General features: G+C 48.2%; 4 protein-coding genes and 1 pseudogene across 4 annotated transcripts; 3 read left to right on the forward strand and 2 right to left on the reverse strand.

Moving 5' to 3' along the window:
* The first annotated feature begins 7,798 nt into the window (after window positions 1–7,798).
* On the forward strand, window positions 7,799–9,663 carry LOC124696534 (annotated as a pseudogene).
* Window positions 9,664–15,896: 6,233 nt separating this feature from the next.
* LOC124701730 (pentatricopeptide repeat-containing protein At1g74750-like) lies at window positions 15,897–21,196 on the reverse strand. Its single transcript, XM_047233822.1, has 3 exons — window positions 20,951–21,196; window positions 19,500–19,595; window positions 15,897–18,717 (listed from the first exon to the last, which is right to left on the reverse strand). Exon 3 carries the CDS (start codon window positions 18,712–18,714, stop codon window positions 16,132–16,134), a length of 2,583 nt encoding a protein of 860 aa, XP_047089778.1. The 5' UTR covers window positions 18,715–18,717; window positions 19,500–19,595; window positions 20,951–21,196; the 3' UTR covers window positions 15,897–16,131.
* Window positions 21,197–37,864: 16,668 nt separating this feature from the next.
* Window positions 37,865–41,789, forward strand: LOC124696536 (F-box/FBD/LRR-repeat protein At4g26340-like). The gene is made up of 5 exons (XM_047229251.1): window positions 37,865–38,007; window positions 38,109–38,200; window positions 39,725–40,642; window positions 40,798–40,947; window positions 41,104–41,789. Exons 1-5 carry the CDS (start codon window positions 37,989–37,991, stop codon window positions 41,365–41,367), a joined length of 1,443 nt encoding a protein of 480 aa, XP_047085207.1. The 5' UTR covers window positions 37,865–37,988; the 3' UTR covers window positions 41,368–41,789.
* Window positions 41,790–42,556: 767 nt separating this feature from the next.
* On the forward strand, window positions 42,557–45,213 carry LOC124698472. The gene is made up of 5 exons (XM_047230956.1): window positions 42,557–42,649; window positions 42,749–42,890; window positions 43,433–44,077; window positions 44,181–44,364; window positions 45,168–45,213. The coding sequence occupies exons 1-5, from the start codon at window positions 42,573–42,575 to the stop codon at window positions 45,194–45,196; spliced, it is 1,077 nt and encodes a 358-aa protein (XP_047086912.1). The 5' UTR covers window positions 42,557–42,572; the 3' UTR covers window positions 45,197–45,213.
* Window positions 45,214–65,493: 20,280 nt separating this feature from the next.
* On the reverse strand, window positions 65,494–68,117 carry LOC124701731 (probable E3 ubiquitin-protein ligase RHY1A). The gene is made up of 2 exons (XM_047233823.1): window positions 67,778–68,117; window positions 65,494–66,266 (listed from the first exon to the last, which is right to left on the reverse strand). Exons 1-2 carry the CDS (start codon window positions 68,006–68,008, stop codon window positions 65,682–65,684), a joined length of 816 nt encoding a protein of 271 aa, XP_047089779.1. The 5' UTR covers window positions 68,009–68,117; the 3' UTR covers window positions 65,494–65,681.
* Window positions 68,118–70,850: the final 2,733 nt, after the last annotated feature.

Here is a 70,850-nt window from a genome sequence, read left to right on the forward strand (position 1 = left end):
AAAATAAATTCTCTTGCGGCCATTCTGTCGAACACCTTGTGTGCATAAATCAGAGAAGTGCAAACACTCTAAAATCCAGTGGGTTTTAACCTAAACCCTAGCTCCATTTGTCACCCTCAGTACCCCCTTGAACCCTTTGAACAATGCCAAGCCTCTGCATCAATTATCACTGATGATCATCACCATGGCATGGTCATGCCGTGACCTCATGCCACCCACCATGCCACTCATCACACCTGCCCTCTCCTCTCACTCTCACCATGTCCTGGAGGTACCCTTCACTCCCCTGACCCTGCTGGTACAAGCCACTGGCCAAGGAGAGACCTGCTCGGCCCAGGCAAGGACGTGCCCGCATCACCCAGGCATGTCATGACCGGCATGGTCACGACGCCAGAGCGCGCACGGGCGCCACGGTGCCCAGTCGCCTTCGTCATCGCCTTGCCATCAGTGCCCGCCCTGAGCATCACGACAACACCAGGAACCTGCCAGACAACGTCACCAGCTCCCCCGTGCCTTGTCGCCGTCGCGATCGTCGACGACATCCGCCACAGTACCGCCGGACACGATGATCTCACCATCGAGTTTGACCACTATTCTCTACGCCACGAGCACCGTGACGATCTCCATGACACCGTGAACAGCACCACCTCACCATCCACCACCGTGACCTCCCGCAGCTGCTCCACGAGCCTATAAAACGAGACCTCCCCGGCCTCCATTCTTCACACCATTCCACTCCCCACTCCTCCCTGAGCACCCTCGACCCCTCACCCTTCCACATTACCCTCTCCCTCGCCGGAATTTGGCCGGAGCTTGCCGCGGCAGTAGCCAGAAGGAGGCGACGCTTCCGTGTTCCTCAGCCTCTCCCCCGACCCTCGTTCAGCTCGCCTGCGTCATGCCATTCATTTGCCCGCCTCGCCGAGCCTCGCCGGAGCCCCAAGTACCCCCTAGTAACCCTCCTCGCCGCCGGTAGGGTTAGAGCTCGTCGTCATCCTGTCGTGGATGGAGACGAGCCTCGGCCGTCGATCTCCCATCTAATCCAACGGCCCCTGGTTCGTGTACCGTTTCGGGTTTTAAGACCCAATGACGGGTGTGACCCGCTGTCAGGCCGCTCGCGTGTGCGAGAAGCACCACTGGGCCTGCCCTTTTTCTTTTTCTCCTGACCCGTTTAATTTTCCCGCCTAAGCCCACGAATTCAAATTCGTTTTATTTCTTTTTAGCCTAGATATAATATTGCTGCCCTATTCAAAATTAAATAGAAAAATATCTACTGATCCAAAATTTATGAAATAAATATTTCTGGAAAGCTTATGAAATTATCTAGACAAATAAATTGGTTTTAACATCAGAAGAATTGTAGAACACTTGCAGTAAAAATAACAAAACAGTACCTTTTCAAATTTCAAACATTTATTAGAAATCAAACCATAAATTATTTTGAGTTGATTCCACCTCTCAAAATTCACATTTCAAACACTCTATCTGAATATGTAAAAATATGACAACATTGTTTACCATGATCATGGGCTAGAGTTAAATAATGAGTATGTAGTCATATCTAGCCCATTTAAATTACTTAAAAATAGGAGTTAAATATTATGAGATGTAGCCTCTCATTTAAATCACTATCCCAAGTAATTTAATGTGAGGTAATGACCTTAGTCTACAGAACCTCATATTTTATTACTTGATAATATTAAATCTTTTCCAAAGTAGTGTTTAAATTGTATGAGATGTAGTATCTCATTTAAATCATTTTCCCAAATGGATAAATATGAAGTGGTGACTTTGGTCAGCATGATCTCATACTTTATTATTTGAGGATATTAAATCTTAGTAATGTTCAATGAGAGGAGATTACTTTTCAAAGGAAATAAATGGAAACCCTAGTAGATATTAAATCTTAGCATTTGTTTTTCAATGAGAGGTAATTATTTTTCCAACAAGAAAACAAAACCAATCACAATATTAACAATGGTGTTGATGCTAGATCATCTTGTGTGAGCCATTTGAGTGTTAAGTCTAGTACTTAAGTTTTGTTTGTTGATTGTATACCTCGTATCCGTTTATAGACGCTAGTACCGAAGGCTACGAGGAGGAGGAGGAGGTCTTTTACGAAGAAGAGGAGGAACACTTTGATCATTGTACCAACCAAGGCAAGCTCTACTAATGCAAGCTCTACTAATGCAAGCTATGCTAGTGCAAGATACCATTGCAATATTATTGTAAGTTTAAGGATTTTCATTTCCAAAACCCAAGTTTTTATCTTGCAATCTTTTACTTTGATTATCAAGGCTTATTTTTATAGTTAAATTTGAAATAGGGAGTACTACAAGAGCATCAAACTTAGCCTAGATAGCTAAAATTTAGTTAGCACCCCTCATGACTAGTTGCTAGTGCTAAAATTAAAACTAACCACTCTAGATGGGAACTTGTGAATCAAATGAATTTGAAAACCTTAGAATGATGAGTCATTCTACTGAAAGTTTTGAAGGTGAATATGACCTTTGAATAACAAGGTGAATTTGACAAAAACTGATGGTTGGGTTCGGATGCGATACCATTCCAATTTTAGAGTACCCCCACAATACCTGATAATGGGTAGGGCTTAACTGGAAATTTATGCACTTTAGTATGGGTTCCCTCTGAACAAGCGTCATAGGGGTTATGCCGAGGCTGCCTCCGTGAAAAGTGAAATGATGTGAAAAAAGATGAATGTCCTACCCCAGCCCTGTGCAGTTCCCAGGATGGCAGATTGCCATCACTGGGAGGCCAAGCTCATAGGGGAGGTGCCTATACTAGGTATGTAAGTGAAAGGTTAATGGTTGATGATCCGCATACTGAGTATGATTATTCAGGGCTGTCCCTGACGGATGAAATCAAAAGTTGTGGCACAAGTGTACAACCTCTGCAGAGTGTTAAACTATTCGAATAGCCGCGTCCGCGGTCATGGACGGTTGGATGGCCATACTGTTTCCGTTGTCAGATGTTTTCAAAATGACTTGTGACTTGAAGAGTGAACTTGACTTGACTACCACCAAGTAGTAGGAATGACACTAATGTTCCCACCTGAGTTTGGTTAGGCAAATAAAGAGTCTTTTACTACTAAGTGCTTATGAAATAAAAATGGCTTTATACAAATAAAACTAGAGCTTAGAACCCCTACTATAGCTGATAGTGCTGACCTTAGTATTAGTTTGCGAGTACTTTATAAAGTACTCATGGCTTTGTCCCTGGCTATTCAAACGGCCAGACTATGAAGATGAGCACCAGTACCAGGAAGATGGACATCAGGATATCTATGATAACTAGGATCACCTTCCAACGTCAAGCGTTGCCTGTGAAACAGATGGACCGCTACTACGTTTCTTCCGCTATGTGTTTTGCATGTTGATTTGTAGATCAACTGTTGTTTTAATATTGGATCATGAGATCCCTTGTCGTAAGACGATTATGGTTTATAATGAATAATATTAAGTGATATCGACTGTTATGTCTCGCAAAAACAATCTTCCTGGGATTACGATGTACGGTATAATAGGCATCTGAAATTAAAAATCTGGGTGTTGACACAATTCTGATCGTAAAAAAAGTTGGTAAGGCCCATTAAAAAGAGTGCCACACAAAAGCACCTCATGTGTCACTCAATCCAAACCCGACACAGACAGCATGGTACCATTTTCAAATAAAATTTGTGGGCGCTCATAAGCTGTGTCATAACCAAATTCGAAATACACACTTTTTTCCTCCATGTGCATTTCAAATTTGTTCTGCAAATTTTATGGATTCTAAACACAAACATCTACAAATTTACCTTGGAAACTATCTTGCAAGGTATCATGGTATCAGGTGTGGACAGAAGAAAAGCCAAAACGGAGACCACTAAAATTCGAAAACTAAAAAATAAAATCTCGGTGGACCCAAAAGAAAAAGGAACGGGAATATAAAAAAATAGAGCCACAAAAAGAGAGGAAATCGTTGCCCATGGTTCTCGTCTCCTTATGCATCTCCAGCGGGCCGACGCATTTTCGACGCCCAAAATATCCGGGCTCGCGTCCGTTTGCGTTGGCACGCAGACGCGAAAATATTCATACGTCCGTTTGCATCGGGGGTGGCTCCAGCGGCCGACGCATTTCGGACGCGGGCTATTTTTCTTTGAGAAATTTCTGAAAACAGCTCAAACAATCAAATTGCACGAAATTATAGCTATCATATTTGCTCAAATTGAGATCTCAAATAAGTTCATCACATTTTGCACGTGGTACGACACAAAATAGAGTCCAAAAGGGACACAACATGACCAGAACAACAAACATAGTCCAAAAAGAAGGCCATGGTGCTTGACAATGGCGCAGATCAGGCATCTCGCGCGTGGATTTCAACGCACTTTTTCATGAACTAGGTCCTGGTGTCGTCGTCTATATTACTCAAGTCGGCCAGCATGATCTTTGTATCCTCTACACGGGTCTTGGCCTCGGCGTCCATCCTTCTGGCCTCAGTGTCACGCAATTTGGTCTCGGCGTCTTCCATTTTAGCCACGATGTTCATCCTTTGGACCTCAACGATCTCTTTGGTGAGGTTGAGATAGATGGCAGCTGCAGACTTTTTTTCAGACGCTTTTTCTCGTCTCTTTTATCCATGGTAGCTTGATTGGCTACGGCAACGAGGACGTCCATCGCTATGGCCTGAACTGCTGGCGCTAGTCTACTTAAATTTTTTCCTCTAACTGATAAACCGGGTCCCATGTAAGTTTCGGCGGTCACTCGGTAGATCATGCAGCGTTCACCAAGAGGCAAACCTGGGGGCAGCTCCCGCGCGGACCCAAATGGTTGCTCCGTTGCCCCGTTGGTGATGCCCTCACGCGTCGCCACCGCCGACAGCCACCACCAAATTTCGCCGCCCTCCCCGTCGGATTACCGGATCTGGCAGACGCGTCGGCGGAGACCGAGGCGAGCCCAGGCAACGCGGGATCGCCTCCAGCGCCACACTCCGTTCACATGGAAAACCAGGTTCTTCTCGAAATCCCCTCATGCCTGTTGTTGGAAGTCTCTTTTTTTAATGGCAAATAAGGTTGTTCGCGAATCGCATCATCCTAACTCTATTAGGTGACCGCACGATGACACGAGTTACAATCGTTCTAGATAGATTAAGAGAAGATAACCGTGGCCTGTTTTAGGGCACTGACAAAAGAGATGGAGTGTTGGGAGCTCAAATCGTCAATCTGGATCCACCATCTTCCAGATAGTCACTTGGGCACATTAGCGATGCCAAGGAACTGCGCTGATTCAAGCCCCTCCATATGTGCAAAAGCTTCTTGATGCAATTAAGCCCCCTCGGTGCTCGGTGGTGCACAAAACTTGCATACGGTTGGCAATCAACTATTTTCGAATTCTAAGTTTGTAAGGGGGACTTGTAAAAAAAAAGGGTTAGAAATGATGAGTTGGGAACATATATTTTGCAAAGGGTTGGTCGATTTTAAAAACTAGTATAAACTGTTTCATGACTACTTGCAAAGTTTTTATTTCAAGAAATACAAGAACTAAGGGTGCTTTCTCGTATAACATGTGGTTACTTTATCGCTTCAGTCCTGCATTTGCTGTTGAGCATTAATGTTTATATTTCCTGAACGGTACATGGATATCATATTTAAACTAAATAAAAAAGTATGTTTGTTTACATTGATTTATTAAAAGTTAGGGCCCCAATTTTCATTTCGCACCGGGGCCCTATTTTTCTGGAGACAGCCCTGCTGGCAAGCAACAGCCATCATGCTCTGGTAGCTCTCATGCCGCCGCCTCATGTTTTCATACTAGAAACATTTCACAGTTTGCTAGCTCCATAGAAGATAGAGTCCTCACTAGAATGCACGTTGATGAGAGCTAGTCGTAGGTATGTGCTCCACTCGAGTACCCAGGAGAATGCAATGAAACTTCAGGTTGGCTAGGGTTTGGTCGAGGTGCACTTGCACATTATGAGGTCCTTGTCTATAATCACAGGTATATAGTAGTCCTGCATATCCCAAGTCCATGAACCCACAAAATTAACTGCTTCCCTGAAGCCTGCCACCTTCCACTCTTCTTGTTCGCTCATGCTAGTGACTGTTTTTTTTTAAATAACCCACACACAGCAATGGTTCTGTGTGCTCTTACTTAAGATGGAACATACCATTCCCGTTAAGCTCCATTTTAGGATTGCCATAAAACGGTCAGTCATGTTCTTTGTTTCCTTCCAGACTAGTAGGAAATATGACATCATTGTGGACATAGTTAGAGATTACAGCCATACAGTGACATCCTCCTCCAAAAGAGAGACAAGCATCCACTAAATCCCTTACATTGGACATTCAGTCCATGTCGGAAACCAACTCTCCACCGAAAGATGTTTACCTGGGTTTTATTCATCCTTGTTTCAGAGGCCCCGGGCTTCTATAACACAGGCAGTTCATACTTAGCAGATTCATTTTGGGTCTTTGACCCAAGACGATAATGCATTTTAGGATGAGAACTCCATTTCTGCTTCTTAACTTCCATCTCCGATCCTGCCACTGCATATCGGGATCAGCAGAATTGTCAGTGGACATATACACTGTCCACTGGGCACCACTACAAGTATTAGCACAGGACCACCATTCAACTTATTTTCTCTATTGGTCTTCTTCCCCTTCCCGCCTTTGGTCTTTGTCCTTTTCATTGGTATTGTATCAATTTGAGTGTCTGGAACTGGAAATAACTCCTTTGCCCCAGGAACTATAGTGTCCGACGGCATGGTTTCATGGCTAGTTTCGGAGCAATTTAATATCCTCCTCGTGTCTTGTGCGCTCACCTCGTCTTTCTCTGTTTCCGACCATTTGTTCTTTGGAAGTGAAGATGACAACCTATGGCTCATGTTACACAAAGGGGTTGATTCCCCTCTCTTGCGGTAAACAGGAGGAGTTGATGATCATCCTTGATCTCAGCTGTATTTATCAGTTTTTCACTGATTGCTGAAGTCTTCAGCATGTCAGTATATAGATATTATGGTGTGCAGACATGGTTTGTAGCTGTATGGTGAAGCTCACGTACATTACTTGATGGTCACGTTCTATCTAGGCAGTTTAGCTATTTCACTTTCATTAGTTATGACTGCTGTTTGCTTTTTATTCGTTAGTGGCCACATTAAAATTTTACTTTCTATGTAACGAAGTCCACATAGTGACCAGCTTTGGGATTTTTAATTTCTCACACATCTCTGATTTTTTCTTTTGTACATGTGCTCGCAGTCAACTTTTGATCTCTTCCAGAGTTGTGATGTGTTTCAGAAACGTGGCCACAGTTTTGCTGAGGAGGGCACATGCAAAAAGAAGTTAGCTACTTCACCATCTTCATCTTTTAGGGCAGACAGACAGGTTTGTAGCTGTTTACTAGATGTTAGTGGGCTGTTTTCGGGTTCAGTTAATTTGTTTCATCCGCAATTTTATTGTTTTATAGTTCTTATTTAGTTCTCAGCTGAAGTTTTTTGTTGTTGTCATATTAGTGCATACATCAAATTAATACCTTCTGTGTTTCGATTTCCGTAAAATTATTAGTTATAAGATTTTTCACATGTCACATGTCCCTGATTTATGATGTTGTAGGCTTCCTTGTTGACTTCTGATCTCATGCCAAGTTGTGAAGGATTTCAGAAGCATGGTTATAAGTTCCCAACAACACATATCAGCCCTCGGTTGCTTTACACCGCTGTTGCTGAAAGTTGCCCCGGTGATGATGGCAGTGTCACTGCTAAGGACAGCAACAGCCACAACCTCAACAGCGAGAGCAATCTTGAAAACATGCTCGGTTGCAATGATTTTCTTCCTCTTGAGGATGATTCTGTTGATAAGCTTACACATGATGATGGTACTTCCTCTCCCTTCTTGCCAGCCTCTCTCATTTACGTGCATGCATGCTAAGATATTTTATTGGAGAACATTAGCAGAACTGGGATTCAGGGGTAACATTGTGTACTTGTCTGTATCAGGAATAGGAATTGTTGAAAGGGTTGGCCCTGTGGAATATATCAAGAGGCTACTACTAAAGAGATCTGCATTGAGCATCTCTTCTGCTGAGTTATTAGGTGTTAATACCAAATTAAGTATGCTTCCAGAGTCCTCGAGAGATTTGAGGCATACCGGGGATCTTTTTTGGCACGGGTATTATCATATGGATGATGTATCTCAAAGTAAGCTACTTTTTTTCTTACGCTTCGTTAACTCACTTCCTTTGCATGGACACATAATTATATATTATATACTAATCTGTCTTTATCTTTTCTATATTATAGCTGTTCTGCCACCAAAGCGGCTTACTCAGTGTGAACCACTGACCTCAGTGCGGTGTTTTCACAAGCCATGGGCTATGCTCCAGGTTTTTTCTATCAAGCTGAAGGCATATATCTCCAAGATATAGGCAGTTCTGTCAAGGTATATGGTTTTGTTGCAATCCGGGATGGTGAGGATTATCGCCGGAACTATCTTTTTAACCGACCCCAAGATAACCCGGTGACTATTAACACGGTAACTACTTTTCTGCCTTAAATTTGATGCTTTGGTATATATATAATCATCTTCTTTAGCGTTCAGTCAAGCTTTGTGCCTTTGTTTCTTGTCTGCAAGACTTCTGCATTTGTGGGTCACATTTTAAGATTAGCATAGCACTTAAACAATAAATATATGACATCTGGGCCTATCTGACATAGAAATTTCTATTGCATAGTTCTTTCTTTTAAAGCCCTTATATGTGAATGCACCATAGCCACATTTCCCTAGGCAAGCTGAACCAACACGACATGATAAAGTAATTTTAAAGTATGCACAGTTTTTTGTCTGAAGATCTTTCTGTTGATTTCTTATGAGAATTCCATCTCATTTTGTTGTCTCAACTAACTACGCTATATAGTTATACCTGATACGTTGCCATCAGCTCTTTTTGACATGCTAGTTCTTTTTTTTTGTTGCTAAAATCCAGACCAGGGACTACCTGCCTTTGCAAAGTCCTGTAAGAGGCATGTCCATGGCATATGAATGCTTGATTGAAGTTGATATCAGAATAAAGGGAGACAAAGAAGACGTGACCTTAGTCGACGGGTGTTCCGATCTAATCGAGGGTCGATGTATATACGACACAGAGTTAATTGGAGTGCACAATGGATGATACCAATGGTGCCGCTGTTTTCGACTTTGCCATCTTTCGTAGTGCATTCGAGGCGACTATAGAGTTGAATTTCACGGAGGTGCCTGCAGGAGGTATGCAGGTGAAGATGTGCGGATACACCGCGTTGTCGAAGAACCTCTATTGCTTCATGGGCGAGCAGTGTGACTGTGACCAGTTCGTCAAGTCTGCTGGGAAACATCCGCCATACTTTGTAGCAGCTGTGCCGTTCGAGGACACGCTGTTTCTTGACTTCATGGAGGGAAAGCTGTCTGTTCCATTCAAGGCAGCTGTTCATGGCAGCCAAGAGAAAGAATACCGGTTCCACAACGGCGCCGTGGTGTTGGTGACGGTTTCTTGGTCGATGCCATATTACTGATCACCTGACCTACACAGAAGCACGGTTTCTTGGTCGATGTCGTATTACTGATCACCTACACAGTTAACTTGTAGAGTTGGAACTATATTTATGTTGATTTGCAAGATTTGTCATGCATCATTTTGTACGAAGTTTGCTCACGAAGTGAAACTCAAGCCTTCCTATGCGCAGTAGCGAAGCATGCAAAAAATATCACGGAGTCCCTAATAGAACGATAGAATCATTCCTCTTCAAAACCCACATTGCCATGCTCCAAAATAGAACTCCTTCTCCAAGGGAATCTGGGCCTGTCATTGGGAAATTTGATTCCTGAGTGAGGACCGAGGTAGCTCCTAAACTTGGTGAAGAGCGTAGACGAACGAAATTTGTTCTCTTTGTAATCTATACCTAATAATAAAGGGAGAAGTGTTTCCCTGGATTGGTCCGTTTCGTCCTTAGTATGTGATTTCGTCCGTCCTTAATCCCTTCGATCTCAATCTCAATTGCTAAAAACGCGTTGCCTCAACTTCCAACAATCCTGTATGTTGCTCCTAGGCGTGGCCCAATTACGTCCGTGGCTCACATCGAGATAAATGTAACCGATTCCTAATCAACCCCGCAATCAGCGAGATAAAAGGGAAGCGCCATCTGCCCCGAAACGCAAGGAGTAATTCTCCGTCCTACGATCGCTCTTCCTGGTTTCCGTCGCGTATACGACGTGGTTCATGAACCGAGACGTTCTCTTTTTTAGATTTCTGTGAGTCAAATAAACGGTTCGTCCGTCGACCGCAAGATCATCGATTCGAAAAAAAAGCTCTTGATCGCGGCGACAGCGGGCCCGACTTGAGCAACCGCTGGAGCAGGTGCGTCACGGCGACCATGAGTTTCTCTGCGCCTTCTTGGGCGTCCGCGGCGCCTCACCCACGAACGCCCCGTTCTGGTCGGCGCCCGCAGCTTGAATCACCGCACAAGGAGAGGTTTCGGCGGCACTGTCCTGGTGGGTATCCAGGGAGAAAAGCACGGTGAAGGGAAGGGCGCCTCGCGGCTGCAGCAAGAACATGGATGGGCCTGCAGCAGGCCAGCTTCCTGCTGGTCGAGCCGGTGGCTGCTGGTCGAGGCCGGGAGATGAATGGTGTGGCCTCCACACCTGGTGAAGACCCCAAGAAGAGATGACCGTGGGGTTGTTGCCGTCGTTGTTCGCGGATCCGAGTTCAGCATTAGATCGAGTTTGCCAGGCGGGTGGTCTGAAGCTGCTCATGTACAGGCGTGAGAGTTCCACGGATGTAGGCATGATGCCCAAGTACTGTTGTCTCCAAACCGATCCCTGCCTAACCGTGCACAGATGAAAAAAAGAAGAAAGAGGATTGCTTATGCCGTGTAATGTAAGAGAATAAGAAGAAAAAAAAGCTCCTTTGATGATTTCAGTAGCTATCAAATACGATGGATTATTTCAGATGCTTGCACTGCAATATGTATGCAACTTAACCCATATACGAGAGCCTGAAGGTGATTTCGCTAAAAAAAAAAATTAGTTGGTTCAGCTCAATCTTTATTTTGCTAAGGTTTAACCCCATTTTTGTTCGAAGTTACTTGGCTAAAATTTCAATGTTAAAAGAAGGATTTTTTTTTTGCCAAACAAAAATATACATCCTACAAAGTTGGCCTCCACCTAATAAATCCAGAAGCGGAGGTCAAAAAGTGCACCCTTTTGCTACAAAATCGTCCGGGGCATGATTACTAATCCTTCTATCAGCTAGGAGTACTAATACGAGATAGCTTGCAACAGTCTCGGCAATAGCTAGCTTTGTTTCGATTAAGTCGCTTAACAAAATCAGCTTTATACATCCCTTATACCACCACATTTGTTTATATTGGGGCTATGTTACACTGATTGACTAATTTTGGGGCAAAGTTTGATTTGTGAGGACAATTTAAAAGTTAGGTTTTTCTATCCCAGTGCAACGCACGGGCTTGTTTCCTAGTCCTACATAACTTGCCTAACCGGCCGGATCTGTTTCCTTTTACTCCCTCTATCTAATGAATATTCTGAAAAAAATAGCTCTACAAAGTAATAAATATGGTATACACATGTGATGCTACCCACTACGAAGGTAGTAATGGAGAGTAGAGCTTGAGGCTCCACCTGACCACAACCTGAAAAAGTTATACTTCCTCCGTTCAAATCAAAATAATTGCCATTTTCAAGATCATCACCTCTTACACAATATTAAAAGGATGATGTTGACTTGTATAAGTAATCTCCACCATTTAAAAACTTCTGAAGATGAATCACAATGCATAAGTAGCAAGCCTATATAACACACGGAGCCTCTCTCAATTAATGAATTTAGGACGATGCTAGGCGGTGCGCGGTTACTGGTTTGTCTTCTGGAGTGCTCCCCCTGTCGGAAAGGGGCATTTCCGTAAACAGAAATAAGGGACCACTTGAGCACGTGGCCAGTGTCAACGCTTTCCGAAAATAGATTTGTTGTGCCCACTACGCTACTTTTCACAGCCGAGGACGAGAACATAATCTAATTACTGCCTGGGCACCATCCGGTCTTACGGCGTGCGCGCATGTCTGGCGCGTTGGATCACGATCAAGCGGTGAGACGATGCCCGCTGACAGAGTCAGGACAAACGCGGTGCCTCGTCGTAAAGGCACAGCGATCTCATCGATCTCATCTGGTCCCCATTCGGCCATTCCCCACCCTCACCCCCACTGCCGACGAACTCGGGCTCACTGAGCGGAGATGGATGTCGCCCTCAAGAGAGGATCCCGAGGTTCGCGGAGGAAGAACTGGAGCCCGTGATGGTGCGGATCGCGCGGCGCTCGCGGTCCCGAGTCGAAGGACGGCCATGGCGTTGAGAGGGCTGAATCGTGCGGCGTCGGTGCTACCGATGCAAAGAGCGAGCGTCATGAAGTTGGTGGTGGAACGGGGTGAGGAGAAATCGTACTTCTGGACGAGTGGGAGCAAGTTGGCCTGGATCCTGGCCATCCCCGATTCAGTCCATACAACGTGAGCCCATGGATTCATTCGATTTGTTGCTTCCTAATTACTTCTTCTCTTTTGCGATTTGTTGCTTCTGGACATGGATTCATTGGATTTCAGTTCTGATGTGTTCCTACTTATTCATGTTCTCAGTCATTTGTTCTTTGTCCGAAAATCGTTGCTTAGAAGTTCAATAGGCCAGATCTGCACATCAACATACAGTCTATTTTTTATTTGTTCGTGAGTTTGAGGAATCTGATGTAACAATAGTCATTTTCTACATCCAGAATCGTGGAAGAATGTGGTAATAGTAATTTTCTCCAAATACTAAACGTAACTTTTTTGCTACTATTATGTAATTTTACCTAGTTTCTTACATCCCGAATTGTGGGAGAAATCTAACGATAGTAATTTTCCCCAAATTTACATATAACTTTTTTGCATCTATATGTAATTTTACCTATTTTCTTACATCTCGAATTGTGCGAGAATTGAACGTTATCAATTTCCCCCAATCTTACATATAACTTTTGCATCTATATGTAATTTTACCTATTTTCTTACATCCAAATTCAACTTCTATGTGTACCTTATTGCTACTTGATGTAATTTTTATCTTTTTTTTACATCCAAAATGTTGAAAGGATGAAATTATAAAGCATTAGTAGTATGATTTTTTTGTTTGATTCTATACTCGTTCATTTTTTTGTTGTATACCTAATAATAAAGGGAGAAGCGTTTCCGCGGTTTCGTCCGTACGGTAGCTGTCGTCCGTCGTCCGCTCGATTCGTCCCGCATCGTTCGTTCTTGGTTCCGTCGTTCAGTTTGACTCTCTTTCGTCCCGTTGCCCTGCTCGTGCATGATTCCAGGAAGTGCAAAAACGCATACGTCTCAATCTCGAACAGAGTCCTATCCACTTACGTCTCAAACAGATTCCAATCTGAACCAGAAAACCGTAGCTAGCCAGGGCTTTGGTCTGCAACCCTGCATCGTGTCTCTCTTTTTATATATGTGCTTGGTCTTCCCAGATCAGCTTGTCGCATCTAGAGAACTAGAGAGAGAGAGGATCGCCTAGAGAAATTGAGTAGCCCTGGACAACTCTCAAGCCAGCAACAATGGACATAGGTTGGCGTTTCCCCGTGCTTTATGTTGGATTCTGAGCCAAAACCTGAGCGTGCGTGTGGGATTTGGGACCTGACCTGAGTCGAGACGTGTATGAAAACGGCGGAAGTGGAGGGTCGCCCAGAACAGATCAGCTTGCCGCGAAGCTTTCGTCATCCTCCAATCAAGTCGCACCTAGCAACGAACTTCGTGAAGACCTACCGGGCTAGATCATAACGCTGGAGGTGGAGAGCAACAATACCATCGACGACAAGCGGCGTCGGATATCCGCTCAACTAGCTGTGCTCCTTCGGGGATGAAGATCTAATGGGGAGTCGAAATTTCTTTTTTGTTTGCTGGGATGCCAATGAACGATGCGACCAGCTGCGCTCCCGTGTATCATCATCAAAGTCCTCGCCTCCCTGCGCGGGGGAACACGGCCGGCAGGTGCTCGGTTGGGAGGAGTCTAAGTTGTCCCAATCCCAGGCGGACCGTACCGCAGGGATGACAGCGAAGGGCAGCGTCACGCTGGTGCTCACGTCATAGGAAGCGGCCATGGAGGGGTCCTGCACTACCGGCCGCAACGAGGCCAGTGCTGGTGCCTGGTGCTCACGTCGTAGAACACGGCCATGAGGTTCCTGTATGAGCCGGTGCATATATATATGTTGTTGTCCCGCACAACAGAGGATGCACTGACTGTGGTTGCACTGGTGAGCTTGCAGCCATCGTGCAAAACGGCGGTCAGGGAGGCCGCCGCATTTGTGGGACCAGCAAGCCCTACCGCGCACGCACGATACCGCGCAGACCTGCGAGGTCGAATGCATGCACTTGTAAGGCTCGTCTGCAACTCTACCGTATCTACATAAGAATATACAGCTTGAGTCATCTGATTTGATTGCAAAGGAAAAAACCTCAACCTTCTTTCTGGATAGATACGATGCAAATCAGAAAAATAAAAGGTAGGAGCAAGTTTATTTTTAAAAAAATGCTTTATGGTGGAACAAAGGGAACTAAATATGACGTGAAATATTTTTTTTATCAAAAAATGAGGTGAAATATAATATGGGTGTGCCTATGTCTGAGTTGACTGAGATTTTCTTAAGTCTCAGTCAACTCAGAAAAGTGCAACTACAGTTCAAAGAAAAGTGCAACTCGGTTCAGTTGCACATTTTTGCCAGAAAAGTGCAATTGCACTTTTTTAACAGAAAATTGCAACTCAAAGCATATTTTTGTAAGTGACTTTGACTTAAGAAAATCTCAGTTGACTGAGACATAGCAAAACCAATATAATATACTACTACCCACATCTCATAAAGGATGTTTCAACTTTGTCTAAATTTGCACGTACATGCAAGTTTAGACAAAGTTAAGACATCTTTTATAGGATCTAGGGAGTATTTCAAATGGTCTAAAACAGCTTTCTTAGGTTGTAACCATGTATTTGTCCTTTATTTATCTACAATATGTATGTGCCTTTACGACGAGGCACCGCGTTTGTCCTGACTCTGTCAGCGGGCATCGTCTCACCGCTTGATCGTGATCCAACGCGCCAGACATGCGCGCACGCCGTAAGACCGGATGGTGCCCAGGCAGTAATTAGATTATGCGATGAATTTAATCCTACAGCCGCACCATGAAGCAACTCTTTCAGATTTTGTCATCATTTGTCACATTTCATCCAACCAATGAGGTGTAGCTACAAGCCTCTACATACATAACGGCAGCACTATTTGGCAAGAACATGTACTATTCCAAAGCAAATTTCAGGACACATAAAAAACATGCATTGGTCTTTTTCAGATGTTTTTCTCTTTTCCTCGAGCTCTATTTTCCCTTTTTTTTTATCTACAGTAACTCAAATATAAGCAACCAGAAATAATTCTTCAGGCAAATATTGTCACTCCCTTGTATTCGGGTTGCGACTTTCAGGAAAAGCATAGATTTCATCAGGATCCATTTTTTTATTATGGCAGTAGAGCACATAGGACTGCTGCATGAAGCAATGGAGAATCAAATATTTCGACCACACCTACTAAACAGGTTAAAGAAGTGGAGTATAAAGGAAGCATCTCAAACTAATAGTAAAAGAACTCACCATAATCACCTGGTTTATGGAATCAATAAAATAGTCAACACCATTACTGATCCTGAATGAATTCCACCTTCTCTAAACTTTGCTCAAGGTGCAGGTGCGACCCAATATCAGTAATCTTTGCAGTAAGAATCAGTATATCAATTACCAATGCATTGGTTTCAACAAGAATCCTACAGTTCACCCCATCATAAAATAATTCTCATTGCTAATTCAGAATATGACGATGCAATCTCTAGATCATTCCCACAAATAAATAAGTTTCAAAACATAAGAAAAGTTCGACCATCCCTACCCTTGACACAACGCACACACACGCTAAGACGAAACTAGAAACAGGTGCTCCATCCAAACTGATGACTGTTCCACAAAACTGCACCTGTTTCGTTTATTACTGACTTGATAACCTAGCAGCAGCAGCCACTACAGCAAATGCATGCGCTCAACGTACGGATTGTGCAGCCATTGATTGAGCGGCTCGCCGCATCCGATGAAGCAGCCAGTGTTGCCGCGGGCAGTGAAGAGCGGGAACTGGAAGAGATGCAGGAGCTTCTCGATCGACTGTCTAACCAAGGACGACCCGGTGACCCTGCTCCGCCTTCCCCAGCCGGTGACGATGTCGATCCGTTCAGGGCAGGACCCCATGACGGTAATCTGCCTGTGGAACCAAGCAAGTGTCCTGGACAGTGCGGTCACGGCGGTGCCCTCCGACATCAGGTGGAGGTTGATGAGCCAATAGGACGAGCTCTTCTCTATCACCGAGTCCGGGTACACATTCTTCTGGGCGGCCACCTCCCATATGAGGCCGGCCTCCTCCTTGAGGCCGGACTTATGCAAGAAGTCTATCACGGCGTCCATTAAGCCCCTTTTGCTCTCCCTGTCCTCACTGTGCATCATGTCTAGAAAATACCTGGTGTGGTCCTGCACATTCTGGCCACCAGGTTCCGCATCAGGCAAATACAGCAAGAACATGTGGGCCGGATGTCCAGTGGTTGCCATGAGCTGGCAGCATAAACCCATCTGTGCATGGGAATCCGTACAGCAGCTGAGCAGCAAGGTGTATGTCTGCAGAGACGGAACAAGTCCCTGAGCAAGCATGTTCTGGAGCACGCTGTAGGCATCCTGAAACCTGTTTATCTTGAGGAAAGCACTCAGGAGGGAGTTGCAGGTGGGCACGTTAGGCTGCAGACCGTCCTGAAGCATTGCATGGTACCATCCTAGCGCCTTGTCGACATTGCCAGCTTTGCCCCAGAGGTCCACCAAAAGACCATATACAGGTTCATCAGGAGCCCAGTCGCGCCTCATCTCAAGGAAGACAGCCTCGGCCTCATCCAGATGGCCGCAGTGACCAAGAACTTCCATGACAATGCTGTATGTTATCTTGTCGGGACGAAACCCAGCAACCTGCATGTCTCTATACAGCTTCACGACATTGTCGTAATTTCTTGCTTTCGCTTGCAGCGCAATTATTATGTTATAAGTAACAAGGTTAGGTGTACAGCCATTTTCAATCATCTCGCAGAAGAGCTTATAAGCAGCTGCCAACTGACCACCTTTGCCAAGGCAATTAACCATGGCACTGTAAGTGAAAGTATCTGGTGACAAGCCAACTTGTTGCATCCTGCCATACAAATCCATTGCTACATCCAGATAACCTGCTTTAGCATGGATATCAATCAATGTACAATACGTTACCCGATCAGGCTCATAGCCAGATTCCTCCATTTCCTCAAATACTTTAACAGCCTCCCTTAGGTAATTTGCACGACCATATGCATGTATTAATCTGTTGTAGGTTACCACCGTTGGCTTGCAGTGAACTGTGTTCATCTCATCAAGAAGTTTTCTCATTGTACCAAACTGCCTGGCCTGTCCAAGGATACCTATCATGGTCGTATAGGTATGACCATCATGCTTGAACCCTGGTTGCCGCTTCAACCAATCAAAGAAACCAAGCGCAATATTGTGGTCACGAAGCAGCTTCAGTACTTGATTAGCCTGGAATGCATCTATCTTGCAATGGAGATTATCCAGAACATGTTCAGTCATGGGACCCCATTTCATTTGCTGCAGGGTATGGTAATACTGTTCAACTGTCCGCAATGACTTCAATGATTTTAAGTTAGACCCCTGTCCTCCACCATGGGTTTTTATTGTTCCCATAGGGCCCTGACCTACAGGACCCTGAGGTTTGTCACACGGACCATTATAAACAGCTGGAGCTGAGAAGTTTCGAGTTTGAACTCCAGCCCACCTGCCATCTGAATTAGGACTATTAGAATGGTGACTTGCTTGGATCTGACCAGGGTGTCTTTGATTCCTTACTTGTGACTGTGAACTAGACAATACAGCAGATGGCCCTGAGAAATTCTGCTTTGACTTTGCATATCCAGATCTTGAGACCCCCTTCCCAAAATCATTTTGCATGGAAGGGGCACAAGGCATATTTGCCTCTGCATAGCTATGCTGATTATGTGCTTTGTTATTAGACTGCTGGCCACCAGATAAGGGCTTGGTAGAATAGTTGGCACCAGCCTGTGGAGCTTGCTTAATGCTTCCATTATTTGAGGACGATTTCAGATTTACCAATTCAGAATATACACCAGCTCCTGCAATTCCAGACTGAGAAATGGTCTTGGCAGTCTGCTTAGATGGCTGTACATAATTATTTCCTAGAACTTGATGATTACTAGGAGGGTTTCTTCTGTTGCTAGATGCTGGCTCCTTGTCTGGAGATGAGGTGGAAGGACTAACATGAACAGCTTGAGGCAGGTATCCAGTAGCACCACCAATATGCTGTGCAGGAGGAGGCTGAGCCTTCGCAGAAGATCTGCAGGGCGACTGAAACTTTTGTTCATTACCACTCACAGACTGCCTCTTTGAACCACTAGTGTCATCCTCAGGGCATGTGCACGAAGCTCCATCGGCACTACCACATCTCGACCCACTAAGATAGAAGGACCGTGCACACTGGGATAGAGTGCTGAGTTGCTTTGCCCTCAACATGAACTGCAAGAAATTCAAAGCGTTATTGAAAACTAGAACCTTGTATATTATGGCATCTACAGGAGGTCCTGCTTTCAAAATTTTGATTAGACTATACAAGGTCGTGATAACATTACTTGGATGAACTATTATCATATAAGGCACAGAATCATAAAAACAGTATCAGGTCATAAGGAATTAGGCTATAGGGAACCATAAAAGAGATATTATTAAGTGAATATGCAAAACACAAAATTATGGTGCTTCCGCTTTGGAGATTAAGAACTGATTAATACGTATTGAGTAATATATGTTCATGACAATCTAACTGCATGCTAGTAATGTTTCCCCTCATATATGATACATATATTTCATCATTGATTGCATCCAAGAAGACTCTTCTCATTAAATTGATAAGCAAAATAGAATATAATTAGGCAGACAAGGTGGTATTCAACTAGAAACAGTATACAAGCTAGATATGGTGTATAAATGGGCTACAAGCCTACAATGATACTTCTTGACCCATTTCTTGTGCTTATATTGTCAAATCTTTATTTTTTTAAGAGATAGTAATATTATGTGCTGTGAAAGAAATAAATTATTGTTTGAGCAACTGAACAATATAAATTACTAGCATGAATAAAAGTAAAAATAAATGGTGGCAAGTCATACAGGGTAAATCGTTCAGCTACAACTAAGTAAAGTACTACCATTGTTAATGGTGGAAAACATGGAGAGAGAGAGAGAGAGAGAGAGAGAGAGAGAGAGAGGGAGAGAGAGAGAGAGAGGAGGGGGAGACGTACTGGTTAATAAATAAATCAATCTACAATTGCAACAATGCCTATATATGTGGGACTTCTAACCACCGCGGATATCCATGTGACCCCTCAATGGCACACCTGCAAAAGAAGCGGTTAAAATTAGTGTATTGTTATATGATGCTTAGGGTCCATAACTAGTTGTATATTAAATTAGAAGAATGAACTCAATCAGTCTAGTAGATTATTATGTACAGCAGAAGGAGTGCCTTGTATAGTTAAGTCTTAATTTCAGAGTAACTGTTTTACCTAGCCTACTTTTAATGATCAGGCATACTGAATTCCAAATCTAAAACAAAATAATGAACATGTAATAAGTTTGATTAATCAGATCTAAATTCAGTTCTTAGTGGAAGCCATCTTATTAGGATTTGAAAGTGGAAAGACTGCAAGGAGACATTACCACCTGAGAGAAAAAATGTTTATTTTTTGAGAATGGACTGAAACAATTTTGCGTGTGCCCTTAATGCACCACCCTGACCGTACAACACACTTTCACAAAACAATTCATTTCCTTCTCGGCTCAGACTATCATTAGAAACTCTAAGACAAGCTGTTTACTTCAATATTGGTCAAACACAAACGGAAATAAATATTTCCTTTTGGCATTGTTAATGTCAATATTGGCCAACTCATAAACTGGACTGGCTAAATGAGCTCAAGCTTTAGTCAGCATACAAAGACAAGCTGTGAGGGAGCTTTTTCTGGCTTAGAAGAGGCTTTCTTCAGAAACGGAGATTTAGTGCCCATGACTTATATGTTTGTTCTGCCAAATGGTTATCTAAAGTTTGTAGATTTACAGACTAATTCCAAAAGTCACCCAGGGTTTGGTAGCCTATTAGAAGGTTTGTAGTTGGAGGAGGGCTTCTTAAGGATAAGTCCAGAGTTAAGACCCCTACTTTACCTCGGCAACATATGTAGCCATAAGGCAGAAAAAAAGGTGGCACTGAAGCAGGCGAAACAAAATCTGAAACCAAGATTGTTTCCAAAATAACAGGAGTCGTTCTGTTACATCTAATACTGGCTTCGCTTAACATAAGCCCTAGTACTCCTACAGCATGGGTAGATATATCAATTGGTGAAGGAATGCATAGTACACCAGTAATTCCAAAATGGTACACGAGAGCTGGATGCAAAGGGGGAAAGGGCCGATTTTTTTTTTGTTGGAGACAAGAACTGGCCCCTCCCTGTGGCTTGTGAGGATCCAATCGCTTCCTTGCACAGGAGTGCCCGCAGCGGGGATGGATTAGGGCTAACGCGGTGGCGTGGGTTGTTGGGGCGTTGAATCGCAACCCCGGGAAGAAGAGCGAGGGGTGGCGGCGGCCGAGGGCGGCCGCGACGCGCTATCGGCCGACTCCCCCCAACATTACAAATTCCCTTCCGGTAACAATGTATGCGTAGAGAAGCACAGCGAAAAGAGATCCTTTTTCCCTCACCTTGGTAGGAGAAGAGCATCCGAGAGACGAGGCCGCCCCGCCGCCGTGCCGTGGGCCGTGGCCGGCGCCCCGGCGACGTCGCCTTCTCCCTCCCTCCCTCCCTCAATTACTCCTGTGGGCGGCGGCGGCGGCGGCGGTGGGAGAAGCTTGGAGGAGAAGGGAGGAGAGCGCGATTGAATTGGGGGGCAAGAAGAGACCCGAATTTGTTTGCGTGCGTGCGAATTCGGGATCCGGCCGGAATGAGCTCGGCCGGACGGGTATCTTTCTTGTGCTGCTGCAGGGTGGGGAACGGTGGCCGTTAGGGAAGGAGCGTGGCGGCAGGAGGGGCTTTGTGTAAAAAAGCAGGGGACAGGCAACTTCCTACGCAAGTCAAGATTGTCAGCTGCCTCCTCCTTTCTCGGACCCTTCCATTTTATCCCAGAGATCGTCGTTGATACTATCTATCGCCATTCGCCGAGCTAAACCATATAAAATTGAAAAATGCTTTATTTTACTCTACCTTGGACATATATAGTGGAGATACTACCTCCATACCGGTTTATTACGATATTACACATTTCGAGAAAAAGTCTAACCATTAATTTCGATCAACAAATCATGAGATACATACCAAAAAAATGTACCATTAAGTATATATTTTATATTTTTGTTGATCAAATTAGTAAGTTAATTTTTTTTCTTAAAACGTGTACTCTAACAAACCATTATGAATGGAATATTAGTTTTGAAACATTTACTTCTTTGTAAACATGATTTTTTAAAGCTTGTTATGTCTCGAAACGTATTAGTTCTCTCGCTTCGAGACACCATAAGCATTATAAAACCACGTAAAGTAAAAAAAAAGTAGTGTATCTTGTAATATGAAAACGCATGTGTGAAATTTCATCCAAACATGATTATTTGGGGCCTCCACAAAGAAAAATGTACATGTATTATTGATGTGATTTCGTTTTGTAGTGTTTACGTCGAGAAGAAATGTCAATATCGATATTTTAATATAAATTTGCATGTGCTTTATAGTAGTAAGTTTGTACTTGAAAGTCAAAGTAAAACTAAGGTCATACACACTCTCAAGTTACTGGGACCTACACATTATTGGTTGCTTAATTGGTTAGCAATCAATCCTCTACTCTTTTGCTTAAATGTCATCAGTTAAAACTTCGCAACTCACAATATTGCCTGAAAATATATGAAACCTGAGACGATGTATACAGTCTGATGAGTTGCCGTTGTATCGGAAACATATAAGAAAGCACATGAACAAACGTGTGCATGTGTGCTGGATGGGAACGTGTGTGCGTTTCTCAGGACGTGTGTTACGATTTTAGCCGTGGGAATTTGGTGGCTGGCGATGAATGAAAATCCAGAAGATGCAACCGAAACTCGTGACAGGAAGCAAAAACAAAATAATAAATTTTATATAGATAAAGAGAAGTAAAATAAATCAATAAATGATGATGTGTCAATCACTGGGTGGCGTATATTCCTCCACGAGACCACGACCCATTTAATTTGGTGGCGCACACAACACGTGTGGGACATGACATGACCAGAAGGAAGGATACTTTGGCAACCGTATCCTTTACAGAACATGTTAATATTGCTAAATCATTTCTAAAAAATAACGGATTGGTGTCTTTTCTTGTTCTTTGGACGGACATAACACAAGTACAGGAATCTGCAGGGAGAATCGATGACATGCCTCCTTAAGCTGTGGAGGTCAATTTCATTCGTGAATTTTGCCGAAAGCCTGAGGTCAACGACCCAAAGACATGAGGCTGGTGGTAGAGGAGGAGCTTTACCGATGTGCATAATGGCGTAAGCGAAGTCGTGCCACCTCCCCTCTCTCCTAGCTACTCTCTCTCTCTCCCTCGCCGTGTGTTTGTATGTGTCTCGGGTTGGAGAGACCGAGTGGGAGTTTTCTGAACTCTATCTATATGTGTTTTTCTATTTGTTTTCCCAATTTTTTCTGCCACACATCGAGCATCGATCTTATCACCCTTTTCCACCCTTGCACGCGCCGCGCAAGCGCATGCAAATTGCTTAAGCACATGGCCTTGTTCCACGTCGAGCCCAAGCAAACACTCATGCCAGAAGGGAGGCGTAATGCTTCTGCTTTGCTAAATGTTCCACCTAAGCGAGATTAAGGGCATACTTAATTTTTTCTGCATTGGGCATCACTTGCAACTTCAGAAAATAACCCCTCCCATTGGTTTTATTCATGTTTGATTTAGATCATTTGTTACAACCGAACCAACCTTTAACTCTTTTTGCGGGTAACTTGAATTTTAAGTTTGAACTATTGTTGTCACTTGAACTATTGTGGTATTGTGTCATGTTGAGATGTGATTTTTTTTGTAGGATTGGCATCTCCAGCGGCGCGACGCAAACGGACGCTGAGCGATCGTTTGTGTCCGCCGTGACCGGAAATGCGTCTGGCACCACCTCCAGCGGCGCGACGCATAGTGACCGGGCCGTCCGTGGAGACGCAAACCTGGCCCAAATATGCGCCAGGTTTGCGTCTCCGCGGACGCTCGGCCGTCGCGGAAACTGTCCGCGTTGGGTGCATCCGGGCCCGGTCGGTAGTGAGAAGGTAAGCAAATTATTTTTTTCATTACTATTGATTGGCCAAAAGGACCATCTTTACAGAGATGGTTAGTCGAGTTGACCTAAAACTACAACGGCCGTACCTACTCGCCGTCGTGCGGCCTACACCGGCCTCGGTTACTCGCAGTCGCGCGGCCTACTACTGGCTGTAAGAACAAGATCTATATCCCTTGTTTTGTGTGTTTGATAACAACACTCGAACAATTCTAACCGTGCACAAAGTTTGTCATTGATAGGTTTGCAAGGTGGACGGTGCCCTCGCCGGACACACTATGATCAGAAGACCGAAGCGTAGTTCTTAGGCTTTCTGGTTTTGTGTGTGTGTAGCGAGGTAACATGGTAGGAGAGGAAAGGAAAAAAGCTGGTTTAGCCAAAGCGGAACTACCGGTACCAGGAGCGGTAGTACCGCTACCCCTACTGGTACCGCTCTGAGTACCGCTCTGAGGTTTGCACATGAGATAGTCCCACAGTACTCGTTACAGTACCTGTGCGGTACCATGAGCGGTAGTACCGCTGACGGTACCGCTCAAGTACCGTAATGCGTTACGGCAGTACCGCCGTGGTACCGCTTCGGTACTGCTTCGAGTCCAGTAAGGTTTGGACCCTGTTGCGGTACCTCGAGCGGTACCGCAAGCGGTAGTACCGCGATGTGTCCACGTGGATAAGTTCTGTGGGGATTCGAACTCAGAGCGGTAGTACCGCTTCCCAGAAGCGGTAGTACCGCTTAGGCAAAAACAGCACATAACGGTTGGATTTGGAGGGACCTATATAAAGGCCCCTTCTTCTCCAGCCTGATTTAGTTCTTCTCTCTCTCTCTCCTCCATTGTTGCTGAGCTCAAAGTAGAGGGGATCTCCCCAACCATCCAACCAATCTTGCCCATACTTTGAGGAGTGGTGGAGGAGACCCCGATCTATCATTCTACCGGAAGAAAGTTCGCCAATTCGTGGTACTCCTTAGTGGATCTTGGTGGTAGGGTTCCTCTTGTGGAGCATTGGAGAAGAGTTCCTTTGGTGGAGCATTGGAAGGGTTCCTTTGGTGGAGCATTGGAAGGGTTCCTTGGTGGAGCATTGGAAGGGTTCCTATTGTGGAGCATTGGAGATGTGGAGCTATGGAAGCTAGCTTGGTGATGTACTAGCTCTATAGGGTGTTGGGAGCATCCTTGTGTGTGGAGCTCGCCCCAACCTTGTGAAGGAATCACCGCCTCGACCGGTGCCTTAGTGGAAGAGGGGGAGCACCTTCGTGGAGCTCTCTCGAGGAAGAAGGTGAGGCCTTCCTTCATGGTGTGGCCGTCTAGTCTCTTGTGTGAGACTAGCACCTCCTCAACGCAGACGTACTTCCTATTGTGGAAGGAACTGCGGTAAACAAACCTCGCCTCGTCTCCGCGCCCTCCGGTTGTCTCGCTCCTTACTCTTACTATCTTGTTGTTTCCTTTACTTGTTGCACCCTTCCTAGTATCATTGTAGGAACACCGCTATCGCTAAAGCTATCACCTTTACCTTCCGTTGCGCTAAAATTGAAAAAGGCTAAAACTTGTCGTAGCGCCATTCACCCCCCCCCTCTTGTTCGCTACGATCCATTCAAGTGGTATCAGAGCGGGTTTTCTTGCTCGGGCTTTACCGCCTAAGAAATGGCCGAACAAGAGGTGGTTGTGAATGGAGTCCTTCCCGGTGAGCAATCATCTCCATCATCAATTGCCGATAATACTCCGGCTACTTTGGATGACCTCAAGAAATTGGAGTCATCCATCATATCTCAATTGAAGGCTATGATGATGGAGTTGATTACTCCAAAATCAAACTCTTTCATAGATGCTAAGAGAGGTGTCAATGTTCTTCGACCACAAGTTAACACTTTTCGTTGTGTTGGAGTTGTTGAGCAATCAACAAATTCACCTTTGGAAAAAGATCTTGAGGATGTTGACACCTCATCAAAAGGGAAGGATGAATCTCCGGTTACGGGACAAATAAGAGATAATCACGCGGTGTCTCCACCAAGTGATTATGTCATAGATGTCCCAATACTCATGCCTTGCATTTTGTCGCATGGTTCACCACCATTACTTGAATCTAATAGCTTTGGAGAGTGGAAATTCTTAATGCATTCACATGTGCGCAGTGCCTCTACCGAACTTTGGCGTATCATTGAAGAGGGATACTCACCACAAGATCCAATGAACTTGACAAGAAAGGAAGTGGTGGACGACCAACTCAACGCCATCGCCATCAACATGATTCACTTGGCCGTTACTCCCAAGGACCGCGCTCATATCCGCTCGCTCAAGACCGCCAAGGAAGCTTGGGATGAACTTGACAAGCTCTTCCTTGGAAATGGGAGCATCCAATGCTCTCGTTTTAATGAAGTGATGGCCAACGACTTTGTCATGGAAGAGGGAGAATCGCCCGAAGAGATGTATCGGCGCCTTATTGCTCTCGCCATTCAAATGCGAGATCTTGGAGCAACATTTGTGGATGACCTTTGGATCAAGAAAAAGTTCTACAATGCTCTCCTTCCTTGGAGTGGAAACAAGAAACGAAACTCAAGACCAAGAAGCTCTTGCTACAATTGCGGCGACAAAAGTCACTTCGTTGGGGATTGTATCTACGAGAGAAGGGACTTAAATGGTGGATACCTCATTCGTAAGAGCAAGTTTAGATCTCTCCCCAAAGGGCTCTCCAAGCTAACCTCCAACAACGACGTCACCAAGATCTCCTCCACCAAGAAGCCTAGGACTAACATGCTTGGAGATCAAGACCATATGGTAGAAAAGGAAAGGCTTGAAAAGAAGGAGGAATTAGAGATTATCTCTCTCACCCAAGCTTATGAAGAAGAAGTGTGCATGCGTATGACTCTTGAAGCTAGTGCTCTTATTCTTGAAGACTTTAACAACTCTCTCATCTCCCAACTTATCAAGGACCGGGATCATGCTCTTGGTTGGTTGGACAAGCTCAAGGCAAAGAAAGATTATCTTGAAGAAAATCATGAATGGTCAATTGAGGATGTCGCAACCTTTGCCAAGAAGAAAGAAGATGGAGGTCCTAACTCATGTTGTGACAAGCTCCTTGACGAAGTTTGCTTCTTGAGAAAACACAATGCAAAATTCTTGGAAGTCATCTCAACTCAAGAGGAGGCCTTAAATGAATACTATCGCTTGAGTAAAGAGAAGGTGCAATGTTGTGATCATGAAGAAGAGATTGCCACTCTCAAGAAACACAAGGCCAAGCTAGTTGAAGTGAATGAGAGGCAAAATGAATCCTTGTTGGAGTGGATCCATTTGAGCAAAGAAAATGCCACTTGTTGTAACCATGAGGATGAAATTTCTTATCTTAAGAGAAGCAAGGACAAACTTATGATGGTCAAGCTTATGCAAGATGAAGCCATAGAAGAATACAAACGCTCAAGCAAGGATTACATTTGTCGTAATCATGAGGACGACATTGCCACCTTAGAGAGACACAAGCATTCACTCTTGAGAAGGAATTCTCTTCTTGATGAAGCTCTATTGGATCGTGAAGATGAAGCTAACAACTTGAGGTCCGAGATTGAGAGTCTTCAAGTACAAATCCAATTCTTGGAAGGAGTCATCGACGCCTATGAGGACTTATGCAATGAAGGAGAAGTGGCAATCATGCCAAAGAAGATCGAGAGAAGAAGAAGGATCAATGAAAAGAAGAATGTGAAGATAGGGCCCATTGAAAAATGGGCTCCTATCTCTAACTCTTGATCCATGAAGGGGCCTTGCTTTCGGAGATGCTTATTGGGTGGTTAATCTTGAAGCCACAAGTCTTATGTCTGGAAGCAAGGAATTCATTGTCGTCATCAAGTCCTTATATCTATCTTTCTCAAGATGACAACACAAGCAAGCTTAAAGGTATTAGAGCCTTGACAAGGTGGTAATCAAGTTCTACCTTGTCAAGACTCTTACATATGCACTCTTTGTTCATTGTTTTACACTCTTGGGTCTTTGTACATACTATTATGAACATGTTGTGGTTCTCTTGTGGAGCTAGTCTCTTCAAGAGGCCACGGTCTAGGACTAATGGAATTTGCTTCTTTGTGTAGAGATTGTGTTTTGTAGGAATTGTGTTGAAGAAAATAAACCATGATGAAGTTTCTCAAACAATTTCAATACAAATTCTATGACATAATTCCTGCAAGAAGAAGCAACAATGGAGTGGAGTTTATGCGCAAGATCTTGGATGTCTTCATTGGCAAAGAAGGAATCCACTATTTGCTCCTAGCCATACTCTTACCCTAACCTCTTAGGGTTGCCGGAAGTGAGAGACAAACCCAAGAATACGCTCAAATATGATGATGGAGTATGAGTCTATTGTGTGGTTTGTGGTATTGAGTGATGAGACCTTTCGATGGACATGTTAGTTCTTTGGAGGAGGCGAAGTGCTTCTTGTGAGAAAGGAGATGCAATTCCCCCGGTTACCATAGGAAGGATGGGTGTTGGCTCTCGCCGATCTCAAAAGCTACCTTCTATGAGTGCCGGGGAAGGACGAAGTTCCACCTATGTGGAGCCATCTACACCACAAGGCCAAGTATTTTCCATTGGACAACCAAACGCTAGATCACCTCTTCCACAACCTCAAGTTCGGCATCAACAACAATGACGAGGACCAAAATCATGATGAAGATCAAGGAACCTCACAAGAACCTATCCTCTTGATCTATTCTCGCCGGGGTGCTAAATTGTCAAGACTCTTTCATAATTCAAGCAAAGTACAAGACATACTCAAGAGCAAGATATGATGGGGTCCAACGTATAGCAATCCCAAGTATCAATTCTTCCCAAATGTGCCCGACAAGACAATGGACTCACTCTCTATCGATGATCGTCAAGGTTTGCCTCTCTACCTTTGTGCTTCTCATCCGGACATTGTATCATAAGTGGATACTCATACCACTTTTGTGCCATATGTCTAGATGTAAAGCACACATGAACATAGGGGGAGTGCGGTTTAAATTTATTGAGCTATCCCTCCCCCCATGATGCACAAAGAAAGCCAAAGCATATGCTATTCGTCAATTAAGTGACTATGAGCTTCATGTTGAGTTGTAGTCGTGAGTCCTAGGTCTCTACGCGACTTCACACTACCAAACTCTTACACGGTGGTTTCGGCCACCAACCTCCCCCTTGAGGAGTTTGTGTTCCTTTTGTTTTCTTTTCTCTTCTTGTTTTGGTTTTTCGTTTCTTCTTTTCTCTTTGTTTCTTCTTGGGAGATTCACCCAAGCTTGGTTTTTCTTGTTTTGACTCTTGCAAGCTTGGTTGGGTAGTACCTTAACAGTTCCGTCATCTAATCCTAAGCCATCAACTATCTCCTGAGCCAACTCAGTCTAAAAGCACAAGTCTACACCAAAATCTGAGTGTTTTTGAGTTTGGAAGCCGGTACTACCGCTTCTCAGGCCGGTACTACCGCTCTGGGGCAGTTATCTGACGAAACTAAACATTATCCCCAGAACGGCACTACCGCTCTAAGTACCGGGTAAGTACCGGTAAGTGGTACTACCGCTTTTACGAGTGGTACTACCGCTTGCATCTTTTGACTAGAGGTACCGGTTGGAGTCGGGTTTCACCCCAAATCACCACATTTCCTCTTCCACCTCAAGTCAACAGCTCCTCCAAGCTCAAGACCTCGAGGAGATCGGCCCCCGATCTCCTTTTCCAGCCGCCGCCGGCCAAATCTCCTCCGTGGAGAAGCTTCCCCACCTCCTTCTCCGCCATGTCCTCCGGTATGAACCCTAATCTCTCTCTCTAGGGTGTGTTGAACTCCCTAGATGCATAGGCTAGGGTTTGATGGAGTTGTATGGTGGAGAAGCTCTCTTGGAAGCTCTACATGTGCGGGGATACTAGCTAGCAACAATGTGTGACACTACGAGCTGATTTGCCATGCGCCCAATCTCGATCTAGATGTGCTGAGCTTGAGCGGTAGTACTGCTCGTTCACGAGCGGTACTACCGGTTCAAGCGGTACTACCGGGTCGAAATTGCGGTACTACCGCTTTGACTAGTTTCACTAATGTTGCTTGTTAGTGTTCTCTTTGATCTTTAAATTCGTGGCTTGTGCACTTACCCTCTATTCCCTCCCAAACCTTTGCTATTCACAGGAGCTCCTAGGACCCGTGGTGGCAAGGTTAAGCCACCCTCTCGTCGTCATCGGGATGAAGACGAGCAAGAGGAGATTGTACCGGCAAGAACCACCAAGCGACAGAGGGAAGCAACAGTTGGCGCAAGGGGCCCAAGGGGCCCTCAAAGATCAATGGTTGACATCAAGAAAGGCCAGTTCATGGAAGTACGAGGGGCCAATCCTTATTTGCTACCAAGAAACGCTCATCAATGCCCCAATCACTATTTTCATCATATCAACCAAGAGAGGATCTACAATGAGGTCTATGGGGTCAAAGAGTTCAATTGCTGCCCCCAATACTCCATCAGCATGGACAAGCTCAACTCTAACCTCGAGTACTTTGGAGAAGCACTTGAGATATGCGAAGAACAAGGGCTCATTCCTCTGATGACCTTCTCTCATCACTACAAGTCTACAATAAAGAGGTGATATGTCAATTCTATGCCACTGTAGTGTTTCTTGAGGATGAGGGAGGCTTTCGCTCTTTCAAGTGGATGACTAGGGAGCATGTGATGGAGGCCACATGGGAGGACTTTGCTAGAGGAATCGGTTATGAGCTCCCCGAGAATGACTTCAACACCTTCTGGATTAATCTCCAAGCCAAGCCAATGGCCAAGGAGAAAATTGCCAATCTCTACATTCGAGGGAGGATGTTGTGTGGTAGCACTAAAGGCCTTCTCCCCGTCTACGACATCATGAATCGCATCTACCGCAGCACCATCAACCCCAAGCACACCAACCATGATGAAGTGCATGGGTTCCTTGTGAATCTTCTTGTGCGTACTCATGAGATGAGGGGCCGCGGCAAGCAACTGGACATCATGGACTACATTTGGCATGAGATGCGTGACTGTGCCTTCCTTCGCAAGCTTCCTCAATACGGGCCTTACATCATGAAGCTTATTTGTCTTAAGTGGGATGAAGCTCACCGCGGAAATCTTATGGAGCAATGCCACCCCATCACTATCCACAAGGAGAAGAGTCCTCTTGTCAAGAACCATGATCTTCCAAGGTTCGGCAAGGGAGCTCCCAAGGACAAGGACGAAGAATCCGATAGTGATGACTCCGACTATGTGCCCAACTCTGTCAAGACCAAGGGCCTCTTCGCCAAGCTCACCGCTCGCCTCAAGAAGTCTTTTTGCTTCAAGAGGGACCTTGAAGATAGGATGTATCAAGCTCACCATGACAACAAGAAAATCCGCCAACGCCAAAAGGCGATGATGAGGCATATGCAACTTCCTGTCTCCGAGGGCTCCGAGGACAACATCACACCTCCCGGTGAGTGGAAGTCCAAGGTTACTTGGTCGAGTTCCGAGGACTCCATCCCTGAGCACATTGTTCGTCCCTCCCCACCACCTCACGGCAAGGGTCCTGCTCAAGACGACGATGATGAAGACAAAGATGAAGAGGAGGAAGATGTTGAGGATGAGGGCAATGAAGATGAAGACGACGACGACGAGGAGGAGGAGGATGATGACGAGTGATCCCTTGGGGCGTTAGCATGCTTCTTCTCCCTTTTTGGTGTCTCGATGCCAAAGGGGAGAAGTTGATCTATTAGGACGGGAATTTGCATGGGGATGCCAAGGGCTTGGTGGCTTCGTTTTGGTTCTTTCGGCCTTGGCATCAAACCTTCCCCTAGTTATTTGGAACTTTATTCGTATGTGTGCTTGCTACTCTATTTGCGGATCTCCCGATCCCCCGGTTTGTATTAAGACTTAATCATTCATAGTAGCTTAATGGTCTTCACTATGTATCCTTTGATTGGCTACGTCAATTCTATGGAGGCTCTCATTATTATGAGTTTGGTTTTTCTCAAGACAAAGGTATGAAAAGTTTTACCCAAACTCTCCTATATGCACGTATACTTGCCTCCATAGTATGCTTGTGCTACATGATCTTGTCATATGCTCTTTTTAGCACTTGTGCTTGGTTTGTAGAATCTAGGGGGAGTTTCTCTCTAGGATGTGTGCATTTGTATATAAATGCATATTCTAAATATGCACACATCTAGGGGGAGCTTCGCCTACTCTTGCAAACCAAATACCTTATCATAATATCCTATGAATTATTGCAAATTCGTGTGTTATCATCAAACACCAAAAAGTGGGAGATTGTAAGAGCAAGATCTATATCCCTTGTTTTGTTTGTTTGATAACAACACTCGAACAATTCTAACCGTGCACAAAGTTTGTCATTGATAGGTTTGCAAGGTGTACGGTGCCCTCGCCGGACACACTATGATCAGAAGACCGAAGCGTAGTTCTTAGGCTTTCTGGTTTTGTGTGTGTGTAGCGAGGTAACATGGTAGGAGAGGAAAAGAGGAAAAAGCTGGTTTAGCCAAAGCGGTACTACCGGTACCAGGAGCGGTAGTACTGCTACCCCTACTGGTACCGCTCTGAGTACCGCTCTGAGGTTTGCACAAGAGATAGTCCCACAGTACTCGTTACGGTACCTGTGCGGTACCATTAGCGGTAGTACCGCTCGCAAGCGGTAGTACCGCTGACGGTACCGCTCAAGTACTGTAATGCGTTACGGCAGTACCGCTGTGGTACCGCTCCGGTACCGCTTCGAGTCCAGTAAGGTTTGGACCCTGTTGCGGTACCTCGAGCGGTACCGCAAGCGGTAGTACCGCGATGTGTCCACGTGGACAAGTTCTGTGGGGATTCGAACTCAGAGCGGTAGTACCGCTTCCCAGAAGCGGTAGTACCGCTTAGGCAAAAACAGCACATAACGGTTGGATTTGGAGGGACCTATATAAAGGCCCCTTCTTCTCCAGCCCGATTTAGTTCTTCTCTCTCTCTCTCTCCTCCATTGTTGCTGAGCTCAAAGTAGAGGGGATCTCCCCAACCATCCAACCAATCTTGCCCATACTTTGAGGAGTGGTGGAGGAGACCCCGATCTATCATTCTACCGGAAGAAAGTTCGCCAATTCGTGGTACTCCTTAGTGGATCTTGGTGGTAGGGTTCCTCTTGTGGAGCATTGGAGAAGAGTTCCTTTGGTGGAGCATTGGAAGGGTTCCTTTGGTGGAACATTGGAAGGGTTCCTTGGTGGAGCATTGGAATGGTTCCTATTGTGGAGCATTGGAGATGTGGAGCTATGGAAGCTAGCTTGGTGATGTACTAGCTCCATAGGGTGTTGGGGAGCATCCTTGTGTGTGGAGCTCGCCCCAACCTTGTGAAGGAATCACCGCCTCGACCGGTGCCTTAGTGGAAGTGGGGGAGCACCTTCGTGGAGCTCTCTCGAGGAAGAAGGTGAGGCCTTCCTTCGTGGTGTGGCCGTCTAGTCTCTTGTGTGAGACTAGCACCTCCTCAACGCAGACGTACTTCCTATTGTGGAAGGAACTGCGGTAAACAAACCTCGCCTCGTCTCCGCGCCCTCCGGTTGTTTCGCTCCTTACTTTTACTATCCTGTTGTTTCCTTTACTTGTTGCACTTGTCCTAGTATCATTGTAGGAACACCGCTATCGCTAAAGCTATCACCTTTACCTTCCGTTGCGCTAAAATTGAAAAAGGCTAAAACTTGTCGTAGCGCCATTCACCCCCCCTCTTGTTCGCTACGATCCATTCACTGGCCGCCGGAAGGGCTGACGCCGTCGTTGAAGCGGGAGCGCTTCGCGCACGCCGGCGAACGGACATCTCGTCCTGCCACCTGCGCCGTTCGAGGGCCTCGGCCAGGGAGCTGTCCCACCACCTGCGCCGTTCGAGGCCTCGGCCAGGGAGCTGTCCCACAGGGCCTCCGCCTGGGCGAACGCCACCTGGGTAGCCGCCGCCAACGCCGCTGCCTGGGCCGCCTCCTCCTCCGCCGCCGCCTGGACCGCCGCCGCGTCCTCGTTCGCCTGGGCCGCCGCCTAGATGGCCGCCACGTCGGCGATGAAGCGGGCCCTGTCCCTAGCCGCCTCCGCCACCGCTTCGTCCCTGGCGGCGATGGCGGCCTCCAGCTCCTGGTTCTCCTGCTCGACCCGCGCGGGAGAAGAGCCCCTACGCTGGAGCGATTCCAGGTCGGAGCACATTAACCCCCGAGCCATGGCCATCACATAGTTGTGGGCTTCCTCCTCCGCCACCCAAGCTCGACGGCGGCCGGGCATCCCCGGCCTAGGGACTCGAAGGACGCGAGCGGAACCCGCCGGTCGCCGGCGCACTCGAAGCGGCCGGGCACGGGGGGGGGGTCGTCGTCCGTGATGTCGTGGATGACGACGTCCGCCGGAGGGGCCACGATGGCCGCCCGCGCCTCCGCGAGCTCGGCCCTGACGTCGGCGAGCTCGGCCATGGCGTTGGCGATCTCCGCCCTGGTCGCCGGGAGGCGCCCCTCCGCGCTCTGCCGCCTCCACCACCGCAACCTCCACCTCCACCGCCGCCGCCTCCAGGTCCAGCTGCTGGGCCTCAACGCCGGCGGCGGCTACCTCCTCCTCCTCCTCCCGGTGGAGGTGGGGGCACATCTGAACAACGTGCTCCCAACTAAGGTTCTGCCCGGCCATGGATGGATTAGCTTGAGGTGTGCCCGTCGTCCCCGCCGGTGTCCACCATATATAGCCACGGCGGGGCGGGAAACGACGTTCGCGCGCAGGTCGTTTCCCGCGTACGCGAAACGCCGGCGAAACTTGCCAATGTATTGGGCACGCGCGGGAACAGTTAATCGCCGGTGGCAGTCCTCGACGGAACGTGAAACGCCATTAGCGAGCTTGACGCTGTCCCCGGTAAAAAAATACGTCCGCACCGCTGGAGAAACCCAAGCAAACGGTCGCGCTAAGCCACACGGTTTGTCCGCGGGCCGACGCAAGGACGTCCGAAATGCGTCGGCCCGCTGGAGATGCGCTGATGACCAAACCGTCTCCCCCCTCGTTTCTCGATCTGAGCCGGCGCCGCACCAAAAGCCGAAGAAGGCAGCGGAGGGAGGCTGGCCGGCGGCGGAAGCGGAGGAGGCTAGCAGGCGGCCGAGGGAGGCGAGCAGCAGGCAGCGGCTGCAGGAACTGAAGCAGAGGAGCAGCAGTGGCATGGAAGAGGAGCGGCGGCAGTAGCGGCACCGTCCACGCAAGGGAAGAAGAAGCAGGGAAGAGGAGCTGCAAAATTCAAGGGATGTCTCACAAATTCCCACAATTCCTCGTTTTCTCTCACACCCACCAGATTCTTCACCGCATAATCCGAAGCAGCCGCAGCTGAGGCCCCGAACACGGCTTCGCCGCCGCCACAACAATTCCATCTCATTCCCTTGCTGTGCTGCATCTCGCCAGCGGCCTGACAAGCTTAAATGTCATTTCCGTCGAAGCTGCTACCGCCCCGATCCGCATATTACTCTGCTGCGCCCAAAACCGAACCATCCTCGGCGGTATTCTGGCGTGTCAGGTGTTGCATAGTCGTGTACGAAGTTGTCTTCCCCTCCGACCCCGACGCTCTCTCTGCCTTCTGTCTTGCCAAATCAAGCAATACTACCTGGCATCGATTAGCACTGGTACTACCGCCTAATAAGAGGACAACGGCGATCGTAGCAGCAAGCGCAAGAGTACGGCGCCGAATAGTGAGAGGTAGCGGCGGCGCTCCTTGTGGCAGCAAGCGACGCTGCCCCCCTCCCATTTGCTGCCACTAAGCCGCGGCCGCCCGGAGGTTCACCTCGCCGACTTCCTTCACAAGTTCGCCCTCTGGTACTACATCTAAATAGAAGGTGAGGCCCAATTTCGAGGTGAGGGTAATTGGTTATGAATGCATAGATCTGGTCCTCTGTTTGCAAATTGAATATGAATTCCAGACATAGACTTTGTTCGCAATGTTCTGTTAGCCTATGAAAAAAGTCGTCTTTTTTATGTCAGTAGGCTATTAAAATTGCGGTGAACTTGTGAGAAGGTTGTGAGTTCGGTTGGTTACTAAGGAGGTTAATTGACAACAATTTGTCCATGGTTGTTCAACGGTTTCCAGATATCGATGGTTGCTTATACTTCGTATGGTTATGGGGGTCAGGGGGTGTGACTTTCTTATTATGCAGATGCTCATGTAGAGTAGTTATTAGATTCATCTCCAATACAGAAGTAGTTTTTTTGAAACGAGGCAAATAAGCTTTTGCCTTATATTGATAAAGGAGGAGGAAACAAAGGTTTGGCTTACACCAACAAGAAGGAAAGAAAGGGGTAAAGAGAAAAAAACCCCAAACGAAAAGGAGAAAAAAAATAGCCCATAAGCTCCGCGAGATTTTTAGCGCCGGCTAGAATCCAGTCCTTTGATTCCTCCCTGATCTTGTGCATGATGACCGAAGGCAATGAAGATTTATTGTTGAAGACTCGCTCGTTCCTTTCCTTCCAAATCTCCCAAGCGATGAGAATAATGCCAGTACGTAGATCTTTGGGAGAGGAGGCAGGAGTCTTGGCAATGTCGTGCCAGTATTCTAGCACTTTCGGTCTTCCCAACCCCAGGCATCAAATAAGGTCCGGGCAAGACAACGATGAAGCCGCAGCGGACCAGATCCTCCTGGAAAAATGGCATTCGAAGAGCATGTGATGCGCCGTCTCTGGGGTGCATCTGCAGAGCTAACATGTAGGTTGGTGAGGCCATCCACGTTTCGGGAGCCGGTCAGCGGTCCAGAGATGGTTTTGAACGGCGAGCTAGGCGAAGAAGCGACATTTCGGGGGAGCCCAAGTTTTCCAGACCAAAACAGAAGTAGTTATTTATATGGTTAATAAGGATAGGACTAGTGAAATTAATTGTTACTCCCTCTATCTAAATGTACAAGGACACTCAACCTTGTTCACTTGTCCTAAGTCAAACCTGTTTAAGTTTGAACAAGTTTATCAAAATGATATCAACATCTACAATACCCGGTGTTGTAGATGCTGATAAACTGGTCAAACTTAATTGGGTCTTTTTTTTTCGAATTGAGGGGCAAAGCCCCCGATTTCATTAAAATGCAACCAGATAAACAAGGTGTGCCCAGGTCTCCATTGTTCCAGGAGTTCAACATCGCCAACCATACAACTCCACAGACTACCAACTACCCAGATAGCGAGCTAGCAATATGAACTCCATATCTGAAACAAAACACCGAAACCAAAAACTAAAACATCAAGATGCCAAACAGAAAAACATCAGCTCCTTGTTACTCTTTTCATTATTCCCTCTCTGTTGCTTCTACCTCTATTGTCTTTTCCTTCTTTATACGTTTTCTTCTCAACCTGTAAGTCTCAAAACCATGGGTGCCCATCCTCACTTTCTACTGAAGATTTCAACTGCAACTAGCGTTAGCATTCCTGCCCCTCTGTGTTGCAAGCCTCGTCAACCTCGTATCTGAAGATTAGTCCATCAGTTCAATCAAGTGAGCAGTTTAAGCAATTACACTAGTGGGATCATAAGGAAACACATTATCGAAACAAGCTGCGTTTCTAGTCTTCTACAAAGCCCAAATAACTGTTGTAACCACTACTGATACTAATTTTCTCATACTAGTTGGGAATTTAAACACCCAATCAATTATGTCTGAAACTGAAGTAAGATTTGTCTTAATATCGAAGGCACATTGAACAACACTCCACGCATATTGAGCCATAGGACACTGTATAAAGAGATGATCTATAATTTCATTCTCACTACAGAATAATAAATTACCACTACCCTCCCAGCCTCTATGTTTCAGAACATCTCGACAAGATTAAGTGGCTTTGTATATGTACATGGAGGAGTATTTATAGCTTTTATAGATCAAAAAATTAAGCTATAGGTTAGTGCTTAGCATGCAAAATAGTTGGATAGAAGAAAACTTATCACGGGTGCCCATGGACTCTGGTATTAACTTTGTGATGCTCAGTACACATAGGAGTAAATGGCAGAATGTTGCTATTCTTTTGTAGGATCATTTTTCCTGTTGGTAATTTTCCTTGCGTGGTTATGTTGATGTTGAACTTTGTAGGGTCATTGTACTTGGTTGAGTTGGAATAATTTTTAAGTGATTGAAAATAAATAATAATAAAAGGATAAGATTGTGATATAATGCTGCATAGGTAACTAGGCATATCTATTGGCAGTGTTGGTGACAAATCCCTGCACATGATTGTGGGTGAGGTTGAGTTCTCTTGGTGTAAAGAGTATTAATTCCTGTGATGTTATGTTAGTGTTTCAACCAAAGTAACCGGTGGATATGTAGTTTGATAACCGTTTGCAGCTAATGACATGTGATCTGCTCTCTGGTAGCAATATACATTTCAGTGATTGATGTTTTTTTGTTCTGCAAAGTATTTTTCTTACACTGGGTTAATGAGTATTTGTATCTATAGGTATCAGTTTATTTGCATCCACCCCCATCCGTCAGATAAGTCATTGCAGATATGCCGTCATTCTTCTTCCGTAAGTACTGGAGAACTTCAAATCAATTCAAGGCACGATCTCATTTCCTTTGCTCTGTTGCTATCTGACCACCTGATTTTGGGTACCCTTTGCATCTATAGGTCGGAAGTTTTGCGGTAGGCGGCGGCGCCGCTGCCCGAGTGTTTTCAAGAGGAAGCAGAAGGCCAAGGTCCAGATTGACCACCTACCTCAGGTGCACACACAGTTTATTGTAGAATTATAACATTTCAAATGCTCTGCTCACATGCTGCTCTGAAAGAGAACAAGGTATATCCCCGATTACTATAACTTATTTAGTAAGGGGAACAAAGAATATGCCTGCAACAACCGATTAGACTAAATTAAATTACTGTTGTTATGCACTGGTGAAGATTATTAGAGTTATAGCATTTCCTGTGCTCTGTTCGCATGCTGCTCTGAAAGAGCATCAGAACTATAGTACTAAGATCTGATACGGAACCTGCCATACGAGGTAATATTCTACCAGTAGATGGTGGCGGTAGATGGTTGATGGTTTGTCTTATCGGTTCAGAACGATGATCTTCTCAAATATCTGCACAAATCCTTCAACAAACATGACACCCCGTGGGTTCATCTCGTCTGGAGTTACTACACTTTCACGGTGCCTCCACCTTTTGGGTTCCTTCTGGTGGTGCGGCATCTTCAAGCCGTGCGGCTGATTCAGGCAATTAGCTTTCTGCCTGATTGCTCTTCTGGGGCGACAGATGGACGAATGTGGGAATCAAATTCACCAGCCCTTGGACCTCTACCACCTTCCCGTCTCAGGTTCTATTATGAGTTCCATGAGCTCAGACAGCTGCTTCGTCAGCAGCATCCAAACAATGCAGGCATTGATTTCTGGACTACTCATGGGGCCCCTATTTCTCTGCCACCAAAATCTACAAAATTTCCCTCACCACGTTCAAAGTCCAACCCACTCATCTCTGATTTTGAAATCTAAATACACAGCCCAGCTTAATGCATTTGGTTGGCTCCTTTTGGATGATAGGCTTAACACAAAAGGCATACTCCAAAGGCACAACATGCAGATCAATTCGACGAACTGCATACTATGCAACTCTGATGAGCTTAACACTTCCGATCTTCTATTCTGGAGTTGCAATTTCAGCCCAGTTTGTCGGGCTACCATTGGTATGGTTCTTCTCAATATCGAATGGTGGCTAATCTGTTTCTTCAGGCTGGATCGAGTTTTGTATGGTCCTTCTCACTAATCCAGTGGTGGTTAATCTGTGTCTTCAGGCTGGATCGAGTTTCAGTTAACCTTTCCTTATGGTCACCTTCATTGTTGTCACTTGGAAACATCTGGTAGCAGAGGGATGTGAAGGTTTTAGACAACGTCGACCCTACTCTACCATCTTGATCTTTTCTCTTTCAAAGTGATATTTTCCTCCTCTGCTTTAGAACAAAAGACGAGCTTGTGGCCCATCTCAAGACAGCACAAAAGGTGGTGATCAACAGTCTCTTAGTAGTCCAGCAAATATCCTTAAGCGTGAGCCAACCAAAGAGTCTATGTCAGTTTGATCCGAATCTGAATCTACTAACATGGGCATGGGAAGGAGAACATAATTTTCTTGCAGTGGTCTATTTTTTTTTTTTTTGCTTTAAACTCTTAATTTTGGAATGCTTAGTCTTATTGCTTTAAATTTTTCTATCGTAATATCAACTGATTTGTTGTTGTAAAATAACAAAATTTCAGGAATTAGTGGAGATGGTGGTCTCATTTTTGCCAATGAAGGATGCCGCAAGAACTAGTGTACTGTCGAGTAAATGGAGACAAGGATGGGCAAGCTACCCCAGGTTAACACTAAACTCCGAAACAATGCTTGGCATCACTGGGAAGGTTAACTATGTTAGCGAGGAGGAACAAAACAAATACAAGATGAAATTTATCGAGAATGTTCATGCTGTTATGCGACAACACCAGGGTTTTGGAGTGGATGAGCTTCTGTTGGAGTTCGGACTCAGTGACAGGGATGCACATCATATTGATAACTGGGTTGTCCTTGCTGCCTCCATGAGAATGAAACGGCTTGTCATTGATTTGAGTGGGCCGTCACTGGAATGCAAGATTGTCCCAGAGAAATATGCCTTGCCTTTGCAGCTTCTAGATGACATCGGCACAATAAAGCATCTCCGCAATCTTCAACTAAGTAATCTCTCTTTGAAGCCGTTGGGTGATTTCGGAGGGTTCGTGAACCTTACAATGCTTGAGCTGCAACTTGTGGATGTCACGGAGGGTGATCTCGAATCATTGCTTTGCAAATGCCCTGCTCTCGAGCGATTAGCACTTAACACGTGTGGACCTTTCATGTCCTTGCGGATTGGCCATGAGCTAAGCAAGCTGGAGCATTTGTGTCTTGGCGATGCTACCCTGGTGGAGAAATTACAGATTGAGGCCATGAACCTGAGGACAATTTCACACAATTACAACGTCGGAGAAATAGTCGTTAGAAAAGATTCTCAAATCAGCGAGGTCACAGCTGACATGTATATCCCACCAAGGACCCAACTAGGCAATGGTTATAAAGATACACTGCAATACATGTTCACCGGCCTTCCCAGTGCTTTGCCCTGTGTACAGAAGGTCTCCTTGAATATCTGGGAGGACATACAGGTTTGTTCAAACGATGTAGTGCTTTTTTTAAAATCTTCTGCCGTTGTAGGGTGGTATTGCGTTTCAGCTTGGCAAGCTGCATGCCTTGTTGCAACCAATGATTTCATATTGCATTTCATTTTGACTAACTGCATGCTCATTTTGACTTTGAGCAGACATTGGAGGTACCGAATTGTGCGAGCAGATTCATGCACCTGAGGCATCTGGCCTTGAGCATGTACCTAAGTTTGAATTGGAAATTTGATATCCTCCGTCTTGTTCTTTTGCTACAAGCTGCCCCATTTCTGGAACATTTTGAGCTAAATGTAAGTTTTATGCCGTTGCATATTGGCATGTTAAGATTTTTTCTTGTTAACCACACAAGTCTGTAATTCCTCCACATATATGCTTATTGTTTGTGCGTATACCATTCATTCACCTAGGAGAGTTGGAGATAACGTTTGCTGTTGTCATTGTTTCAGATTGATCAACTCTTGTTGCCTCTATATGACGAAGACGAAGATGAGATACCATCCCTTCCTGGATGGCCACATGATCACCTCAAGATAGCTTCATTTCGAGGGTTTGTAGCCAACAACGACTTGATCGCGTTGGCCATATATGTTCTGCACAATGCTAAATCACTCAAGCTAATGAACGTACAAACAGCACATAGAGGCGACTGGTTAGTCGCGGAAGAGCTTCTTCGCGGAGAGGACCTGCGCAATGTGCTGATTATTTTGTAACCGGCAGTAGGCGACTATTTTGTAACCGGCAGTAGGTGACGTGTTCTTGTAAAGAGTATACTACTTACATTCTAGAAGGGGTGTTACATGATTAGACTTTCTTGCTGAAGCTTTGGTTGGTTGATTTGCCGAGCGATGCTAGGTAATTCCACGAAATGGCTAAAGACTGGCCAGAAGCAGAGGACTCTAGGAAATAAGTCAGGTGCTAGCGACGCTGGGAGCTGCAGCACCGCCACCGACGCCACCAGGAAGGACTAGGAGCTTGGCCCCCAGGTCTTCTCAGGTTTTTGTCATTAACCGGGTTCTACAAGTCCAGAAAAAGAAGAACTGTTTAAGATCTTCATTGATCAAGAACTTCGTGCTGATATTCGACTGCCCTTTTATAACTTGTAATAATCCGTTGTTAACATGTTAAACTTGGGAGCCAAATATATAGCGCCTTGTTAGTGTCAGCCTGTAAGGTACTAAGCACCTTGGGAGTATATATCATGCAGTGGCATCTGTCTGGTACCGATCAGAACACATTAGCTTCCTTGAACTCGCCACGGCCAGAGTTATCAATCCATCTGTTTCTAATCTGTCAGGAGTGGCTGCATGCAGGTGTGCTGTAAATATTAACTGTTTGAAGTAGGATTATCTAGGCGTAGTATAGTAAAGCTGGAGCAAAGAGGTAAGCAGAGGACACGGTAAGCACTACTCGGTCGCCAATAGGCAACCAGCCAAGCTTCGCTCGTGGTTGTCGGTGAGGCGACGAGCCCAATGATCGGCAAAGCTCGCTCCCTGTGTGCGGCATCCAGCAACTTCTTACCAGAGGACAGCATGCAAGTAAGCTGCCAATAAACACGAATTGAATTGAACGATGCAGTACTGCACTACAAGTATATATGAAACAGTTCGCACCAGATTTCATTTCAGGAGGAGCCTGCCTGGTTTGCTGGTAAAAGCAACCATTTTTTTGCATTTCCCCGGCGCAGCAAAGCACCAAGAACGCCGCGGCGTTTCCAAGCGCGAGCGCCGTTCCCCGAGTTGATCAATAATAGCGGCCAGGCCAGGCTGCCACCACCGGGAAAATAGCAGCGGCAGGCCGAAGCAAAACAAAGAGGGGCTCACCTTTCTCTCTCTTTTTTCCCTAACGGCCAAAGGTTTCTCGCAAACCCGGCCAATCCGAGGTTTCCCGTTTCGGCCAGACCCACCCAAGATCGCCAATGGCGACGTCGTTCGACCGCTGGGAGAAGGACCCCTTCTTCCTCGCCGCCGAGGAGGTCCAGGAATCCGCCGACCGGTACGCACTTTACCGTTTCCTTTTTGTCTTGATCGATCTGCGCTATGTGCCCGTTCCGGCTCTTATGGATCTCGTTTTTGTTGGGGCGCATTCCCGCAGGATGGAATCGGTGTACAAGATATGGGTGCAGGAGAGGAGCGGGGCCGGTGGCCCGGAGGCGGCAGCGGCCCTCCGCGGAGAGGTCAGCGCCGTCGAGCTTCGCCGCGAGCTGCACACCGCGCTCGGCACCGCCAAGTGGCAGGTGAATTTGTCTGCTCTGTTTCTCTCTCTCGTCTCCTATCGTCCATTCCTCCAGCCGTGGATTGCTCCAGCGCCTATATTGCCATACGCTGGCTCTTCTTCTGGGTTGTTGGATTTGTTCTTTTATTATCAAGGTGAATTGGTCGATGCTGTCTAAATCGGTGTGTTGCATGGATAGTTAGATTTCTTAACAACAAGAACGGTTCCCTTGCTTAGGAACGAGTTTTTTTGTGTGCTAGTATCAACTGCTTGGCATAGGCATATTTTTTGACTATTGATAAACCATTTATTCATTACGAGTGGTCTAAAACATATAGTACCTGAATTCATTTCTTCCGCTTACCAGTCATTACACAGAAATACTGCTAAGAGTCGCATTTGTGTATATGTGGGTGTGATTAAGATGATACAAGTTTCTGTATGCCGTGAACTAAAATTGTCCCCAAGATGTGCTACTTCCAGTTTCAGAACAAAAACTTAAAGACTGCTGGTAGAACCATCTTCAATTCGAAAGCTAACCGCTGTGGTTATTTGTGCTTGTAGCTTGATGAGTTAGAGCGTGCAATCAGATCAAACGACGAGGTTGTCTCGGCTGGAAAGGATACACGAGCGCGGCATAGTAACTTTGTTTCGGCAATCGGCTATCGCATATTAGAGGTTGAGAACAACTTGAAAGAGTCTAATGTGTCAGAGGGGAAGGGCAGACTGAGCTGGATTCAGTTGGATGACAGTGAACGGGATGACCTTGCGGCTTTCTTGCTTGCAAGCCCTCTTCAGCAGCGGGATAAAGTTGTCACAATCCCATCTGCTGGCGATATTCAAGTGGGCAACAATTCGGCAAGGGTGAGAAAAAATATTTCAGCCGACAGCTCCAATGATTCATCTGGCTCTGCGGAGTTAAGCTCAGCGAGAGCAATAGAAGATGCACACCGTGGGCACAGAAGGTCAGTAAGTGCCAATGCTGATATTGGATTGTCAACTATGTCATTTCCAAATGAACGAGAGGGCGCTGCTCAACAATCGTCTAATGGCCCACAATTGCTGAATATTGTGAAGAAGTGTGCATTGACGAGTGCCCTGAAACCTAATCCTGCAATTAAGTACAAGAAAGGAGCTGTCAGGTGGGCACGCGCTGACAAACAGGATGTTGAAGAGGCAATCCCTCTCAGAAGCTCTCAGTTTGATCAGGTAAAGGGATCTTACATTTTTACTTGAATGATGATCCATTTCTTGAATATGATTCAGCTGGAAGCTTTATTATATATCCTTATGTTACCATTCTTCGTTGTAGGGCTTAGATGGGTACTCTGAAAGAAGCAAGAGTTGCTTAAATACATGCATTGTGGTTACATGCAATAAGAAACTTTATGATTGGCTGGGAGCACTGCGCAGGAAACTTCGCGGATCACAGTATCAAGTTCGATATGGGCGTCCTGTTCAATTGATTGTGTTCATACTTGCTGTTCTCATAATATGTAAGTTCTCAGAAACTCAATTCGGCTCCCGGGTGCGTATGATCCCTCTATCATAAAAACATATTTCCAAGTGTTAAAAAATTTTGACAAAAAAATTTACATGTACACCTCCATAATATATGTCTATTCATCAAGTTTCACGAAAAAATGATATTTTTTGTAGTCTAAGCGAAAAAGAGAAAATTTATCTTGTGACAAGTCTTTGTTTCAGCACCGAATTTTGTCTTTTTTACACACGCCACATGACATGTCGATTTTTCATGAAACGACTTTGTGAGCGCGTAGCACATGAAGATGTACGTGCGAATTTTTTATTTCAATTTTTTTGACACTTTAAAATGTGTCTAACATGTATTTCAAAATAAAGGGAGCATATGCTCCCATGTGCCAAAACATCACTCCCGTGTTCTCTCATTTTGTGTGTTCTTTTACTTATTTGGTTTGTTTTATTGTCTAGTCAAGCAAAAAGAAAGAATGGCTAAAAATGTCAGTTATAGCATAAATCTATATATATTAGGCAATATGCGTGCTATGCAAAATCATGAAACTTAACTATTACACCCTAAGTTTGTTTACTATTCAACATTCCACCACACATCACAATAGCAGTATAATGTTTACTTTGTTCAAGGTTGGTTATGGAGTTTTTTCTTCCGTGTTCAACCAGAGTTGTGATGAGTAGGAAACTTGCAGTTCATATTGTGATGACTTGATCCTGTGGTAGATGAATCTTGAGTAGGGTTGCCACTCAATATTCAATATTGTACACTCATACGTTGTGTTTTCTTCTACTTCATTTTCAGTTGTGTGTGTATTCAAGACAATATGGTGAAAATTATTCATGAGCTGATGATTGGGTTAGAGACTCGCCGCTCACCAGACCAGCAACTTAGAAGGGGCCATATATTGCTCACCAGACCAGCAGCTTAGAAGGGACCATACATTTCATGTCATTATGACTTGGTGAACAGGAGCTTGAGGCGTGCACATATGGAAAACATGGCAGACCGTTTCTGGTTATCCAGGTTCCAATGAATGAAGAATGGCTGAATCGGAGCAATTCACCTTGCCACGTCTTTGGGTCAACAGGGCTTCACCATGGGATATGCAGTAATGGTGTTTGCTTATGATGTTCCTAGTATCAGTTGACCTCTGCGTAATGGTATGCTCTGTGATCATGCCGGATTGAAGGTGCAGCTAGCAATAGGAAATTCGACCATGGGCTGTGATTACGCAATTGCCTATGGGGGCTTAGTTAGGAAATTGAGAGGGATGTTAGTTTTCTCTGTGAGTTTTGTACTGAACCAGTTGGTTCTTGATACCGCAGCGTTCGGTTAAGTGATATGTGAGATGCTAGAATAATTCTACCGGAATCTTCTTGAACTGTAATAATGCATGGATAACAGAGGTAGAAGCTCATTTCTCCTTTTTGTTCGGCTGTTTAATTTAGAACCTGAAATTTAGCTGTTCCATGTGCTATCAGTCTTTTGTCGATTTCACAACGTTGCATAGTTGAGAAATCTTACCACGCATGCATATATTTTATACTGTTGTACGGGTATCTCTAGCTCTTGCTTAGCCCATCTCATCCGTTCTGCTGTTGTTAAGAAATTAGTTTGCCCCTTGTTAATTGCATAAGTCAGTATCTCTTGCTACTTTGTTAAGATGCTACAATCAGGAGCAGTTCTCACTTTTGTTTTCCATATTTTATCTAAACCGTGCCATGCATTGAAATTGCATTTTTTTTTCTCTGGAAACGGACTCAGCTAAAGTCCTGTACGACTTCCTTCCACGCCTAGCTAATCTTTTCCTGAGTCTATGTTTTAAAAGAAGTATACGGACACGTGTAGAAATTACACAATCTTGTAGTTATAAGACGTGACAGATAGTGGCGAAGCATGCAGCGACTGAAAGACTGGCCGGTCTGCAAAATAGACCTAAACAACATATACATAGTGGCCTTTTTTACCGGTGGGCCAGAATAATACCAACAAAACCCAAATGAAATGGTGGGCCACGACCCAGATTGGTCCACCTGCAGCGCCGCCCCTGGTGACAGACGTGTCATAAATTTACTTTTACACACGTGTATTGTTGTACTTAACACTTCTTATCTTTAATTCTTAAACGTAAAGATTAATTTTTTTTATGCATATGTGGATTAACTCGGGGTCTCAAAAACACTCTTATTTTGCTTTTAGTATATAATAGATAGGTAGGTTGTTCAAAAATAATAGTATATAATAGATAGGAGATACGAGAAATGTGATATCTTGATCTAGGAAATTCGTAATGTAGTGAAACCAATTTTGCTAGAAAGAAGACGACAAGAGCTACCTCCACACAAGGTGAAAACATGGAAATGAGTGGATTATGATTTTCTATAAATTTAGAGGTACAACCTCTCAATACGGTAAACCGGGAAAATCATCCAACTCGAACACGCAACATGAGATGCATCCGGTATCCGTTTTCGATGAGTTAGAGCTTTTCATGAGAATGAACATAAGCTCTAAAATATCTCATGGATAAGAACCAATCAACAACCAAGAAATACGATGTAATGCATGCAAGGTTTGAGCTCTATTCCATGTTGCGACCAACTATCCTACTGAGCACACACCTTGACCTTGCGCATTCCGCTTGAGCCGGTAAGCTCTGTTTTCATCCCTCTTCAACATTGTACATTCCACTATCTTCATCCCACTTCTTCAACATACACGCCACTTTTTTCATCCCTCTTCAACACCATCTTCATCCCTCTTCATCTTCTACACCGTCTTCATCCGTCTTCTACATTGCACTTGATCTTCTTCATCTTGAAACCTTGAGACCAACATATGGTTCAAGCATTGCATATGGACACAATCTAAGAGAGAACCTTAATACAACCATTATTAGTTTATAGGAATTATCATCAATTACCAAAATCATACATGGGACCTCCATGTCCTTTCAACGCCCCAATAATTCTCACTAAGAAGAATACCCATGTTGCGGCAATTCCACCCAGAAGGTAATGGGTTACTCCTACATCATGTTGTTGTATAATGCTCAAGACTCTGGGTGTGGTATCATCAATCATGTACAGTTGATGCTGCTACTCGCTCTGTAGCATGTTGCTACCCGCGATATTTGGCGACCGGAGCACGGGAAAGAGCATTTTTTCGATAAAGAACGCTTTATTTTTTAGTTTAATATTACACCTGGCACTCTGTATAACTAGGATAGACACTTACGCACTTAACCGGAAAGAGAACTTACATGCATTCCAGCTTACCGCCTAGATTGGCAACCTCCAGAGTTTCAAAAAACTACAGAAGCGTATCAACCTTACCTTGGGTTCTTATATAGCTACACTGATATAATCTAGTTAAAAATGTTCAATTCAAAACACAAAACCTGGGAAGAGCACGAAAAAGACAAATTCTCTATCGAATATCTTCATTATTCTCTTTGCAGGATATTGTGGACATCCTAATTTTTTGTCCGTCAAGTTGTGGATGGTTTGAAATTTTATGGCATGGTTGATGTGGAGTGTGATTATGTCATGATTTTTTTTCCAGATGTTTTCATAGCAAGGATGTGTTTATTTGTACTCACTGCGCCTCAATTTTTCATTGATGTGGCAAGGGGGCTTGACCTCTCTAACGGAAAGATCCAAGCTTTGTTTGCATCCGCATCCAATCTGCATGCAAATTACTCCTACTCAACAAGTGAGAGTTCATACACTCCGAGCCAATCTGTCTGTTTGTAAGTGCAAAATGAGATATTTGGCCCAGTTAAGTTAGGATGGATCCTGAGTTGGGTAACTTCTGTGTTCATATTCATATGTACATCGAGTGTCTTCCTTCTGTCGAACCCAAGTAACCGGTTCAGACAAGGAGAACCCAAGTAATCAACCAATAGCTAGCAAAATCCTAGGAGTTCGATCGGTGTAAGTATTTAATTCTTCAGTTCACCTGCATATTAACCGTCATTCTCCAGTTCACATGCATATTAGACTTATAAGTATTTAATTTAGGCAGTATGTCCTACTCTTAAGTGGTGATAGTCTTAAATCTGTTAAGACTAGTCATAGTGAGGAATAATATAGAGTAATAACATACACATGTTACACGCTATGTTACTACTCTCTCCAAACCGGATTAATGGCAAATTACCTGAAGCACTAGGACCAAGGCATGCTATGATTGGCTCGAAATTACTCCACTAATCGTTCCGTTGATTAAGACTACCCACAATGGTAGTATCATAAGTAGTATCATGCATTCCATGCATGCAAAATGCTGATGTGGCAGTGCAATTAAGGATGAGAGAGAGGGTACTAGTATCATAGGTAGGTACTAGTATCATAATACATACTACTAGAAAAATTAATGCCAAGTAAATCTTGTACATATATTTGCATTGAGATTCTACAAAACAATTAATACATAGAGACTATGATACTAGTATATGATACCATGCATTGTGGAGATAGTAACATGTAGTAGTATCATACGCATGATACTTCTATATGATACTATGCATTGTGACTAGTCTAAATTAAATACAGGAACCGAACCATCTCCACGAGGCCCACGTGCGATCCCTGCATGCTAAACCATCGAGGTAAGAGACTCGTCAATTCACATCGCATGCGTGACTCATACCACATGCAACCAGTTGGAGACTCATACCACGCACGCTCCACTTAATTGCTGCAGTTAATTACCGAATTTTCCTAATTAAATGGTTGATCTTCAAATCCAAAATTTTCCCATTAATCCGGTATGGAGGGGTACCTCTATAGTGGATAGTAACATATGTGTGGTATCATGCAAAGTCATATTTATTAGGTTGTAGACTCAGCTTGTATTGAGAAGTGTGATGTTATAGTAACATATAATTAGTTACCAACTCAGTATTTTTCTTTATTTATTATCATGTCATGTCACCAAAGTATCTTGAACGTGTGATACTACTTACTCATTGCTGTTCTTTTTATATGTACGTTTTGGTGATTATGATTTCATTTGTTCATTGTAAGGTATGAAAAATATTATTAGGTTTGAAAATTGTAATATAAGACAAACTAATGGTCAATTGACAATGTCGAATTGTCGGGGGGAAGACCCCGGGTAGGGCAATGGACGCGGAGCAGCCGGCTTGAGATTTGCCGGCATGCGGCAAAGGCCAGCTGAGGAGCAGCCGGCTGGAGCCGTGGCCGGCTGCCTCGGAAGCCGGCTGGCTCTAAGTCCTAGTCGGCCTGGCTACGGCCGTCTGCGCTGTGGCTGGGCCGGCTTCTACAAGCCATATCCGACTGGGGTTTACACCCTAGACCGACTCGAGGCTGGCGAGTCTTGCATGAGAAGGAACTGGGTAGGTGGTCCGGGTTCACAGGTCCACGCTGACCTCATCTCCCGTAAAGCACGGGGCACTGTGGAGCAATAGTGCCACGCGCCGGACAGGCCATCATGGCGTACGTCGGTCCATACCAGCTACAGGGCATGATGGCGACAGAGACACCTCCTCTCCATACCACTGACTCAGGCAGTCGGATGGGACAGGCCATGAGGCCTCAACGGCTTCTGACGTCAACGCCTCGGGAAGGAGCGGAAGCCGAAGCCGGCCAAGCCGGCCAGTAGATCATAGGGACTTCTATGTAATGTGCCAGCGCCTATATAAGCTGCACTACCCCCTCTCGTGCAGGGGATCGATCATTCTCACTTCATTCTAGTCTTAGCGCTGCCCTGTGAGAGAGACCTTCGTCTACCTTAGCCTCCCGGGGCAAGCCGGATACAGCTCAAGGAGCACCATTGTACCGTGTGATCACCATATACACTCATAGCGAGGAGTAGAGGTGTTACCTCCACAGGAGGGCCTCGAACCTGGGTACGTCGACCGTGTCACTCGTCCCCATACCCGCATCCGGATACCGCCGTGAGACCATCTAGGAACCACCTTCTTTAGCCATCCTATGGCATATGCCATGACGATACCACGACATTTGGCGCCCACCGTGGGGCCTTCAGCGTCCTCGGCCGGTGTCTTCATCCGGACGGGCCTCACCATCACCACCGGCGAGCGAGTCGCTCGAGGCTTGATCCGGAGATTCGGCTCCTCGACCGCGCCGCCGACAACGCTGGCTGCTTCGCCGACCGGCCCTTCCCAGCCGGCGGCAACGTCATCTCCTTTGGCGGCCACGACGTCTACGTCGCCACCGTCGCACCGCTGCGCTACCCGCGGCAGGTGCTGCGCTGCACAAGCCCTCCTCCAGGAGCCGGCGCCAGCAGCGTTCCCGCCAGCCCCTGCGTCGAAGTCATGACGGCTGGCGAGGAGCTCCCCACCAAGTCCACTCGCGTTCGAGGCCCCAACCTGGAGCGCAACGTCGACCCCCACGCATCCGGCTCGGGCCCAAAGGAGCCCCCGCCACCATCCCGGCTGGACGAAGTCCGGGCAAAGCTGAGCTCTCCGCTCACCGCAGGCGGCGACGCCACCGCCGTCGAGGCGGATCTGGAGGCGCATCGCCAGCTCCTCCTCAAGCAGGCTGACGAGCTGGCCACCGCCAAGCGCCAGCTGGAAATCACCCGGCGCGAGTACGAGCGCGCCCACGGCTTCACGCTAGGCGGCAACAACCCCAGCCGAGCCGGCATGAATCGCCGGAGAGGAGGCGGCCTCGGCGCCGAGATCGACCGCGATGGCGCGGAAACGCCGGATCCATCCATGGAGCTACCCATCTACAACACCCCCGACAAGAACATCCTCACAGCCGAAGCCGCTGCGGAAGAACTGGGCCTCCTCGAGGGAGAAGAGCTGCGCCGCCAGACGAAGCGGGTGGCTGATCTGTGTCGGGCGGCAGCCGAACAGACAAAGGACCCCAGGTACAATGCTCCTAGAGCTCCTCACGTTCGCGCTGCTGCAGGCAACAACAAGGACGTCCCCAGGGACACGGCCGAGTCCTCTTCGCCAGGACCAAGCCGGCGCAAAGACTCCCGCGTCACCCACGCAGGTTCAAGCCGGACAAGCCGGCTGGATAGCGGCCGCAGCCGGCCACCACCAAGCCGGAACCAGGAGCATGACTCCGAGTAGGCGGCGACAAGGCGCCAGCACCGGCCGGCTCCAGAGCCAGCCGGCACTCGCCAGCCGGCACGTTCCCGGCTGGGCCCCCGCATCGAGCCCACCGACGCCAGAGACTGCCTTGACCGGCTGGTCGAATCCCACATCGCGAAGGAAGAGGGGCCAGCTGGCCCAAAGTGCTTCGGCCCCCGCATCGCCAACGAGCCCATGATCGACGGCTTCCAGCTCCCACGTGACACCCCCAAGTACGACGGCACCGCCAAGCCGGAGGACTGGCTGCTGGACTACTCCACCGCAGTCGGCATCGCCATGGGCAACAAGCGCTGGGCGGTGCGATACTCCCCCTGATGCTAATCGGCTCCGCCCGCACCTGGCTCAACAACCTGCCAGCCGGCAGCATCAACGGCTGGCTTGATTTTGAGGAAGCCTTCATCAGCAACTTCACCGGCACCTACCGCCGGCCGGGTCACCCCAGCAGCTAGAGATGTGCAAGCAGGGCCCGGACGAGACGGATCGCGCGTACCTAACGCGCTGGTGCGAGATGTGCACCTCCTGCGAGGGCGTGCACGAGATCCAGGCCATCAGCTTCTTCATGGGCGGCTGCCGGCCCAACACCATGCTGTGGCACAAGCTGCGCCGCAGCGAGCCCAAGACCATGGCCTCCCTCATGGCCATCGCCGACAAGTACGCGTTGGCTAAAGAAGCCGGCAAGGCGCCGGCTGAGGCATCGCCGGCTCCGTCCAGGCGGGACCACCACAAGTCGGCTCAGAACAAGCCGGCAGAGGGCGCCTCTCATGGCAGCCGGCGGGACAACTACCGCGGCAAGCGGCACAGCGACCAGCCGGACCGCCGGTATGGTTCTGCCCATGTGGCAGCCGTGTCGGACCACGCGGCTGGCGGCAGCCGGCGCCAGAAGCAAGACCGGCCCTGGAAGCCGAAGTTCACCTTTGAGCAAATGCTCGACTCGCCGTGCAAGTACCACAGCGGCAAGAACCCCTCCAACCACACCACCCGCGACTGCCACTTCATGAAGCGGCTGACAAGCGGCGAACCTCTCCCGCCTCCACCCCCGTCCCCTCCAGCCGGCGGGCCGGGTGGCCAAGGCGACGCAGAGAACGCCAACCTCGAGCACCACGAGGCTAACCAAGTGCACCATGGCCGATACCTGGCCGAAGATGCCACCTACATCATCTTCACCTCCGAGCCCGAGGACAAGACGAGCCAGCAGAGCCGTTCCCTCGAGGTCAACGCGGTCATACCGCCGGTCCCCCGAGCACTCAAACCGGTCGCAGCAGGCCATCACTTTTGATCGCCGCGACATACCGGCTGTCCTTCCGAAGCCGGGCAGCTACGCCATGGTCCTTGACCCCACCATTGGCACAACCCGGCGCAGCGTGCGCTTCTCACGCGTCCTCATCGATGGGGGCAGCAGCATCAACATCCTCTACCGCGACACCGCCCGCAAGCTAGGCATCCAAGAAGCCGAGTTGCGTCCCACCCCCACCGTCTTCCATGGCATCGTGCTGGGCCACTGCTGCCAGCCGATTGGCCGGATTACGCTAGAGGTGATGTTCGGGAAGCCGGATCACTTCTGCACCGAAAGGATCGAGTTCGAGGTGGTGGACCTCGTCAGTCCCTACCACGCGCTCCTAGGCAGGCTGGCCCTGACCAAGTTCATGGTGGTGCCCCATTATGGGTACCTGAAGATGAAGCTGCCTGGCCCTAAAGGGGTCATCACCATAGCCGGCGACTATCGCCGCTCCATGGACTGCGCCACGCAGAGCTCCAAGATGGCCCAGACGCTGGTCATCGCCACCGAGAAGCAGCTCATCCACGACGCCGTCGCCTTGGCCAAGGCCGCGCATACGGACATGCCGGCTGCAGGCAACCCGGCTGGGACGAATCACTTCCAGCCGGCCAACAACACCAAGAAGATCCTGCTGGACCCGGCGCAGCCGGACAAGTACGTCACCATCGGTGCCGGCTTGAACAGCAAATAGGAAAGCGAGCTCACCAGCTTCCTCCGTGAGAATCGGGACATCTTCGCATGGACTCCAAGAGACATGCCGGGTGTGCCGAGGGAGTTGGCTGAGCACCACCTCCACGTCCGGCCTGAAGCCAAGCCGGTGAAGCAGCCTCTCGTGCGCTTCGCCGAAGAAAGAAGGAAGGCCATCGGTGAAGAAATCGCCCGGCCGCCGGCAGCCGGCTTCATCATGGAAGTGCCGCACCCGGACCGGTTGGCGAACCCGGTCCTGGTCCTGAAGAAGAACGGCTCCTGGCGCATGTGTATCGACTACACCAGCCTGAACAAGGCGTTCCTGGAGGACCCCTTCCCCCTGCCGCGCATAGATCAAGTCATAGACTCGATTGCCGGCTGTGAACTGTTGTCTTTTTTAGACGCCTATTCAGGCTACCACCAGATTCCTTTGAATCCGGATGATCAAATAAAGACTTCGTTCAGTACCCCGTATGGGGCTTATTGCTACACGACTATGCCGTTCGGCTTGAAAAATGCAGGCGCCACCTACCAAAGGTGCATGCAAAAATGCTTGTAGGATCAAATCGGCAGAAACGTTCACGCATACGTGGACGACGTCGTTGTAAAGACCAAGGAGATGACTACCCTCCTTGATGACCTGAGAGAAACCTTCACCAATCTGCGAAGATTCCGGATGAAGCTCAACCCGGCCAAGTGCACGTTCGGCGTGCCACCGGCCAACTCCTTGGCTACCTCGTCTCTCAGCGAGGGATCGAAGCCAAACCGGAGAAGATCAGTGCCCTGGAGAAGATGGAACCGCCGCAGTGCCTCAAGGACGTCCGGAAGTTCACCGGTTGCTCGGCCTCCTTGAGCCGCTTCGTCAGCCGGCTGGGGGAGAAGGCACTGCCCTTGTACCAGTTACTCAAGAAGTCGGACAAGTTCATCTGGTCACCGCAGGCGGAGGAAGCCTTCCGTGACTTGAAGCGCGTGCTCTCAACCGCGCCCGTCCTCGCATCGCCGGCTTCAAGGGAGCCGATGCTGTTGTATATCGCTGCCACCAATCGAGTGGTTAGCGTAGTCCTGGTGGTGGAGCGCAAAGAAGCCGGCAGGGAGCAGCTGGTTCAGCGCCCGGCCTACTACCTCGGCGAGGTGCTTTCCCGCCGGCGTAACTACCCCCACTACCGAAGGTCACCTACGGCGTGTACATGGCGGCCAAGAAGCTCAAGCACTACTTCCAAGAGCACCCCATCAAGGTGGTTGCCACGGCACCCCTGGCGGAAATCATCGGCAGCAAAGACGCCAACGGCCGGGTTGCCAAGTGGGCTCTGGAGCTAGCCGCCCACACCATCCTCTACGAGGCACGCACGGCCATCAAGTCGCAGATCCTCGCGGACTTCTTCGTCGACTGGGCCGAGATGCGCACCCGCCGCCCGTGCCTCGACTCCACACATTGGAAGCTGCACTTCGACGGCTCGAAGATGCGCAACGGCTTGGGAGCCGGCATCGTCATCACCTCTCCTAAGGGAGACCGGCTGGACTACGTCCTGCAGATCCACTTCGCCGCATCCAATAATGTGGCGGAGTACGAAGCGCTCATCCATGGGCTGAAGCTGGCCAAGGAGATAGGCGTGCGTCGCATACTCTGCTTCGGCGACTCCGACTTGGTTATACAGCAAGCATCTGGCGACTGGGACGCGAAGGACGCCAACATGGCCTCATACCGCTTCCACGTCCAGCAGCTATCCGGCTTCTTCGACGGCTGCGAATTCCACCATGTGCCACGAGCAAACAACGAGGCGGCTGACGCCCTATCCAAGATTGGCTCAACCCGGCAAGCTATTCCGCCAGGCGTTGCCCTGGCATTCCTCAAGAAGCTGTCCATCACACCGTCACCGGACTCGGATTCCATATTCGTGCCGGCTGACCCGGGGGCTGCTCAGCCGAACCCGGGGGCTTCATCGCCCAAGTCGGGGGCTTCAAAGCCAAACCCGCCGGCTTCCATGCCGAACCCGGGGGCTTCTCGGTCCAACCCGGGGCTTCAAAGCCAAACTCGGGGCTTCCAAGCCGAACCCGCCGGCTTCCAGCCGAACCCGGCGACCATGCGGTCGAATCCGGAAGCTCCCACGAGGAGGCCTTGTTGGTTAGCGTATTCGAGATAAGATGCGTACCTTCATGGGCACAAGATTTCCTCTCCTACCTCACCGACGGTGTGCTGCCTGATGACAGAGTCCAGGCCAGGCAGATTGAGAGAAGGGCCAAGGCCTATACCATCATCAACCACCAGCTGTACAAACGCAGCGTAAGTGGGGTGTTCCAGCGGTGCGTCGAGCCGGCTGAAGGGATTGAACTCCTACGGGAAATCCATCAAGGAGAGTGCGGCCATCATGCCTCCTCCAGAGCCATAGTGGCCAAAGCTTTCCGGCACGGTTTCTACTGGCCGACTGCGCTCAAAGACGCAGAAGAATTGGTGAAGAAGTGCAACGGCTGCCAGCGCTTCGCAAAGAAGAGGCACTCGCCGGCTTCCGCCTTGAAAACCATCCCCATCACATGGCCGTTTGCCGTATGGGGCTTGGATATGGTGGGCCCGTTCAGAACGGCGCGAGGCGGCATGACACATCTCTTGGTGATGATTGACAAATTCACCAAGTGGATTGAAGCCAAGCCGATCAAGAAGCTGGACGGCTCCACAGCCGTCACATTCCTCAAGGAAATCATCGTGAGATACGGCTACCCCCACAACATCATCACCGACAACGGCAGCAACTTCGCCCAAGGCATCTTCTCTCACTATTGCGAGGAAATGGGGATCCGGATGGACCTAGCCTCTGTGGCACATCCGGAGTCTAACGGGCAGGTGGAGAAGGCCAACGGCTTGATCCTAGCCGGCATCCGGCCCCGGCTGGTGGAGCCGCTCGAGCGAGCAGCCGGCTGCTCGGATTGAAGAGCTGCCCAATGTATTGTGGAGCCTCGCGCACAACGCCAAACCGCTCGGTCGGCTACACACCATTCTTCCTCGTATACGAGGCCGAAGCCGTCCCGCCGACCGATATCGAGCACGACACGCCAAGAATCAAGCTCTACACAGAAGCTGAAGCTAAAGAAGCTCGTGAAGATGGAGTCGACCTGGTCGAAGAGGCCCGACTGCTGGCCGTGTCCAGATCTACCATTTACCAGCAAAGCCTCCGACGCTATCACAGCCGGAAGGTCCAGCCCTTAGCATTCCGAGAAGGAGACCTAGTGCTCCGGCTGATCCAACGGACAGCTGGACAGCATAAACTGTCATCCCCATGGGAGGGTCCCTTCATCGTGAGCAAGGCGGTAGGCAATGATTCCTACTATCTCATAGATGCCCAAGAGGCTAGAAAGAACAAGCCGGACAAGGCTGACGAGGAGACTAAACGTCCCTGGAATGTCAACTTGCTCCGCCCATTTTATACTTGAGAGCAGGAATGTATGTATCCCTTGTACTCCTTTTGTAAGCTATGAAAAAGCAAGCGCCAAGAGCGCCGTTTCCGACAAGTTTTTCGCGTACTCTACTTTGTTTCGCCGATTGGCTAACACCCTCTCATGCGGCCGGCTTAGTAACGTGATCCGGTTTCCGACAGCCGGCTTCCGACCAGCTACAGACCGCAACCTGGCTGTCCGGCTGGCGGGAGTAAGTGCCTAGGGAGCCGGCACGCGAAAGACGGCTAAGGGAAAGAGTGAAAGCGAATTGACTTGCAACCTTTCATAAAAGTGCCGGATTGCCGAACTCGGCTCGTTCGACTGAAATACTATCGGCCTCACCCAGCGGCCCGCTCTTGATCCGGCGACGGATCGCAAGTCGGACGTACGATCGGCAAGAGCAAAGCCAAAGAGTGGGGCGGATGGGAAAAAGCGAACAAGTCGGAAGAAAGCAAGCCGGCACACAAATGATTAACAAACACATTAAAGTGTGCCTTAATAAAAGGACAATAATATTCATACATATGCACCCGGCATTCCAGGGATTTAATAGATCGTCTCGCAAAAGCGACATCTTAGACAGGTACATTTAAGCACCGGCTGGATCAGGACCAGCCGGGGGAGCATCAGCGGAGCCGGCTGCCGGGTCCTCCTCAGGCATGTCCTCCGCCTCCTCATCTTCTGTCTCCTCGCCCTCGTCATCAGACGGCGGGTTTGGATCCTCGATGAAGACGCCCTTGTCGACGAAGTCGGCAATGGCGCAGGCTCGGGCCAGCCGGGCAGTCTTGTTTTCCGCCGGGAGCGCGTCCTCCACGCCGGCTCGCCGGCACTCAAGCTGGTCGAGGCTGACCTCGTTGTACCAGGAAAGCACAAAGGATAGCGCCATATCGGCTCCAGCGCGCAGCGGACTCCATCCAGTCGAGGAAGCGGTCAGGCGCCTTCTCCAGCCAGGTGATGAGGTTGGCGAGGTCCTGCGGCAGCGTCTCAGTCGGCCACAGCAGCCGGATCAGCTGCTCCGCCGCCTTCCGGAGCTCCCAGCCAAGCTTCGTGATGGGCACGACGCGGGCGACCATGGACGCCAAGTAGTCCTCCATGGTGAAGTACTCAGCGCTGCCCTCGCCGGTCTCCCGCCTCCAGGCATCGCGCGCAACACCAACTGCTGTTAGTGCCGCCTCCTGCGCCTCAGGGAAGGCCGCTACAAAGAAGAAGCATGTTAGAAATCTATCAAAGCCGGAAAAAAGCTGAAAAATGCAAATTGTTGAAGTCCTAAAGTAAGGATGGCGGCAGCCGGCAAGAACCGACTGCCCCCAGCCCGAAGATGGAGATTCCGAAGCTCTAAAGTAAGCCTGGCGGCAGCCGGCATGAGCCGACTGCCCCCAGCCTGAAGATGGAGATTTCGAAGTTAAAAAGAAAAAAGACTGGCGGCAGCCAGCATAAACCGACTGCCCCCAGCCCGAAGATGGAGATATCGAAAAAAATCAGAGTTTCTGCCGCCGGCTGCCAACCTAAGCCGGCAGCCGACAGCCGAAAGCCGGCAAAGGGGAAGGAAAGAGAGAAATACAAGGACTCACCCGCCAAGCCGCGGTCGAGTCGGCCAATCTCATCCACCCACCGCTTGGCGGTGGCCGACAGCTCTTCAGACTTGGCGGTCACCTCTTGGCGAAGCGCAAGCCGCTGCTGGTCCACCTCCTCCAGCCGCTTGCTCAGGCCCTCCACCTTCTCCTCCTCAGCCTTTTTTAGGGTGGCAAGCTCCTTGAGATGATTATCCTCAAGCCGGCGCAGCCGCGTCAGCTCCCCCTCAGCCACCTTTAGCTTGGCGGCAGCAGCCGGCCCGCCTCCTCGCTCTCGGCGCATTGGGCGCGGGCGGCCCGAAGGTCCGCCTCCAGTTGCGGGACCCGGGCGGCTTCAGCTGCAGGCCGGCAAGAAAAAATCGTTAGCCGAGTGAAATCAAAGAAAAAGAAGTCAAATCAAAAGGAAGAAAACCCTACCCTTGGTGGCCTCCAGCTCACGAGCCAAGCCGGCCCGCTCAATCTTGGCCTTGTGGTAGCGGGTCACAACCTGGTTGTACAAGACGGTGCGTCGCTCCGTAACCGTCTGAGAGAAACAAAGTCAGATGTCTAGGCGAAACCCGGACCGGCTCCGAGAAGCCGGCCCATGCCTCGGAGGGCTACCAGGATAACAACAAAATTGCAAAAAAGATAAAATACCTACCTTGTCAGCTTCCTCCAGCTTGGCCAGGTTGGCGGCGGTCTCAGCGGCCCTGGCCTTAAGGTTGGCGCGGAAGCCGGAGAAGAACATCTTCATGGGCGCCACGCCTGGATGCCCCTCCCGGCTGGTCACCTCGCAGGCGTCCGCCTGCTGCCACGCCTTCTCCATGGTGCCAGCCGACCCAAGGCTGGAGTCGGAGGCGGACGCCACGTTCAGCAGCCGGGCGCCCTTGGCCACGTGGAGGCCTTCAGACGGCTCCGACGGGCCCTCCGTCCTCACCAACGCCCGGGAGCCGGCGTCCCTCGAGTGCGCCGGCTCATCCCTTGCCGGCTCCTTCCTGGCCGGCTCCCCCCTCGACGGCTCCGAAGATGGAGGCGGCGCAGTCGAAGCAGTCGGCCCGGTGGGGGCCGCCGTCTCCGGCGCCTGATGCGCTCCCTCCGGGCTCTCCTCCAACACCACGACGCTAGGAGCGGCACCGCCGACTCCGGTCGCAGGCGGCGCAGCCCCGCCAGCTCCGGCTCCGGTCGCAGGCGGCACACCCCTGCCGGCTCCGGCCGCAGGCTCCAGAAATCGTGCGCGGCGCGGGAAGAGGTCATCAAGAGTTGGCCGGCGTGCCGGCTCACCCTGGGCGCCGTGGCCAGGCACTGTAGAAAGAGGTACAACTGAAGAAGGCCCCCCCGCGGAAGGCGGCGTAGCCGCAGGCGGCACGACGACGAGGGGCGGCGTGCGCGCACGCGCCGAAGGATGCGGTGTCGGCTCCCTCCTCTGCCGCGGGAGCGGCGACACGACGCGGGGAGCCGGCCGAGAGTCGCCGCCCTGGGTGAACTTGATGGCAGCCCTAGGCGGACAAACAAGAGAAGATAAATACAAAAGAAAGGAAAGAAAAGGAATCAAACAACGAAGAAAAGAAACTTACCCGGCCTGCTCTGGAACCTTCTTGGGCCCTAGCCGGTGCTGCTTCTTCACCTTCGCCTCCAAGGCGGCCGCGGAGCGGTCGCTGACCCGCTTCTTCCCCTTTGGCGCAGAAGTCGCCGAGGCGGCAGGAGGCCTCATGCGCAGGGGCACCGCAGGGATCGGCCCCGTGGTGGACGTCGCCGGCTCCTCCTCCTCCTGCTTCTCTGGCGAAGGCGGCGGGTTGTGCTCCCCCTGGCCGCCCTGGTCGGGCACCTCCGGCAGCTCGTCGTCGCCGGCTTGGTCAGCCGGATCAGCATGATCCGGCGTCCAGATCTTCTGCGCCAGGTCGCCGTCCTCGATGCCCTGGCGGTCGAAAAGCTGAAAAACAAAGCAAAAGACTATAAGTAACAAGTCGGCCATGCAGCCGCAAGCCGGAAGTCGGCCAAAACACAGAAACTTACCAGCTCAGGCAGCGACGCCCGGCTGTGGGGCACCAGCCCCCAGTCTCAGTTCTCCGGCATGTTGGCCTTGGTGACGTTGTTCACCCGGCGGGCCACCTGGGCCTTGGAGAGCTCCACCTTGGACGTCCGGGTCGGATCAAACCGGCCGGACATGTGCCCGATCTTGTGGACGCGCAGCTGGAGCGGCAGCACCCGGCGCTCGGCGTAAGTGCAGAGGAGATCCTCGGCGCTCGGCGTAAGTGCAGAGGAGATCCTCGGCGCTCAGCCGGCCCCCGGAGACACAAGCCCCCAGGAAATCCCACAGAAGGTTTACCTCTGCGTCCGGGTCCGTTGTCCTGGCGTTGTGGCCCCAGTTGATCCGGCCGACTGGCGGTGCCGGGTTGTACTCCGGAAGGTTGAGCCGGTCGAAGGCCGGGTTCTCGTTTCGCACATAGAAAAAAGACATTTGCCAATTCTTCACCGAATCCACCGTCGGGATCCTCAGAAAGGGCGTGCCCGGGCGGGAGTATATCGAGGCGGCGCCGCAGGCCCGCAGGTGGCTGTCAGTCATCTGCGCCTTGATGAAGAAGAGCCGACTCCAAAAGTCGATGTCCGGCCACAAGCCGGCGTAGCCCTCCATGAAGGCCACATAGCACCTGAGGAGGACGCAGGCGTTGGCCGGCAGGTGATGAGGCTGTAGGCCGAAGAAGTCCAAGAACTGGCGGAAGAAGTTCGAAGCCGGCAGGCCCAACCCGCGGTCGAAGTGCGCTCCGAAGACCACACGTTCGCCGGGATTCAGCCTGGGCTCCACCTCGTCGCCGGGCACCCTCGTGATCACCTCCGACGGAATCCGGCGGAGGCGCACAAGACGCTCGATGTCGTCCTCCCGCATGTAGAAACCCCTCCAAGAACCGCTTGGATGGGCCATCGATGAGGAGGAAGATGAAGAGGACCAAGAGAGAGGAAAAGGCGAGGAAGAACCACGAGACGGCGGCGACGGCGGCGGCGGAGAGCGTACCATGGACACGCGCGGCCCTGTGGCGCCGGATTGATGGAGTGGCGGCGGCGGCTCGGCGGAGAAACGTCGGAGCGGCTGCCCGCCGGAGTTCGCCAGGGAAGCAGTGGAGAAAATCCGCCGGAGCGACGAAGAGCTCGAGCGAAGAAGAGGAGTGGAGTGGGAGCGCGAGGAGGAAGAAAGTGGCACAGTGGCCGCCTCGATGCCTCTCCCGCGGCAATTATAGCCATCTGCCACAGGCGGTTGGCCTCCAAGTGGCGGACGTCGGTCCGTACCGGCTACAGGGCATGATAGCGACAGAGACACCTCCTCTCCATACCGCTGACTCAGGCAGTCGGATGGGACAGGCCATGAGGCCTCAACGGCTCCTGACGTCAACGCCTCGGGAAGGAGCGGAAGCCAAAGCCGGCCAAGCCGGCCAGTAGATCATAGGGACTTCTATGTAAAGTGCCAGCGCCTATATAAGCTGCACTACCCCCTCTCGTGCAGGGGATCGATCATTCTCACTTCATTCTAGTCTTAGCGTTGCCCTGTGAGACAGACATTCGTCTACCTTAGCCTCCCAGGGCAAGCCGGATACAGCTCAAGGAGCACCATTGTACTGTGTGATCACCATATACACTCATAGCAGGAGTAGATGTGTTACCTCCACAGGAGGGCCTCGAACCTGGGTACGTCGACCGTGTCACTCGTCCCCATACCCGCATCCGAATACCACCGTGAGACCATCTAGGAACCACCTTCTTTAGCCATCCTATGGCATATGCCGTGACGGTACCACGACACGAATACTTTCAACCATGTTTGCGATGAACACATGAAATGTTTAGGGTCTGCTGAAAGGATACGGATGTCGCCTAGAGGGGGGTGAATAGGCGGTTTAAAACTTTTACGAGATGGGCTTAACAAATGCGGAATAAAACTAGCGTTTACTTTTTCAAGCCCAAAGCCTATATACTATGGTTCACCTATGTGCACCAACAACTTATTCTAAGCAAAGGTTCACCTAAGTGCACCAACAACTTATGCTAAGCAATACAAGCAAGCATGTGATAGCAAGATATATATAACTTCAAGCACAATGGCTATCACAAGGTAAAGTGCATAAGTAAAGAGCTCGGGTATAGAGATAACCGAGGCACGCGGGAGACGAAGATTTATCCCGAAGTTCACACTCTTGCGAGTGCTAATCTCCGTTGGAGAGGTGCGGTGGCTTAGTGCTCCCGAACGCCACAAGAGGCTCACCTTGAGGTGTGGTTGCTCGATGCACACCAACGCCACAAAGGCCTCACCCCAAGATGCGGTACTCACACCACATACCGAACGCCACGAAGGCGCCTCACCTAAATCTCCGGTGACCCTCGCCACAAAGGCCTAGGTCACGGTTCCACTAAGGGATTTCCTTCGAGGCGGAAACCGGGCCTTACACAAAGATTGGGGCACACATCCACAACTTAATTGGAGGCTCCCAACAAACCGCCACAAAGGTCTAGAATCCGTCTAGGGTTCCAAGAACCCAAGAGTAATAACCTTCTTGCTTTCACCACCACGAATCACCGTGGAGAACTCAAACCGATGCACCAAATGCAATGGCAAGAACACCACAAAGATGCTCAAGTCCTTCTCTCTCAAATTCCAACAAAGCTACAAAAGCTATTGGGGGAATAAGAGAGGAAGAACAAAGGAATTCACAAAGAACACCAAGATCAAGATCTAGAGAGTTCCACTCACAAAGAGATGGATTTGATTGGTAGAAAAGTAGATCTAGATCTCCTCTCTCTTTTCCCTCAAATGGGGGCAAGAATCATGGAGGGATTGAGAGATAGAGCAAGCTTCTCTAGTTCAACAATGGAGGAGAGAGAGAGTGAGAGAAGCCCAGCCCAAGGAGGAAGAAGGGGGGTATTTATACCCCCCAAGAAAATCGAGCCGTTGGGCAAAACCAGGGCCGGATAATCCGGCCTAAGTAAGGGCCGGATTATCCGGGGGGCGGATTATCCGGCCTCAGGGACAAAACCTGGTCAAAATCCGGCCAAAAATCCGGCCCCTATCCAGAGCTGATTTTCTTCTGGTCCTTAGCCGATTTCGGGGGGGCCGGATATTTCCGAAATATCCGGCCCGGATATTTCTGAAAAATCCGGCCTGGCAAAACTGCAGAAACACCAAAACTAAAACGGGCATAACTTTAGCATCCGGACTCCGATTTTGATGATCTTGGGCTTGTTTTGAAGCTAGGAACAAGCTCTACAAGATCATGCAGGAAACCATCATGGTCCAACAAGGGAGGATAGAAACAAATGATGAAAGGTTTGACCTATCTAAAAAAGACATACCGGTAAAACCTCCAATCTCGAAAATGCAACAAGTTGCCCGTGCAAAAACCATTCTTGATGAACTAGAGCTTGTCATGAGAATAAGCACAAGCTCTAAATCATCACATGGATAAGATCCAAATAACAACCAAGAAATATGATGAATCAAACTCGAAAACGCAACAAGTGATCTATGCGAAATCCGTTTTCGATGAACTAGAGCTTGTCATGAGAATAAGCACAAGCTCTAAAACATCACATGGATAAGGTCCAAATAACAACCAAGAAAGATGATGCAAGGATGCAAAGGTTTGAGCTCTCTCCGAACGATACGATCGAGTTACTCACTCGAGAGCCCTCTTGATAGTACGGCAACTAAACTATAAACCGGTCTCCAACTACACTATGAGACCGGTGAGAAAGAAACCCTATCAAGAGCAAACCTTATACTTGCGCATTCCACTTGAGCTTGATGACGACGATCTTGACCTCAACAAGATGGAACTCCTTTCTTGCTTGTGCTTGCTTGACGAAGTCTTGTAGATTGCTCCCCCATAAACCACCATGGGAGAGCTTCTTCTTCGGCGCATCTTCACTTAACCATGACCACCATGTGGATTGCTCCCCCATAATCCACCATGGGAGAGCTTCTTCTTCGGCGCATCTTCACATATCCATGATCATCATATGGATGGCGAGACTCAAGCAAAGAATCTCTTCGAGATGGCTCATCTTGAACTTGCACTTCATTCTTAATCATGTTAATGTCTTGAAGTAACTTGAGGGCTCACTTCATCTTCATCTTCAAGACATACTTGACACTTGATATCCTTCATCAAATTCTTCTTCTTGCAACCTTGAAGCCAACATATGGTTCAAGAATTGCCTATGGACAACTCCTACAAATATAACTCAATGCAAACATTAGTCCATAGGGATTGTCATTAATTACCAAAACCACACATGGGGGGCTCCATGCACTTTCATCTGCTCCTTCCCTTTCATAATTTTTGTCCTTGCTTAATTTAAATTAAAACCACAACAAGAATTATGGAGGGTGATTGGGGGAGTATTTAGGAGACAAAGTTAGACTTAATACAATAAAAAATAGAAGAATTCACATTCAGACCACACAATGGTAAATACAACTACGAGGGCAAAGCTAGCCCTCTCTGTTCCTTTCTTCACTAAAGGAAAATATTACTACCCAACCTTAAGCTTAACTATATATATATATGATCTGTCGCTTTAGATCTACTACGGAGTACAACAAAATTGGAAGTATGCAAGACTCCCAAGTCCCAACAGATCTATGAGCATCCTTCTCGTACCTCCCACATTATTGGCAGAAGGTTCTATCAATATAGGATATAGCCCTATCTCTTGCCCTTCGGCTACTTCTAAACCTTAAGCTTAAGTGTATCTATGGTCCAATGTCAAACCCAGCTTTTCAGTACTTCCTCTCTCACGGTTTATTAGGTGTGCGCGTATATGTCACAAATTTAATCAAATTAGTATTAGTTATATGTTATAAAAATTATATCATTAGAAAATTTAGATGTTCTATTTTCTAATGATATAATTTTTGCATTATATAATTTAAATTATATAGGTCAAATTGTCGGGATACGAAGAAGACTAGTAAACGGAGAATGAGGGAGTACATGAAGTGTTAGCCTCGAATTTCATAATGATAGACGTATAATATCACTACTTCTTGCTCTTTTTTATGACAATGATGTGTTTATTTGTAGTCAATCTTTCTCAAGTTCTCAGATGTACAGGCAACCGTGGTTGCTATAAACTATCAGCCCTCATCCACACAAAATATCCGTATACAAGTTAAATATAATACTACATAGCAGGCCCGGTGCAATAGACATGCACAAAACATCGAGTTACAACAACACATCATTGTCTAGTTATAGTCCTACTCAAAGTGGCGGTTCCGAACTGATGATTTGTTGTCAAGAGCGCGACCGTATGTTTGTTCGACAGTATGGGCAATCTGCACATTTCCGCACCCACGGCTCCAAGCAGGTTGAGTGGAACCTGTGCCCGCATCGCAGCCTTATCAGCTCATCTCCGTCGTAGAAACCATCGAGGCAAATCGAGCATTCAGGCGATGCCTCCCTGTTATCATCTTTCTTAGCCTCAAATATCTCTATCTGTAGCCTAAGGAAGGACCTCTTGCTTAGTCCACGTGTCCTGTTCAAAGTAGTAGAAGCGACTGACGGGCTTTCTTCATCCTCGCCGCTGCTGAGCTGGACGGATGATGAGGTAGGCCAATTTGCCTCATATGGGGCTTCCCTGCTTCCGAAGTCCATGATTCTGAACACATCCGTAGCGGAAAATTCATCTAATGTGATCGATGGCCTGGAGGCAGATGAGCCAATAGAAACGCCTCTTAGCCTCTCTAGAACACGTGCTTGTGCTTGCAGTACAGCGCCAGGCAGCCGCTCATTCGTCCTGAACATCAGCCTATCAAGTCGGTTCCTCGTAGCTGCAGAATCCCCGATGTTGTTATTGTCTATGTACGATAATATACGGTCCTGTAAACAACAGAAATGACCCAAGATTACATTTCATGATACATGATCATAAACAAGAAAACATGCATATTAGCTAGACTTTAAGTTTTTATTCCCTCTTTTCAGTGGAACAGGGCAAGTATAATGCCAGCCATCCAGTTATAAGATAAGAAGAAGCGGTAAGCTGAAATTAAATTATCGAAAGGGCAACAACACCTGAAGCTCCGGTTTCCCTACTTTCGTGGCTATAATGCAGCAGACTGTAAAATAGGTTCAACACGACACAATTCAACAACCACAGACTGAGCATGTATTGTGCAATCAATTTGGTACTGACATGAAGGTTAATTTACCCATATCTCAAATTATACGTCTGGGCATCTATTCTAGATTTCTAGTAAACAATGTTGGGTGTTAGAAAATGGGAATTTTTGACAAAAGAGACCACCTGAGCGAGTGAATTGTCAAAAAAGACCACCTCCGAAAATTATTGTCAAAAAGGACCACCTGCGTCGTGGCGGCACGCGTGCCAGGCGACACGTGTCGCCTGCCGCCACAGCCGGAGGCGGCAGGGCCTGCCGCCACAGCCAACCGCGGCATGTCCACATTGTCCTGATCTATGAATAGTAGCATGTTTTGATTTTTTTTTAAGTATCTCAAAAAATTCGAAAAAAATACCTACATGTAGATAACTCTATGCACTACAATTGTGCAAAAATTCACTGTAAAATACGTTGTATTTTGGGCTCAACAAAAAAGACAAATTCAACAAATTTTGTAGCTAATGTGCACTGTTCATCGATCAGGAAACTATTCATTGATCATTGTGGACTTGCCGCCAGGGGCAACGGCGGCAGGCCCTGCCGGAGCCGGCTGTGGCGGCAGGCGACACGTGTCGCCTGGCACGCGTGCCGCCACGATGCAGGTGGTCCTTTTTGACAATAATTTTCGGAGGTGGTCCTTTTTGACAATTCACTTGCGCAGGTGGTCTCTTTTGTCAAAAGTTCAGAAAATGGAAGCAGCGGCGAGCTTCTTCGATGGCTCAGTGGCTCACGGAGATGGAGAACGCAGCTACCTTTTGTTTTGCCTCATAGTGATCATGAACTGGTTTGTCTAGGTCTTCGTTAACCATTGCACGCTGCTTTTCAGCACGCCGTTTGAGCAAACTGCAGTCTGCAGATCCAGGCAGCGCTGGCCTAGCGACGATTTCGCCAGAACGGAACGAGCAGAGGTTGACCTCCTGCGGTCCTGCCGGCGAGGCCCCTTGTAGTTTCTTTCCCACTATGATTTTAGTTTACTTTTGCGACTGTTGGTTGCCCATTTCCTGAGCTATGAGGACCGAGGCTGTAGATCGGAACCCGTCGCTTCGTGATCACCGCAGCATCGTGCTCGATGTCAAATTACAGTAGTATTCCTAATCCTCTCAGAATTCAATGAGCTAAGACATGAAGCGTTTCGATCTAAGCAGAGCACAAGAATTACAACGACCGAACGGGCGGGGAAGGAGGAGGCGGAGGGGGAGAGGCTCTGACCGTGTAGGAGCCGCGTCGGCGCGAGGGCGGGGCCCCGGTGTGGAGGTGCTGGCGCACGTCCCCCGCGGCGTCGAGCGGGCGGCGCGAGCGGCAGCCGCGTCGGCGCCGGCGCCCGCCGAGGCCGTGCGGGTCGTGCGGCCCGTCGGCGTGCGGATCCGGGCCCGGGTCCGGCTCGGAGAGGCGCGGCGCGCGGGCGCGGCGGGTGGTGAAGAGCTCGGAGGCGCTCGTCATGGCCGGCGGGCGGATCCCCCGGTGAGCGAGAGCGGCCGTACTGGATTAGGCGCGCGACAAAGACAAGGATTTCGCGGCAGGATTGGTATGGAATCCCTTTTCTTGTGCCCGGTTTGGTTAGGCTCCGTGCTTATTTTATGCCGGTGATCCGGTTGGGTGGATAGGGTACGTACGTGTAGGAGAGGGCGGCGGAAGGAGCGGAGGAAGGTGCCGGGGCTGCCATGCCAGGCACGGGACGGGACACAGGGACCTTGACCAGTGGACTGGACGGTGATGCGTTGGATCGGAAATTTCCATGGGCACGGACGCATCCCGGTCCCGGGGGAAGCCACTTGCTAGATTTTGCTTTGCGGAAGTCGCCGGGAAGACGATAAACCAGGGGCGAAGATAGTGTCACTCATGGTGGTCCAGCATCAGGAATGAGTCTTCCTGTCAAACCGAGTTGTTCCAAGTCTCTATGGAGTACACTTTGGAACTCCGAAATGTCAAGATCCAGATATTTTCCTATGTAGTGCTTAAGCATCTTCATCGGACGATTTTGATAAAAATAACCCATTTGTAAAAGAAAAACACAGACTGACTCTCTGTCCAAACTATTTCAATCGTCTAACCCTTTTGTGTGGCGCCCTCCCATCGGCGCCACAACTCACTGTGTGGCGTCAATACGAGCGGCGCCACTCGCCCATCCGATGTGGCGCGGTCGACGGTGATGTGTGCTCGACTCTGACGTGGCAGGATGTGTGGCGCCGCTAAGTGTGGCGCCGATGGCAAGGGCACCACACATCCACTTATGTGCGTGAGCCCGCCCCAGCCCGACCCAGCCATTCTTCTCTCTCTGTTTCTTCTTCCCTCAAGAAAGGCGGACGACTCTCTCTCCCCCTTCAAATCCCTACTCAAATCTCTTGGATTTCGTCAGATCTGTCCGTCCAAATCGATCCCCATCCGTTCCTCAAGGTATTCCCCTTCGTTGCTCTTCGATTCATCCAAGATTTACTCCGATTTAATTCGATTTAGACATGGAACCTAGATTGGAAATTTTGGTTGTTAGAATGTAGATATGAAATTTGTTGGAACCCTGGATTTATGTGTTGAAATCTATAGCATCATGTATGTGTGGAACCAACCCTAGATTTATGTGTTGAAATCCAACTTTGAATCATGTATGTGTGCAACCCTATGTATGTATGTGTTTAAATGGCTAATTTTTTGCGTAGTAAATGCATTCAAATGTGTTACATATGCCTAGTATTTGCATAGGAATAACTCATATTTGTTAGGAATGGCTCATAATATAGTGTATTTATGTAAACATGTAGGATGGTGTATCTCATAGATGATGAGTATGACAAGGATCACCGGGCTTTTCATATGACGGAGAACAGAAGGGTTCTTCACCCCTTGAAGATTCGTTACCACGACACAGTAAGTGAAATGCTGTATGACGAGAGATACACGGAGTTCATCCAGCCTACCGGAGCCGGGGGGGTGAACATGAACACCGCGGCACTCACCGCCCTTGTCGATCGGTGGAGGCCGGAGACGTACACCTTCCACTTGAGGGCCGACGAGATGACCCCTACTCTTCAAGATGTTTCCATGATCCTTGGACTTCCTATTCAGGGAGAGCCTCTGTGTATGAACACAGCTTCTGATGGGTGGCGCGGACAGATGGAGGACCTTATTGGCATGGGTCCTCCGGAGCCAGAAGATCTGAAGGATAGAACTCCCGCCGGCGCAAATTTCCTTTGGATCAGGACTCACTTTGGTACTTGCTCGCTAGGGGCCAACGAGGATACTGTCAGGACATACACCCAAGTGTACTTGTGGTATATGCTTTCGAGGACTCTCTTTGCTGATAGTGGTGGGAAGTTGGCCCATTGGTGTTGGCTCAAGGCGCTTACGGTGTTGGAGCACCCGTGGAGTTGGGGAACAGCGGCACTTGCCTACCTCTATCGGCAGGTGATGATTTGCTGTCTGTACTATTCTTCTATAGTAGTCTGCTAGACAAAGTACTAACCAAATATCTTATGTACGCAGTTGGACGAAGCTTGTCGCAGGACTGGGAGAGGCGGTATTGGTGGATGCTTGCTCCTACTTTCTGTATGGAGCTGGGACCGCCTATCAGTTGGGCGGCCCAGGATACTCAACGAGAGGCCATGGCCTCATTACCGGAACAACTCTGATCGGGAGCCCACTTGGGCATACCTTTGGGACAATGTCTCGGAGATGACGAGCGATCCAATGGTCATGTACATGCACTACACTGAGGAGTTGGACACTCTTACCTCGGAGCAGGTAACCGATTTTAAGCCATCACTCTTTTGGTTAGTACTGCAGGTGTTGCCGTATTGTAAGTTTCATTGCCTTGTTGTAAATTTTGAAATATTTGTATGCTACAGGTGGATTGGGAGCCATATGGTACCTTTTACCATATTGGCGCGGCGATGACTGAACTCAACCCCAAGTGCTTGGAGGAGGCGCGTTTCTGGCGTATGCGGTTCCCACTCATATGCATGTGGCTTGTTGAATACCACAAGCCGCACAGAGTGATGAGACAGTGTGGGTTGTTTCAGGAGACCCCACCTCAGTGGCAAGACACGGACCACGCGCTCCATAGGTAAACTTCTTGAATCATGCGATGGAAACTTGTTGATCATAGGAAGCGATAGAATATAAGTTTATCCATTGTGCTCAATATCTTGCAGGCTTGACAGGCAGCGGCAGAGGAAGATCAAGAATTGGCATGTCCATCATAGGATTCATGTGACAGCGTTCCAACACTGTTTGAAAGCAATACGGAATGCCGGACATGTCGAGATTGTCCCTCACGACTTGACCGCTT

The sequence above is a fragment of the Lolium rigidum genome, chromosome 3 (genome assembly GCF_022539505.1).
Source record: "Lolium rigidum isolate FL_2022 chromosome 3, APGP_CSIRO_Lrig_0.1, whole genome shotgun sequence".
Lineage (NCBI taxonomy): Eukaryota > Viridiplantae > Streptophyta > Magnoliopsida > Poales > Poaceae > Lolium > Lolium rigidum.

What these genes read in the sequence shown, in the direction of transcription:
- LOC124701730 (XM_047233822.1), bottom strand. Translation starts at nt 18,714, where the DNA reads ATGTTGAGGGCAAAGCAACTCAGCACTCTATCCCAGTGTGCACGGTCC.
- LOC124696536 (XM_047229251.1), top strand. An exon ending in ATATCTGGGAGGACATACAG is followed by an intron (nt 40,643 to 40,797) that starts GTTTGTTCAAAC and finishes GACTTTGAGCAG; the next exon opens with ACATTGGAGGTACCGAATTG. An exon ending in TGGAACATTTTGAGCTAAAT is followed by an intron (nt 40,948 to 41,103) that starts GTAAGTTTTATG and finishes TCATTGTTTCAG; the next exon opens with ATTGATCAACTCTTGTTGCC.
- LOC124698472 (XM_047230956.1), top strand. Translation starts at nt 42,573, where the DNA reads ATGGCGACGTCGTTCGACCGCTGGGAGAAGGACCCCTTCTTCCTCGCC. An exon ending in GTCCAGGAATCCGCCGACCG is followed by an intron (nt 42,650 to 42,748) that starts GTACGCACTTTA and finishes GCATTCCCGCAG; the next exon opens with GATGGAATCGGTGTACAAGA. An exon ending in GAAGCTCTCAGTTTGATCAG is followed by an intron (nt 44,078 to 44,180) that starts GTAAAGGGATCT and finishes TCTTCGTTGTAG; the next exon opens with GGCTTAGATGGGTACTCTGA.
- LOC124701731 (XM_047233823.1), bottom strand. Translation starts at nt 68,008, where the DNA reads ATGACGAGCGCCTCCGAGCTCTTCACCACCCGCCGCGCCCGCGCGCCG. An exon ending in GCCGACGCGGCTCCTACACG is followed by an intron (nt 66,267 to 67,777) that starts GTCAGAGCCTCT and finishes TGTTGTTTACAG; the next exon opens with GACCGTATATTATCGTACAT.